The sequence below is a fragment of the Ostrinia furnacalis genome, unplaced genomic scaffold (assembly GCF_004193835.3).
Source record: "Ostrinia furnacalis isolate ACB-3 unplaced genomic scaffold, ASM419383v2 OfSCF1552, whole genome shotgun sequence".
In the NCBI taxonomy this organism is placed as follows: domain Eukaryota; kingdom Metazoa; phylum Arthropoda; class Insecta; order Lepidoptera; family Crambidae; genus Ostrinia; species Ostrinia furnacalis.
In genome coordinates, this window is record NW_021131791.1 from 3,820 (window position 1) to 75,908 (window position 72,089).

At 36.7% G+C, this 72,089-nt stretch overlaps 2 long non-coding RNA genes across 2 annotated transcripts; one reads left to right on the forward strand and one right to left on the reverse strand.

Annotated features, from left to right (window-relative positions):
* Nucleotides 1-12,798: 12,798 nt before the first annotated feature.
* Nucleotides 12,799-52,760, reverse strand: LOC114353055 (uncharacterized). The gene is made up of 3 exons (XR_003655913.1): nucleotides 52,601-52,760; nucleotides 24,368-24,537; nucleotides 12,799-12,879 (listed from the first exon to the last, which is right to left on the reverse strand). It is a non-coding gene; the product is annotated as an uncharacterized LOC114353055 (long non-coding RNA).
* Nucleotides 52,761-53,350: 590 nt separating this feature from the next.
* Nucleotides 53,351-57,077, forward strand: LOC114353056 (uncharacterized). Its single transcript, XR_003655914.1, has 2 exons — nucleotides 53,351-53,691; nucleotides 56,795-57,077. It is a non-coding gene; the product is annotated as an uncharacterized LOC114353056 (long non-coding RNA).
* The last annotated feature ends 15,012 nt before the right edge of the window (nucleotides 57,078-72,089 follow it).

Below are 72,089 nucleotides of genomic sequence, written 5' to 3' on the forward strand. Positions count from 1 at the left end.
GGAAAGTCGGTTCCGGGAGCTTTTCGACCAGTGCTTTGCTATCGGAAAGTTCCCGAAACCCTGGAAGGAGGGGCAGCTGTGCCTGTTGCGCAAGGAGGGTCGCCCAACTGACTCCCCCTCTGCATACAGGCCTATAGTCCTGCTCGACGAGGTAGGGAAACTATTCGAACGCATCATAGCGTACCGCCTCGTCGAGCACTTGACGGAAAATGGGCCCAATCTTTCTGAGGCCCAATTTGGCTTTCGGGCAGGCCGGTCGACCATTGACGCTGTGTCCCGCTTAAAAGGCCTCGTCCAGCAGGCAGTGAATACAGGGGATGGTGTGATGGCTATATCTTTTGATATAGCAAACGCGTTCAATACCATCCCCCACACCACCATATTGGAGGCGCTTCGATACCACGAGGTGCCTTCTTATCTAGAGGGTCTGTTGGCCGACTACCTGTCGAACCGAGAGATACTGTTCGTGGACAGAGCCGGCCAACTTCGACGACATGGTGTCAAGTCCGGTGTTCCACAGGGGTCCGTTCTTGGTCCGATCTTGTGGAACATCGGATATGACTGGGTCCTGCGCGGCGCCCTTCCCCCGGGCATGGACATCATCTGCTATGCAGACGATACCCTTGTAACGGCCCGGGGGAGGAATTATGACGAGGCGGCCTGCCTGGCCGCTACAGGTGGCACAATGGTCGCCAACAGAATAGGGCGTTTGGGGCTCGGAGTGGCTCTCCATAAAACGGAGGCCATCTACTTCCACGGGCCCCGTAAGAAGATCCCTCCTGATGCCCATATCATGGTGGCAGGTGTTAGGGTCGATGTCAAGGCCCAGTTCAAATATCTGGGCCTAATCATTGATAGCCGGTGGCAGTTTGGCGCACATTTCGCCAACATGTCGCCGCGCCTAAGAAAGGCAGCCGACGCCTTCTCGTGGCTGCTCCCAAATTTGGGGGGTCCTAGGGCGAAATGCCGACAACTCTATGCCGGCATTCTTAAGAGTATGGCCTTATACGGGGCTCCCATATGGGCTGACACCCTTGACAGGAGGGGGAACGCGGCCCACCTCCGGAGACCCCAACGGGCCATCGCCCAGAGGGTAGCCAGGGCGTATCGCACCGTCGGCTTCGACGCAGCATGCGCCTTGGCGGGGACCCCTCCCTGGGAGCTAGAAGCGCATGTCCAGGCCGCCGTTTACAGATGGATGGCGGCCCAGAAAGAGCGGGGCGAACACCCAGCCTTCGAGGAGAGGGAGGCGGTTCGGCGCGAGGCTCGTGAAACTGTGGTCCAGCAGTGGGCAGACCACCTCGCCGTTGCCGAGTCGGGCCGCCGAACCTTGGATGCGCTCGCGCCGACCATAGAAAGGTGGCTCGAGCGCCCGCACGGGTACCTTTCCTTCCATTTGGTACAGATGTTGACCGGGCACGGATGCTTTGGCTCATATCTGTACCGCATTGGAAGGGAAGAGACGCCGTCCTGCCACGCGTGTCGCGGCGGTGCGGAGGACACGGCGCACCATACCCTTGCGGTATGTCCGGCGTGGGCTCCGCAGCGCAATACGCTTATCGCGGCGGTGGGCCGGGACCTTGTGCTGCCCAGTATAGTCAAAACTATGCTGGACAGCAACGAGGCCTGGATTGCAATGGCCTCCTTCTGTGAAGACGTGATGTCTCAGAAGGAGGCCGCGGAGCGAGAGCGCGAGGATGATCCAAACGCGCCCTCGCTCCGGCGACGGCGGAGGGGTCAGAGGAGGCGACAATATGATCGCCTCCAGTTTCCTCTCCTCGGTGATGGCCAGCAGGCCGGGGGCGTGGGGGCGCCCCCGCCTGCATTGCACAGGTCACCACCACCGTCGGACGGGAACAGCTGTGTGCTTCCAGCTGTTCCTGCCGCCCCCCGTCCTGGGGGGCTTGTAGGGCCCGCCGTGTAGGCGGGCAATCGCCGGGAGGGGCTGTGGTAGAGAAGGCTTTGTCCGGAAACCCACAGTCTCCTCCCACTTAGGCGAGTGACGGAGCACCGGGGTCTTTTTAATGGGTATGCTTCGTCCTTCTGACTTGGTGAGCCCCACATAACCTACCCTGTCCCCGCAGGGTAGGTATGCGATTCAACGCATTTTTTCCCCGTAAAAAAAAAAAAAAAAAGGTTAGAACAGTGACCCTTAACGCGCGAAGGCGAGCGAAGCGTGCCGCGGCAGCGGCCGCCGAGCGCTATAATCACCTCTATTGTTAATCATTTGGATTTTCTTTCATAATTTTTATTTAAGTCTAACAATAATCTATACATACATATATACAACAAAATGGTAACAAATAACTACTAAACTAAAAAACTAAAATTTCGATAAAAAGAATGAAATATGATAATTAATTTAGAACAAATTTTATATTAACTACCCACTAAACAAAATAATAACCACAAGCTAATTTGTATTCCATTCTATGCACCAATCAAATTATTTTGTAAATAGTTAATCGTGAAATATTTTTGCCAAATGAAACATTTGGCAAAACATACTTTGCCAAACAATAATTTGCGAAACAATAATATGCCAAAAACGACATTTGCGAATTAAAAGTTTGCAATAAGTTGTTTTGCCAAATGAGAATTTGCCAAATGAAAATTTGCGAAACGTTGTTTGCGATGTGATAATTTGGGAAACGTTTTTTGGCCAAACATTAGTAATCCTTATACTATACTTGCGACAAGATCTACTTTGTTTGACCTGTCGCCACTTTCATTTATTTCGCCTCTACACACACAGTAAACTGACCAGAAAAATAAATAATTAAATGAAACAAGGGTCATAAGCCCGCTATAAAACCATAATTCCCATAAAACCGCACCATGAACGATTAAGTGCCACTTAAAATACTATAAACGGGCGTAGTATTTGATCTAACAACGGCTTGAAAACTCCACAACACATAAAAATAATTACGACATTTACAAAAGGGTTTACTGTGGCTATTTCTTTTACTAATTTGGCGAAAGTCATTTGGACGTAAACATTATGAATTAATTATACTTTAAATTGTGCCTTTCTACCATTGACCTAGATATTTGGATGATGAAAACTGTATATTCTTGCTGTCAGAGCCCTAAGCGTATTATTTGTAGCCTCAACATATAATTTGTTTATTATTGTTCTATTCCTTCTACTTATTGTCGAGTGATCAATAGCACTTATCTGCGTAGCATAGACCGGATCAATTGTCTGTCCATCATTGTTTTGAAGTTGACGATATAATCTTTGAATCGAGGAAAATGTTTTATACCTTGATAATTCCAAGTTAAAGGTTAACGTCTTTATGAAACATACAAACGGCTTTTTGAATAAATATTAAAAAGGAATAGACTTCTACGGAATCGATTTGGGTTCTTAAACGCTTTAAGTACGCTGCAAGCTTTTTACCACCAATCTTTTTGATTTCGTGATTTCGAATCATGAATAAAAACATCGCCTAGATCTATCCTAATGCACACCAGAGTTTCCTATGATTCATCGTGGAACCTGTCTTCTCTGGCCGAGAATTTATCACCGAAAGAAAACCATGAATTACAAGAATTACGAACTCGTGAAGCTGTCAGAAATGGTCGCAACAATATTGAGTACCTATCAAGTTCCATGAAAGGCACTTTCATCGCCCAATAAAATACACTTCCATTTTCAACTAACAATTTTCTTCACACGAATATTGGGTATTATCCAAAACATTCCATTACGTACACGGGAAACTTACAAACGAAGCCGCGGGCACAGACTACTTGCGTGTTACAACTTACAAATTACACGTTAATGCTCGAACATCTGTCTTATCGCCGTATTACACTTAGTAAATTGGAGCCTTAGGTATCTATGAGTGAGTATTATTATGAAGGTGTGCTCAAGCAATCTTGTGTTGTGCCCGTGCGCAGCAACAGATGTTATTTAATAGACATCTGTTGGTCATTTTATAAATCACGCGTTACAACATCGAATCAAATGTTACATTGTAAAAAAAACGGTATTTTCGCGCTTGTTACTTTAATCTTGGTATAATTTTGAAACTTATCGAGATGTAACTACAACTGTATTTTGAACACAGTTTTCAACAATAATAAGTTACTTTAGGATGTGAATTGGTGCTATGATAGTAATAAAACATGTGTCAATGGAAAATTATAGGTTGACCGTGACGAAGCACAAGTTAGATACGTATTAAAAAGTTGAAAGGAGATGATACCCATGATAGATGACATGAGTTGTAGAAAGCATTGATGATTAAATTTTATATTTTAAAGTTACTTAGAAAGTCAGTCACTATACTTAGTAGGAATAAAACTAGTTTCATTGCGAGATATCTATTTCAAAAGCTTTAAAATTTTACAGTCAACTAATTCGCACTAAATTAGTATCGCAAGCGTCCAGAACAGTAATTAATGGGAGTATAGTTCAGATTAGGTATAATTAAGCTACTACGAGTACAATCCAACTGTTACATTAACCCCAAACTATTTGCATTTAATTAGACCAAAAAGTATGTATAGCATTAATTATTGAGACAATAATTACATGCATGTATAAAAGGTTATTATTTATCTGACGGTAAATGGTACGATTATCATCTAAAAGTCGCCGATCCGAATTTAATTACAAATGCCCACGCGCTCTGAAATTAATTACACCACACGTTACAATTCTAATTAAAAGAATACATTTGGCCAAAAGAAAAAATATGTTAACTAAATTAGTTTGCGGTCATCTTAAGAGTCCCACGTGTGTGGCTTCTATATCTTCTTAAAGACTTATAGAGCTGTCCATTCATAAATACATTAAACAAAATAAATCTAAATGTAACATGCGAAACAAAATGTGATAAACGATAATTTTATGAGAGGTTAGAGGATATTAAAAAAATGCAGTTTCCTTTCATTCATCCAAAAAATAAACATTATACCTATCTTTGAAGTAGGCAAGTACACTTTGTTTTTATGGCATGAATCTTTATTTAATTTACACTCAATTCTTACAGTACCATGAATTTCAAAGTTTGGGGTTTGCTAAAAAGGGTATGAAAAATAAAAATGTACGAAGATTCTTCAAGACATTGGATAAGATTCTTGTTTTCAATTCCGTTACAACGATTGTTTATAACTCCAGTTTACGTGCGAGCCTTAACGACTACAATGTGTTCAGATGGGCAATTAGGCGGCTATATCCGAGCTCAGTGATCAAATATGGAAATTGGGTAACGTTAATACTACATCTTTCGTACCCCGAGGGATGTAGCGGGCGTTATGCCCAAACTAAATGTTGGGACACATACGAGTAACGGGACACGCCTCTCACTTACTGAATTTTGTACCCAGGTTATATAGTAATAGTTTGGTACCCAGGTCTTAGCGCACCTTTAGGACCTGTTAAGTTAATAGAAATACAAAGAATTTATACATTATGTAATCGAGAAGACTGTCAATACGTTTATGCAAACTGAAGACATCAAAAGGTAAATACATAAATTAATATGATTTACGATTTCAGAGTTAAGAGGCTGCTGTCGCCCATATTCACAAACATTACTATGAGGTCTCACAGTGCGCGTGAACGCACAGGGTGACACACGAACTAATCACAGAGCTCTATTTAACGCTGTGCGTTCTATTTAAGCATGCATCGTTTGTGAATAAGGGCGTTAGACGAATAAGAAGTTAAGCTTTGGGGACAACATAGAACAATTTGTAAATTGAACATTTACTGCATGATAGAATTTAATCGGGCGAAATAAAATTTTTACAACATTAAAATTCCAACGGACTTCTTACTAAAAATTTGCCTGCCGACCGTTTTTTTTTTATAACATTAAAATTTTAACGGACTTCTGACTGAAAATATGCCTGCCGACCAATTTTTAACCATGAACATAAAAATATCGTCTATAAACATAGCAGTTAAAGAATGCCGACTCCTCCACCGCAGTCTCGCGCTATTTTAATTGACTACAAACTAGCTACTGATTATTAAAATATTATCTGCGATCGGATAAAACTGGGCGATCTGCTTACCTTCACACCACACGCTAGATACCATAAACAAGATAAGCTGAATAAGCGAATCGGCTTTGCGTTAACACCATTTGAAGCATTAATTTATTTGCAGTTCACAATCTTGATAATTTTCGCCGTGCACAGAATGAAATTTATGTTGCTAATTATTTCCGAATTAGCAATAAATTGCTCCCGATGATTTTATTGATACGTAATAAGATGAGATATTGAATGGACACACGAATGGAGAGTTGACACGTACTTTTTAAAGCAAAGATATAAAACAAATTGTAACAAAAAGATTGATCGTTGATCTATTTTGACAAATGCTGTTGTAGTATTTTATTACAAACCTGGTGACAAACTTTAGCTTTTTCTACAGTTATTAATTCTCGTTTCTTCAAAATTAATTTCTGAAATCGAGATTTCAGCTGTGATTTTAACCAATTAACTTCACTTAAAACTCTTTCGATTCGAATAAAAAGATGCTTCATTCGATCTATCACATTCGCATTCAGTTAGAATAAACATGGAAATCAGACTGGGTCTAAGTACGTTTTATTTAGATAAATTACTCGCGATACCTTTATGCGGCGTGTGGACAACTAGCGTAACAGGTGTGCCGATAGTATCAGTGGACATTGGTTCTCAAAGGTGTGGCACCGTTCACTAATAAGCTCTAGGCTAAATTTTAATATACTTAAGTACCGAAATGAATAGAAAATCAGTGGGTAAATACTAAACACATCATGACCGGTCAACATAACTACAATTTTTATTTGTAAAATCATATTAACACTACATAAACAAACTACCTTTACTTGAACATTACTTCTTGGCCCGTGGACCAAACTAAAAGTGGACCAAGTCGTAGGAAGACTCACCTAAAGAGTCAAAGATTCATACGTGTAGAGTTCATAATTTGTCGTAAGTAATACATTTAAAAAAAGAATTTTAAAATAGTACAGTACTTAACATTATTCTATGGATATCTTTCAACAGCAAATCCACATTTTACAGCATTCTAAATTCATACCCCATAATAATCTAACCAGAGCATCAAGAGATTTTAAATAAAATTACAATGAAAAAAATGGCCGCTGACCTTAAACGCTTTGAAAACCTCTGCCTCAAAAGGAAAGCATAAACAAGACAAACAATTACATTAAACTAGAAACTTTATCGCATAAAGTGCGGAGTCACTTGCTCCCAAGTTAACACCTAGATGGTAACGTGAAAAGAACGTGATTGTGCAAAAAACACAAACAAGATTTTTATGACCCCTTTGTGTCATGTCATCTCTTTGTAATTGTGTTTGTTGAACTTACTTTATTAGTCCAGTCAATAAAGCATTATAGATGGAAATCCATAGAACACAATTTTTGACTTCGGGACTTTATTTAGACTAGTCAGGAGGTGAACATAGCAAAAGTCCCCGCCCTTAGCCCTTGAGCCGGCGGGGAGAGGGGGGTTCAAAGTTACCACTTTTCGGTTTTTCGCTTAATCCTCGGAAACTATGCGTCCTAGTGACATGGCTACTATGAACAAAAAAAAGCTTATTCAATTTGCTACAGGTGAGATAGTCAAGTTTTTCTATATCTTGTATAGTTTTCGCGGCATCTGCTCTAGAAGGTCTGTAATATTGGAAATTTTATTTTTGTCTTACATGTTTCCATCAGGAGAAAATCGACTAAATCAACATTGAGCTAATATTCTAGACATGCGGGAGCATGTTAAGCCTAGTTTCAGGGAGGGGACTGCACCGTGCGTATATTTAAACGAACCAATTGGAGCCACTTTTGACTCCTTATCACTCAAAAACATACGGGTCGAATTGAGAACCTCCTCCTTTTTTTTGAAGTCGGTTGAAAAGTACTGTGCATTAACACTTCAAATTTGGCTCATGTGTTGAGATAGATATGTCACCTACCTGTAACTTCAAAAAACATTCGCCAACAGATCAGTGTGCCTACCATGAGTTTACGTTAGGTGAGCTCGCTAGCGAATACGTCAAGAAATTCTATGAAGATTTTATTTCTTGAAAGTAGCCACTAGGGGCGCTGCACAATATGTCATACATTTAAATGTCATTTTTTTACGCAGTCGCTAGCGAGCGCACCTAACGTAAACTCATGGTAGGCACACAGTATTGATAAATGAGTTTCCATAATCATGGTCAAAGTAAAATTAAGTATTATTTAAGAAACAGAGTAGAGATAAAAACAAATAAATACATTAAAGATATTGTGCAGTGCGGTGCAGCAACCCAGCATTGAATTAATAATTAATTATAAATGAAAAATCCAACAATTGAAATGACTTCGTCAATTTTGAAACGTATGAAAGATGATTAAGTCATGTATTATTGATGGACGTACGTCGCAGCCATGACCACAAGTCATCAAGACCGCGCCCGCGCATCGTGTGTTTGTGTTTACCAGTAATTAAACCGCGTAAGCCGCCCCGATGCAAATCAGATCTTCGCAAACCGGATTGATATTACTTTCGATGGCTGAAACCGAACCGATGCGTCGATGCATTGTCGAAGTGTTCCGACCGTTAGCATTCCACGACAAGGCGTCACGATGATATCGGAATATTCATCAGAATCCGTCGATGGGCAAATTTGAGACCGTTACGAATCCAACATTCGTATCACGTAAACACGCGACGTATCTTATTGTCGGCTAGAACAAATCCTGCTGCATTATTCATGCGGAATGCACAGCAAATTGCAGTCCTGCTGCATTCGAAAACTACAAACTAGTGACCTTGAAGCGAAATGTGCTAACAACCGGTGATTCTGAAGATATACGGTGATGGAAAGTTCAAAAGGCTGAGAGCCTGATGCAAAGTGAGTTTCTAAGTACGTTTACACATTCAGTACCGTATTGATTCAGGGAGTAAATTGTTGGATATAAATTCGTAGTATTGTTAACGTCACTCCGTGCCACAAATTGGAATAGATATATGGTAATGCCAGCTTCTCTCTGCATTATGCAGTCTCGGTTGATATCATCTGTGTTTTATCTGCGGAATAAGCGCTAGTGTACGCATTCTGAATTCCGATGAGCCGACCAAAGTAGCGCTGTCTTATAGCTTACTTGATACAGTTTTCAGTGGAGCAGCTACAGGTATGTGCTGCGAATTCTAAATGACTTATACAGCATTCAATAGGTACTACTAAAAATCTTTGTAGTACGTTAGACAAACAAAGATAATCGTGTAATATCTTCAATCAAAAAGTGGTTATGATGAAATTCTATTACAACAATACATTGTGATAAAACTACGAATAATTAATTATCTTCACATCATTTCACTTTGCGAACAAATACGAGTAACCCATTTCTTTAGGTCATAACACAACTGAAGACATGCATTGCTATTCACGATTATCTAATTTATGGGCTTATATTGAGAAATCTCGTTCAAAAATTCAGTAAAATCTCATCAGCTCAAAAAGCGGAGACAAACCTTCAACGTAGCTCTTAAAATCTATAACCACTTAACATCAGGTGCGATTGTGGTCAAATACCTGCCTTGTTATGCATAAAAAAAAATAGCTGTAGCAAAAAGATTTAGGTAGCCTTTTTGAGATAACTGCACCATCCATCAATCCACGCAGCCCGGACTAACTGACTAGACCGACAAATCTAACAATCCTTTAGACTGTCACTGTACAAATCTTGCAATCCGGCTAGGAAGTCACGTCGCTGCCGATTAGTCGGAAGCCTCTGGAATTCCAAACTCCTCCGCTGTAATTAGCCAGAGATAATTGAGTCGATGGTACGATGTAAGATGTACTTTGTTGTTGGAAAATCACTTTTATTACAAAAGCTTATGACTAAAGTGTAATGCTTGAGGTGCCATCGTCTCTACATGAATTGTGGTTTTCCTTCAATGCGCATGAGTAAGTGTTTTGGCTATAGTGTTTAGAAGAATTAGTCTTTACGACCACCATCGTCACCAACCGGACCATTGTGGAAATCATTGGGGGAGGCCTATGTTCAGAAGTGGACGTCCTATGGCTGAAATGATGATGATGATGAGTCTTTAAGATGAGATTTAACTTTTGATAAAGTTAAAATAAGTCGCTTGTTTAGACTCTTAATTCTGTATTTATGTGAACTTTTATTTAACCTTTTAAATACTTGCAGAAACTGAATATGCTTTTACCATAGTACCAAGCCCTAAGAATATGAATAATAACCAACCAACGCAGTAACAAAAGTAATTTTCCAGCTAATTTCACTGCATCACAAATTGGTATATCCAAAGACTGTTATAGAGCATTGTTAAGGAGTCAAGGGTGAATAGGGGTCGTGTAATCTGACCCCAATCCCTCAAATTGATACCATACTGGAGGATTGTTTTATCAGCGACCTTTGGGGTTAATTAGAAGCGGTACAAACGCTGTATTCCGTGACCGGTGTTGTATTATTCAAGATTATTGTGTTATCTGAATGCACTATCACTGAGGGCATGAAGCACATTTGAATTTAGTCATTTAAACTTATTTTTTTTGCAAAGGTGAGTGCCTAGTTTGTTTTACTTCATGTAAGCTTTTAGCATATTCGCCAACATTTTACATTGTTTTGTATACTGTAGGGAAGACGATTAAAAGCTGCCTCATTTTCTTTCAGATATTTTCTTATACACAAAAAATATTATTTACAAAAAATTTAAACAGATAAGATTACTCAATAGGCATTACTTTTGAATCTATGAACTTATGAGTCAAAATGAGAACATAATTCAAAAGCGATGAGGAAAACCGACTCTACCTATGATACAAAAGTATCAAAACAAGCTATTTGATTTCACTTTTGTACCTTCAAATTGGTATCACCATGAATCATGAAGCAAGAGCTAAAGCTCAGGAGTATATCAGAGAAAGTTTATTACTGTTAACACAACCGTCGACGACTGTGGAGCTAAATTCTACAATGATTAATGATTTTCCGACACGTTATAAATTTAACAGCTCTTGGGCTCACTAGCAAGTTATTAGTATATGCAGTTGCATGATTTATTATTAGCCAAGGAGTTACGATAGGATTTATGTTTTACGACGCTTAAAACTATATTGTCGTGTAGTTGTATCCCTGTAAATCTGACGTGAAGAGGTGCTACATCAAATGCCAGTAAAAGACCACGTTTCTACTAAATCAGCGTCACATAAACAACTTAAAGCTCGAAAAAAGCTGCTTATTAGTGGTTAAAAGGCAGCAAAGAAGCAAAACTATAGTTATAAATAAAATAAACCATCGCAGAGCAGGAATTAGACTTCCAGGTGTTATTATTATTAAGATTATAATTTTGCACTCAAAGATATGATTATGAAAATAGTGGCTTATACTAGGTATAAGTTACATACGAAAAGGCTCCAAATTACAATTAAAATCAGTTGGTGGTTTAAGTAACTTTGGATTGGATTCGTAGATAAAAATAAATGTATATTATAGTATGTTAAAATAAACGAAAGCAAACGCTAGAAAAAAAAGACGCACGGAAGCTTGTAGATTGCCCTGTCATCTATGCAACTCGACAAAAAAGCTCTCAGTCGCCATCCAAACACGGCAGCGCGAAAAATGACGATCGATTGCTAAATGTCACAAAACACGATCGCAATCATCCAGAATCCAGATGGTCGTATTCTGCAAAGTCAAACCGTTGCCTATCCGTCTGTTTTTATACGCGCGGTCCAGTTGCGGGCGTGCGATATGTTCGCTATGTGTGCCACCGGACGCGTGTGCGCACTCAAATGGAGCGGATACCGCGCTAAACAAGAAAGCATCGAGTTAGGGATGCCGATTTCGTATCGATCAACGGATTAGCCGATCTTTATCGCGGATCAGTTAGAATTAAAATACGAATTGTTATTAGACAAGCGGATTAGTCGAGAATAGTATTTTTATTCGCCATCCATCAAGATTGCGATCGATCAGTGAAATATTGTACGAAATTAATTGGATTAATATAAATTATAGATGTTGATGATTTTCATTGATTGATAAAACTAAAATTAAAAATGTTTTTTTTTATTGATGATTGCAAGATAAGAACTTATATCGTAGAATGGGCAATTAATAAGCTATGTTGAAATTAAATTAATAAGGTAACCTCATTAAATATGACCAAAGTTTGGCACTTACGGCAAAAAAGTCATCACGTAAGCTAAAAATGTTCATGTTACATGTTCTAACCGTCCAAACTGAGAAAACATTTCAGTTTTCGGTGCCACAAAATGATTATATCGATTATCGTCAGACTGTCGATCATCGAGCAACCCTATCAGCGATGGCAGCAAACGACAGGTGACAACGCCATCTCGCCGGGTTCGAATGCCGACCTCGCCAAGGACGGCGTTTCGATTCTGCTTACTCAACGCTGTTCTAGGTCGGCTTTTTGTTGCAGACGGAGCTTGGTTGCGTTCGTTTTTAGAATTCAAATTTGGAATTCATACCTACAAGTATATTTTCTTTATTATGGCAATGGCTCACAGTCAATTTAATATCTGATTGATGGCTCAATCATGCATCTGGGCACTAGTTTTGGGCAATGTACGAGATACTTCGCATTTTTGGCTAGGGCTGATTTCTTAATCGTCGGCTATCTTTTAACTGAAGCATAAAATTGTCATTTTGACTTATTTTCCATCCTGAAACTGGCAATGTACCAAACTTAATCTTCAGTTAAAAGTTATCCAGCGATTGAAAAATCATTTCTAAATAAGTAAGATAAAGTTGATAGTATGAATAAACTACTACCAATAAACTTACATTTGCTATTGCTAAGATTATCCATACGAACGTCGTCCTTGGTATATGTGATGCGATGTCTGATGCCATGTTTGACCTGAAAAAAGGGGGAAAAACATTAAAATTTCTGACAAGAACAAAAAATAACAATTATGCAGTCTGAATAGTAAGTCATCAATATCATTAGAGTATCAAAACTAATTAAAAAACACAATAGACCCATTAAAAAAATATCTTCATTCCTTTCTTACATAAAAAGCTTACACAAAAGTTCATAAGGGAGAGTCCGCTAATTTTGACCAGTTTTTTTCAATCCCATTTTACCCATAGTTTTCTTTTGTTTTTGCTAATGTCCATGGTATATAATAAAAGATACATTATTCAACTTACTATTTCATAAGTATTAATTAACATGATTGTTGTATATTTAGCAGAAATCAACAAAGTACGAAATCAGAGCTTCGGTCCAATTTGGCCAACCGGTTCGATAATTTGTACCACAGGGTTACTAAATTGGATTTCAATAAATTTCAAGCCTTTAAAAAAACTATGGCAAAATATTATACGATACATTCTTAACAAATTAGGAAACGAAGAGAAACAGTAGTTAATAACATAGACAATCGATATTGTTTTACACGTTATCACGATTTTGAGTACAAGTTTTGTAATTCCAATTATCGTAACGCACACTTGTACCTAATCTACTTTGCCAGTCTTCTGCTTTCATTTATTGTTAGTCAAACATAACTACGCTATTATAACTTCAAAATATGATTTACTAAAAAAAAATTCAAAATCCTTTGGTAAAGTTCCATACAATTTGATGTGGTACAATTTAGCCGACTAGGTGATAGTGCTTTTAAAAAATCGGTAAAAAATATAGCTTATAAATACCGAAAAATGTTTCAAATAATTGTAATCCACACTAATTTACGCTTCTAAATAATATATTAGAAACACCCTGTGATTAAATTTAACAAAATTACAATCTGAACATGTATTGTCAAAAGTTACTTGAAAACAATGAAAAAATACTTTTCAAAATAAAACACACGTGTTTGTTGTCACGGCAAAAACCACATGGCCGATATTAATTGATTTTAGTTGTGTATCGCTGAGTGTTGCAATTACAGACATTCAATAAATACTTTACGAAATATGAGGGTGGTACAATTTACCCGGCGGTACAATATACCGAACTCTCCCCTAAGACTTTTCCAAGTACATAATTCGCAATTTACAAACGGAAATACATAGTTCACGGGGGCTGAGGAGCGTGCGGCATTTACATAAGTGAAAATATGTGAATAAATAACTAAACTAGTTTGTGCGCTTACGCAGCAATTTGCTTTCACAAGCGAAAATGAACGGCCAATGTCACTGCCAAGTTTGTTGGATGTCATTGACATTGCAGCCATGTTTATAAATATTCGTTTTTAGAAGATTTTATTTCCAGCAGAAAATGGTAAACAGTTTACATAACCTGCTTCATTAAGTAAAAACTTCCAACTGAATTATATATCTTCAAAAAGCTAGGTAACGCATCGCAATTCTTTCAGTCAATGGATGGTAGTCTCTTACCATTGTAAACCTACGCCATCAACAAGTACGTCTGCCCCCTTATTATCAACAGTTTGCAATATTATAACGATAACAATCTCTACTTAATAAATAGATTAGAAAATAGAAGGAAACTAGACTACTTAAATGCCGGAAATTTTACTCAAATGACCTTTATGTACTCGTATATTGTTAATTTTACTAAGATTCACAGAAAAGGCATTTCCTTTCATATTTCCTCCATAAAATATAACATAAAGCTCTCCTTAGCATTTGCTAATAAACGGAAAATAGCTGTTACATCTTTAAATGTTTCCTTGCAGCCCGAACGGACGCGGTAATAAGATTTTCACAATTTATCTAGAGATAGTACCAAAGAAACTGCGAAGCACCTCTTTAATTAAACCTATTAGTCGTATCATTAGATAAAATTAATACTTGCTCAATGCTCATTGGTCGTCTGTTTCCCTAAGTAATACCAACAAATGTGTCCAACCTAACGGGTACAGTCTGCAATAATTACTCATAATTACTATCGTGCTCGGTAATTATGCATTTAAATGGCAATTAATATCAAGTAGGAAAAGTAATTATAACTATAAATCATATGCATTGTGGTAAGTCAATTCGACGATTTACGATCTGTATATTAGTAATTGGACATCACAATTAATGTGCGTCGATAAATAATAGGTTTGCCATTCATCCTCCAAACGTTGGCCCAACGCCTTTAGACGTGGGACGTGGACCATGTTGGGCCCAACAATAAATTACGTCTCCTACACTTTGTAACGAGTAGGGCTGAGAAAAACAGGACTTCTTTAAATTATTCATATTTCATCAAATCATTTAAAAGTACACGGGTTGAAATATCAGGCTACCAATCAAAATATTTGCCTGCTCGTCTACAAAAACAATTCTTATAGGAATAATTAACTATCGAATCTTCTCAAGAAAGCATGAAGCTCGAAGCCAACTTATATTATTCCCATGATTGTATGTAATGTTTTATCTACACCAGAACTTATCAAGTATGATAATAGGTCTTAAACATTTAAATTAAACTATAATATATTATGTTCACGGGTATTATATCAATTTGTGATTATGTTATTCAAAGAAACTCACTCAGGGGTAAAATTACACACAAACAAGTTGAATCATGGATGATCAGATTAAGTATATTCAATACACATTTCAATATCCTGATTCTAACATAACAATTTTATTGCCGTAGTTATTTCTTGATGGGAATTTTATAGAAACGACTTGTGTGGTCTCCTTTTAGGAATCATTTTATCATATTATGCATTCATATCTAAAGTACCAAGCCATACACATGAATATTACGTATTTATTTTTTAAATTCTCAATTTAATGAAATAAACAACGATCGAGAGAAGTATGTAGTACATTTTGTAGATCATTAATTAGAGCTTTGTTAAAGAAGAAAATGTCAATTAGGTACAAATGCGAAAAAGAAATCATATTATAATAATCCTCATTTTTTTATTTAAATTTCGTTTTGGACAATTCTTGGTAGGTACCCCGTTCAAAATGGTGCTGACCCTATACCAAGAAACCTGACCTACACATCTAATTGCCTCTTTCGTGTTAACCAGCAACCTCCATCACTCAAAGCTTGTCGTCTGTCAGGCCACGACCATTGTTTCACCGAATCGCTGTCAGCACTTGGTACGGGGGCGTCCATATAAATTACATAATAGCTATCAATAATGGAACTTAGGGCATACAGCAATACAGCATATAAAAGTGCGTAGCATTTATAATAGATAGATAGGGACAAACTTGACCATCACTGGTTGGGTTCTTATTGGCGGTCAAGCTGTAGATCCTGGCTACACAGGAGTTGCAGCGGTGGGAACGAGAGGTAGGAATAGTCCCGTATTTATGAAAGTCGTTTATGAATGTCATTAAGTACAAAACGTTAAATTTAAGTTACCAGTTGAAAGATGCTATGATATTTTAAAGTTGGTTAAAAGATTTTCCTTTTCAAACATTCCCACTAGAAAAATCATTGAGCATCAAGTCACGTTAAACCTCGCAACTTTACTGCTTTTGTCCAAGTCTATAATCAAAATCCTGTGTCAAATTTTTAGGTGGTAGGCATTTTTATTACCTCCTAGGAATTGATAACCACTTCTTTTTTTTACGTATGTTATAACTGTATTTTATAGGCATATTAGTAAATTGAAACACATAAAAAGAAAAAACATAAACATATCGTTATAAGACATAAAGTCGGCGTGTTAATATTACCAACCTATTCGTTACGCTCTTCAGCCGGCTGAATCAGATGGTTTACGTACATCCGTCAATATAATTTCTCTAGATTACTTAGTTGACTGATATCCGTAGTAATAATATAGGCTTCATGCCTGCCTCTTAGAATCAGAGCATCCTTGAGAGCATAATGAGAGTACAGTCCACTGGACAGTAGATACACATTATTATTGAATACTCAACCTTATTGGCTTCACATAAAGTATATGACATCAGTGTGTCATTCAGTACCTGACTGTACCCAGGTAACCATTGGTTCTTGTCATTCATGGCTTTCGCAAACATACGGTAGCATTGCGTTTGCACGCAAGGTTTTACCGGTTTCCAGTGTGACATGTGATGGCAAAATACCATGGAGTAAATAAAGCGTTTCGTTTTAATGGCGCCAAAAGGATACTGTCTTAAAAAGCTGTGCCCGCGACCATTTACGGGTAGAAATCGTAATTTTCGTATGTTTTCTTACCGTTTAAATCTACCCTGGACTATGGCACTCATTTCAAAACCAAAATAAGTCAAATCGTTCTACCCATTTTCGAGTTCTAGAGAGACTAAAGCACAATTCAAGCACAAACTTTTCCAGCACGATGTAGAGACAACGAAGACAAAATGGCTGAACAGTTAGTTGATAAAGTCGACGATCTAACAGAGTGAATATGATTGGTAGCGGTTAGACTAGCAGTGGAATAAGGCAGACTCTGAATACGAAGAGAGTTACAAATTTTTAGGATTCCGTAGGGCACCAGTATGGTTTCAGTAAATACTTACGTCCATCTGTCTTTGACTTCAAAGAAATGATACTAAACTGAAATTGGTTATAAGGCCTGTCCCTACTTGGTTTGTCTATAACCTTAAGTAAATATTTTCTGGGTGTAAACAAAAAGCATTATTTTTGGTTAAGGTTTTTAAACTGCAATGGTGAACTACTTGAAGACTATGGGCCTTATTTATAAAAGTTACACCCTAGTTGAACTCTGGCTTAAGTTGTCATTTAGTTTGGAAATGTCATTTTAATCCAGAGTTCAGCCTAGGTGTAACTTTATATCAATAAGGGGGTATAAGTTTAGGCGGTTTTCAAGTAAATATTACAGATATAATGTACGGAACTAACATCCACAGATGAACATGCACTTGAAAGGAAAGTGCATGATTACGCGCGCACGCAAGCGCATCGCTGAAAACACGCAGCGCTCGATTAGTCAGCAACACGACGATATTGCCGATTTCGCCTAATACGATATCGCTATTAAGAAAGAAATATAACAACGTTTCACATCTCGTGTGATTAGCATTACAAATTCTAATGTTTTAATTAAAATGATAATTCCAATCTGAATAGTACTCAGTGATTTACATGATTGTGTCTGTAGTAATTCATTAAGGTTTTTTCATAAAGATGGCAACAGCGTGAACAATATTCAGCATTATGGATATGAATCCATTATCTGCAACATTTTAAAATTAACAGCTAATTGCCATAATATTTGTCTATTATCTTATACCAAAACCCATGCGGGTTTATGGTGACATTTTGCATTCTGGGATAATGCAAGAATCAGGACAAAGAAATCCAGATGTAAAGCGCCAGTTAATTATCCCAAATTTAATTATCTCAAAGAAATTATTCGAGACCATATTCATCATCATCATTTCAGCCACATGACGTGCACTGCTGAACCTCCCCCAATGATTTCCATATTGACCGATAGATATAGCGTTATAGCGGTTGTATTATAACCCCGTTCCCAGAAAGCCAACCGTCAATTAACAGGGTCACATCACAAGTGCAGAGGACCAGCATTATTTCAGGTCATGTTATAGACTTTGTTGCAACCGACCAATCTCTTTGGTTCTTTTGGTATTGGTATCGCTTTGATAGTAGTAGCATAAGCTTATGGTTCGGTTACCAGACTAGCTTTGCGGACTCGAATCCTACCAATGGAGGCGATTGTTAGTCTGATAACATTCAAGAAGCACAATATCATAACTCTAGGACTCTAGGTGGTCGCAGGTGTCCTTTCATAAAGTATTTTTTATCATCTCCGTCTTTTGGAGAACAGATTTATATAACACAGACATCTTGTATCTTCATTTAGCTTTCAAAAGTAACTTTTTTCGTCCTTATCTGATCTCTCATCGGTAAGTAATGTGCACTGTGTAAGTTAATAAATTCACATTGGGTATGAGAAATCGCTTTGAATATCAAGATTTTTATCATTAACACCACATATATCAAGAAGACAGTGTTTATTAATAGTCTTCAGAGATTAATATCGTAATGCACTCTTTAGAATGAATACTAGTCGTAAATCAATTTGTTAGTTTGTTTAATTTGGGATTATGACATTTTGGGAATGTTGGGAAATACACAGATTCTGTTACGTGAAAGTTACTTAACAGTACAAGGTGTAGTTATTTTCAACATTAATTAGAACAAGTGGAATTCGCGATTAAAATGCCAATGAACCTAACTGCTTGTGACAGTTTCAGAACTTAAAATTCAGCCTTAAGAAGATAAGATAATATAGGTTAAATACCACGTATGACACTGTTCACACATGACATCAAAGAATTTGGGACATATTATTTCATTACTTTCTGAATACGACCCTAACTTTTACATTACATCGCCTTAGAGTGAAAACCTCAAGAATTTTTTTTTTCTCATATTCATGCATTTTATGCATTTCGTTCAATCTTACAGAATATAACAGTTCTGGATATAAAAGCGGGTTAATACTTTTTTTACATTTTAGAGGTGTTCACTCTAAACTCTAAGGCATGCATAAAATATATTTTGTGTATTTCAATTTATGAATCGTAAAGCTATAGAGCAATATTGAAACAAATAGCTAAGTAATAACGATATTATAGGTATTATACTATTCAAATTAAGGCATTCCAGAACAGACGACATGTAACATGATCTATAAAATCTCCACCAATGGGTAATCAGTAATCACAGTGTAAAAAAACGTACCATCATTAGTAAAATCTCTTAAATCCTTACGGTCCCGCCTCTTGGCTGTAACGAGTAATTTTTAACCCTTTCTTGAATTATTACCTCACGGAGGTATGTGGGTCGTTTTCATCAATCAAAACAACATAGCCGAGGGCTCTGCCTCCACCCAGACACAATAAGTGCGAAAATATTCAAGATTTTCTGGATGCATTCGGAAGTTTAATTAAAAGTGGATTAAATTCGTTGCGCAGTAATCTCATGGAAATCAAAGGCGAACAAAATCGTGAAATAATTACGAATGAAATAAATCACGAAATATTAATTTGGAAGATGCTCTACATCTAGGCCAGTAGGTATTTTGATACAAAGGTTTTAAGTTTTCTCAGGCGTTTCGAGCATGATGTGATTAATTAAATGTTACTAGCATGCCTATCCAGACTTGAATTTATAATTTTCCTAGACTTTCACATAACACTGATTCTTGGGAAACAACAAAAAAATAACGTCATTTTTTTACTTTATTTAATTAATTAAAACCTTTTTCACCAATTACAACAATCATGCAACGGTGAATACAGTCAGCGATATACCATTTCTAACTCCAATCAAATTAAAAATCGTGAGAGTTGGATTAAATTACAAAATCTACTTATTGTCATCTCGTAGTATAGTAATGCCACCTTTTTTAACCCTCTCTTGCATTATTAACTCACGAAACCATGTAGGTCGGGTCCATTAATCAAATAAACAATGAAAGCGCTTTGTCCACTATCCAATTGCAACAATGCGTGCGAAAATCATATTAATGATGGTTGAAATGAATTCGGAAGTTTAAATAATAGAATATTTCATTCACCGTAGGTCGTAAATACCTTATTCGTTAACGTATTAGAAACAAATATGTTACACGTAGCTGCAAACGGGCTAGTTAAATGTTTTAACTAACGCTAAATGTTGCAAGAAAACTGTTATGTACTTAGAGATAAACATAGGGATTGTACTCGTATATTATCGTTATTTTTAATCAATTCCAGATGGTTCTTTTGTACTATAATGACTTATAAAACTTTAATTAGTTAAAGTAAACATACAATGCCGTATTACCGCTTTGTTTTAAACCGTCTAAAGAAATTGACAATAACACCGTAGCTTTGGAAATATTGCTTGTTTTATACGTGCGAAACACTTGGTAACGATCTTTTGTATGCTTTTAAGCCTAAATTACAGCCTTCGTCGTTAAAACATTCGCATCTGTTGCACACGATTGTTAAAACAATATTTTCCCAAGAGAGTGCCTCTTTTTCTTTTATTAGTTAGATTAAGTGTCGTCTTAATAGCTTATGTAATTAGAACATGTTTGAACAGCTATAGGATTGTTTACACTACACAAGAAATCTATGTTTGTTCAGTGAAATAGAAAGCTAAGTCAATGTTTGAATATGTAGGTACTATGTCAATAATAAAAGTAAATTAAGCGTAAACTATGCTAAACTCATATTCAACTCCTGCCTATGTGTGATTTGTAAATTACACCACACTAGTGCTCCATAATATATCCATAATATGCCCCATAAGGGCTACCTTTTCTTTTTTTTATTATTTTCTATTGACGTTCATAAGTGCCACTTGTGGTCTAAACTGAATAAATATTTTTGATTTTTGATTTTTTGATTTTGATTTTATAGGTAGTTATCATAACTATTTATGCTTTTTGCAAGTTGGTTCCGTTCAGTTTCAGCCAAATGTCGTCCACTGCTAGACAAAGACCTAGGGCCCTAGGCCAAAGGCCAAGGATTATTATAACAAACTATTGATATTGATTAACCCAGCAAACCATACTAAAGTGCCTTCAAATGAACGTGATCCATCATACAATTTCCCCTTTAATAATAACTTAGCAGATCCCATCCCCAGGGCAGGGATTACATTCGCGTTAAGAAATCAGTTAGAGACAACGAAATATGTTATACTTATATTCCTCGGGGTAGGGTACGAGATATAATTGTATACATTGGGAACGTGTACTAACTATGACGACACCCTGCGGCGTCACGGTTAGGCCGAGAACATAATGTGCGGTAAAAAATGTTCTATTAATAAACAAGACCCGAACACTGTATTAAATAATATTTTGCGTCTCTACACTGTAATACGGTTTGAGGAACGTGTAATTTGATGATAAAAGTGGGCTTGGTTCTTGAGTGAAAAAAGGTGCGGAGTAACCGTCAGACTCAGTGACTAATTAGTTACATATTATTCGACTGAAGTAAGAAAGTGGCCAAAATATTTTCCTAAAACTTCACTTGCTAAAAATTAGTTTATTTGGATGGGAAGGATGGATCCATTGCGGGACAAAAGCATCCCCCCCCCCCCCAAGGATTTCCACAAAGACCGACTGGTCCTGCGCTGTCCGCATCCAGGTAATTGCCGATTTGTTAAAAAATAAAGGGACAATATTATTTGTTCCGTCATTGGTCACTGAGTTGGCCAAGGGCTTAGCGGCCAATAAGCAAGCAGAATGGTACATTGCCATGTTTGTTTAAATTACTAGCTTTGCTTAGTTTGGGACTAGAGGCGCTATGTAAAATAATTTTTTACTTCTGACATCCCTGAACCCGACATCATAATTTTTACCTCTTTATTTTGTTTTCAAATCGCAAGGTTGATTTTCTCTTAGTAGGTATACCGATCTCGACCGTGATCAGTGACCATAATAAAGTCATCTGTCTTATCTTTCGTACTACTGAAAAGACCGAATATATCCAACCCGCACCAACGCATCCAGCACCTAAGGTCAATTCGACCCGATAACGCAGTGTGAACGTGCTTTTTTAATAAAAAATAAATCTTTGAACATCAAGTGCCTTTAAATAGTTTCCATCCTTTGACTACAAATTAATAAAAATAAGTACCATAACATAATTATTTTGAAGATTATTTGATATAGACAAAAAATAATTTATACAAATCGAATTATTTAAAAAAGTATCACAATATTGAATATTTGGTGCTCATTTCTTTTATTTTTGAGGACCAACAAGTAACGATCAGATATAATTTTTACATCTCAAAATTTTTTTGCGTAGTTCAAAAGAGGTTTAAATATCGATCGATTTCATTTATTTTATGTCTCAAAGAAAGAGGATCAATCATTAAAATAGATGACCATTTAGATTTTTTTATTTGCCGTTTTTGCTAATTTAAAAAGATCATTTAAATACATGCCAAAAATAAATAAATCAAAATGGGATCAAGGCATCTTTCATACAAGAATACCAAATACGATCGAACGCATCAATATTATAGTTTACCTGTGGACGTAAAAGATTTAAATTATATCAAACCGATGACTTATTTAAAACTCGTTTGAGGAACATTCAGACAATTTATTCAGATCGTAAATTAAAAATAAAACTTTTTAATAGATTACTTTATTGCCTCTCATGTGTTTTTAGCTTTACAATCATACGGTTGATAGAAATGTCTCGCGTTGCTGTAGGCGATATCCTTAATTAAGTTATATTATTAACTATCAACCTACAAATGAAAATGATATCTACGCGCCGTCCCGGGCGACTTTCATTAAAATTAATGTACTTCTGACATCAACTATGCATGAATTAAAAACGAAGGTAACGAGATGCAGACAAGTGTGAGAATATTAACAGTTATTATTTGTATTGTAAAACCATGAATCAATGTATACTGTAAATCGACGTGGACAATAGCTTCATTCAGGTTTTTCTCAGGAATAGAGATGATTTCGGAAGTGTATGGTCGCCAGCATATTAGAATAAACTCTTCGCAAGAATAAGAGTACACTTAAAAGCTTCAGCTACTTTATGACTTGCAATTTACTATTATCATCAGCCTACGCTAGTTCAGAAATTGATTGATAAGCCCCGGTAATGCATTGCATTATTTTACTAGAAAGCTTCATATTATTACGTCAATTATAATAGTCCTATTTTGCTCACATGCTTCTCATCCATGTTACTATCTTCTATCTCATCGCGATACAGGGTCAATGCGAGATTTCACACACTTGCAGCAATCACATTTTTCGTTGTTTCAAGTAAGTAGAGTTTATATGTAGTTCAATGCAAACGATCATCAACGCTCATCGACATTCGCAATAACAAAAGAAACAGAACTTGATCTAACGAGTAAAATACTCCTGTTGTTTGGGCAGCTATAGTAGCAGACTTGAGAGTAGCTGGTCAGAGCAAATGTTTTCCAGCTCCAACCAGAAAGATCACTGCACCGGCAGTGTAAACCGTCACCGGGATCTTTCTGAAGCAAGATATCTACATTTAGGTCCAGCTTCCACTACAGCAGCGAGGAGAGCGTGTTTGATGAATCAATCAGATCTCGTTATTTCCACATCATCTCTCCACTCAGTTTCGTTTAGCAAATCTGAATCTTCTTTCCGCTTTGATGGAAACCGGGCCTCATTCGCTTGCCCATCATCAATGAGACAAGCTTAACCATTAAATAGTGTAACCACAGGACCCCACGAGGCCGTAGTAAGGACAATCTGGTCAGGTGGGGATTCTTGGATGGCTTAAACAGGAATGCAGGTGCGGTTTTGTTTCCCAGTCGATGAAGCACCTGATGTCATGCCCTGAGTGCCCAAGCAACTGCACTCAGGAGGATTTGATGAGTGCTACTGACAACGCCACTCTTGTGGAGTTTTGGGCTGACTCTGTGTAGGTTTTTGTCGACACGAAAAGAAGAAGAAAAAGAGGACCCCACTTACCAGGCGGCGTGTTTCCGTCGGCTAGTATTCTTGCGCCATACGATCATCGCGCCCGCATGTATGTCACGGCACAAATGTCACCTTCGGTCCGCGGCGGCCGCGCGCTCACCGCACATAATACACTTTACGTCGTTATGCTTTTCACTGCACTAGTTTTAGTTATTGGATATCTGAAACAAAGTAAACCGGCGTAAGTGGCAGTCGTAAACGCGTGAATAAAAGTTCTTATAAGCTAGTATCAGTCTAAGCTCAACACAGCTTCTAGTCTCTGATCTAAATATTGAAATTCTACCAACATAGGCTGGTGGCTCCAACTTTGAAATGAACTTGTAACTCAAGCAGAGAGATAAATAGAAGTCAGGTTGAATCAAATTAATATTTAATGCACCAATGACAGATTTGAACCTATTCTTGAGTGTATATGAAATACATGGCTAGCAGATGTCAACTAAACGGTTATTCAATTAGAAAAACTTTCAATAAATCTTATTGGTACATTGAAAACTTTGATTACCATGGTCAACCAAGTACTTTACAAACAATTTATACTATATAATACTTTACAAAACTACCAAGCAATTTACAAACAGCACGATTAATATCCACAATCGAACGTCAAAAAACATAATGAATGGCGTAACTCTTTCTCAGTCGACTGAAAAAAAATCTTTGGTCACGATGTCATCGATAAAAGCAGCACCCAACACCCCAAAATGTCGGCCAGTTATTTGTTACCAAATATTTTCATTATCTCGTAAATCTTGATCCGAATAACCTCACGATTCTGTCCCTTTTATCCAGTAATCGATCATTTAGTTTACATTGCTTTGCTATTATATTATAAGTAAATGGCCAGATCGATTGGTTAGATTAGTAAAATTAATAAACTATACGTGTTTCCTTTATTGTTAACAAATAGGTAAATGTGATGGAAAAATATATTTACGACCTTTAAACGCCGACAAAACTGGCATTTGAAGATCCCTATTTTTAAAAACGCTCTACACTGGAATTTTATTTCAAATTTTCACGAACGAACCATAGCAAATAGCAATGCACGAAAGGTGGTAGATTTATAACCTCTGCGTCTGAAGCAGGTGGTCTTACCACTAGACCACAGAGGCGGTTGATTTTATAACCGCCTCTGTGGTCTAGTGGTAAGACCACCTGCTTCAGACGCAGAGGTCTCGGGTTCGATTCCCAGTGGGGGCAGATTTTTCTGTTCGGTTTGGTTGGTGGTAGGGCTTGTTCTAAGTCCGCCTGGCTAGCTACCACCATCTTACCTAAGTCTGTCGCCATAATAACAATGTTAACAGCATTGTTGTGTTCCGGCAGTTAGAGGTAAGATAGCCAGTTCCTCCGGGGTTGAGGATTCCGGGGGAAGCTCGCTTCCACCTTCGGCCTGATCATCACTTACCATCAGGTGAGATACAGGCCAAGAGCTTCCTCGTTTTGGAAAAAAAAAAAAAAAAAAGANACCATCTTACCTAAGTCTGTCGCCATAATAACAATGTTAACAGCATTGTTGTGTTCCGGCAGTTAGAGGTAAGATAGCCAGTTCCTCCGTGGTTGAGGATTCCGGGTGAAGCTCGCTTCCACCTTCGGCCTGATCATCACTTACCATCAGGTGAGATACAGGCCAAGAGCTTCCTCGTTTTGGATAAAAAAAAAAAAAAAAGATTTAGTCCTGATGTCTGCTCGAAAGACGATCGTCTGGAATTCAATTTAACAATGCTTATGGATCTACTCTTTGTATTCATAAATAACAACTTGAAGCGTTCACGGAGTTAAACTTCTACTAAAATAACACGTTGTCAAATCGGGTCATCTTAAAGTTGTTTACTTATTAGCTTTCAGAAACAATGGACCATTCAATCCAGGAATATTCCTCAGAAAACGCATGCAAAAATCATTTTACTTGCAGCGGTCGAGTTAATGGCAGTGACCCTCCGAGCCCTTCAAAGATATTATTCTTATGAAGAATTGTTAACGCGAATTGTTGCTTTAGTCAAATGGACATTAAATAGCCATGCAATTTCAAACAAAATCGATACATGTACCGACAGAAAAAAGTTTGTTTATAAGCCTCTAAAATACCGACCTATGCAATTTCAGATAGGTCTCATGCTAATAACAGATACTTGCAAACAAATGTCGACTGCTAATGACGATTTCCTTGATCAATTTTGAACTTCACATCTTCAATTAAATCCATTTGTCATTTTGTGGTAGGTTACGACGATTGCTAACTGTCGTCATTACCTTACAATGGACAACAATTATTCAAACAAGTTTCTTCTGATTTTACAACATCCCTACCTATAATGACGTGTAAAAGCGCATTCTAAGGCGTAGCATTACAAACGCCCATACCAACTCGGGTAGTGCTTACGATACGCAGCACTGTACATTAGAACCCATTCAAAAGTGGGTTTCGTCCAATGATAGAACCAGTTATGGTTAAACCTGATCCGCGGCTAATACGAATCAAAATGTTCATGAATGGACAAATTTCTTCGCTGCTTTCTCATTTTATTGGTATCTATAATTAGCTTTGCATATTAAAAACAATTTTATTTCGAGATATGGTGGTGTGATAAAAATGATTCTGAAGATAAGAGGCAGAAGCTGAAGTATCACGTAATTAAATGTACTAAGGTCTTATAATTATTTTATTGGCAATTAATATGTAATGCTTATGAAGAAGGATGTAAGCGCTTAAAACCATGCAGAAGCTATAATTTAAATCTATAAACCATATGAACTTTTTGCAGATGATTGGGCAATATTGATGGAAATTAAAAACCATATGTGACACACGACAATCCCTAAGCAACGTGATGAAGTATTCTAACAGCGTCAGTTTTAATTTGTACCATGAAAACGCAGGATTAGTTTACCACGACATTGAATCCGAATTTCCCTAGACACGGTAACAAAAAGAGTGATCAAATTCTGTTAACCCTTAAATTAGTTCCACTTAAGTCTACCATTGTTTGAAACTCAACGAATTATTTCCAAGTTATCTGTGTCCAATCAATCGAAACTGTTTAAATATAATTGAACAGCTAAAAGAAACTACTCATTATCTTCCAAGAAAGACAATGTCGATTTAAATCAAATAAAAATTTCAACCCGCTAAAATAATTACAATTTGAGCAACTCATTCCAAATTGTCTGAAAGTGACAACATTCTTCACGCTCCATCCACTGAGACGTATTTGTAGAATTATTAAGAAAGTAATTTATTTTATACTTTCTTCAAATAGGCCAGTAGAATTAAACACAAAAATTGATTAAATCGGAAATAATTCCTACAAAAGATTTTTTTGCTTTAATGGCTTCATTGGTTACCCATTAAGACTCTCCTAAGTTTTCGACTTCGACGGAGTTGTGCTTAAGTGGTGGGGGCCCCCGAAAGGGGCGTTTTTTCGGTTTTCCGGTTATACCGCGTAAAGGACTTACCCTATCGAAAAGTGGTCTTCGTGACGGTTAAAGGGCACTTAATCCTGCATTGAATAAGACCAAATTCATATGTTTTGGACTAACCGTTCTCGCGCTAAAGTTCGGCAAAGTAGAAAATATACGTATAATTAATGACCCTCTCCACGTCCAATGGCTCGTTACCCACATGCTTCCAAGCCTTGTAAAGGGTCGCCTTAACCAGTGTAACCCTAACAAGGCTCACGAGTTTGATTCGCTTATCCTTGTTCGTCCCAGCCGTTCCTTAACTGCGGTTGCTGCACCTCTTCCTGGCACTCTCCTGAACGACTCTGTGTTACCTAATGTGGCTGTCCCTCTTCCTTGTACCTTCCTGTACGATTTCATTGCTTAGCCATATGCCTGGTCCAAGGTTCGACGCCACAAAATTAACTTCGTACGAGTGAAAATAGTTTAAATACTATTTCCTGTGCTTGCAACATTTTTCTTTACTTCTTTGCCTCTATTAGTCGTAGAGTGATTGTATATATCCTATAGCCTTCCTCAATGTATGAACTATTCAACACAAAAATAATGATTTCAATCAAACTAGTAATTCTTAAGATTAGCGCGTTCAAACAAACAAACAAAAACTGTTCAGCGTTTTAATATGAACTTGTTGTTGTTGATTTTTGGCGTCGAATCTTAGACCAGGCATACGGCTAGGCAACGTAGTCATGCAGGAGGATACAAGGAAGAGGGGCAGCCACAGTAGGTAACCCAGAGTGGTTCAGGTGAGTGCCAGGAAGAGGTGCAGCAACCGCAGTTAAGGAACGGCTGGGACGAACAAGGATAGGCGCATCAAGCTCGTAAGCCTTGATAGGGTTACACTGGTTGAGGTGGCCCTTTTCAAGACTTGGAAGCCTGTGGGTAACAAACCATTGGACATGGAGAGGGTCATTAATTATACGTATATTTTCTACTTTGCCGAACTTTAGCGCGAGAACGGTTTGTCGAAAACATATGAATTTGGTCTTATTCAATGCAGGATTAAGTGCCCTTCAACCGTCATGAAGACCACTTTTTGATAGGGTAAGATCCTTTACGCGGTATAACCGGAAAACCGAAAAAATGCCCCTTTCGAGGGCCCCCACCGCTTAAGCACAACTCCGTCGAAGTCGAAAACTTAGGAGAGTCTTAATGGGCAACCAATGAAGCCATTAAAACAATAAAATCTTTTGTAGGAATTATTTCCGATTTAAAAGCTAATTCTACTGGACTAAAAATTTCGTTGGTTGTCTGAACATTTATAACGAGCAGTATTCTATTTAGTTAGCGTTAGTAGTGTTTGAGTGCATGATTTGCGAGTCAGCCGTAAATAAAATTGGCGAGAGCTTAATTTGAACTTTCCGAGTGCTAACGAAAAGCTCGTAAAAAGTGTGCTTGTTACTGCTAGCGGTATTCTCAAAAACCTTCAAAACAGCTAAAGAATTCAAAATATCCAGCATTATTGCTAAGACTTGGGAATATAACAGATCTTTAGATACCGCGGTAAGATATTACTAAAATTACCGCTAAACGAGGAGTAAAATTGTTAAATAAAATTAATATCATTAACATTTTGATTACAAAACCTCGTAAAGGGTTATTGGAAAATCTCTGTAAAATTATAAAAACGGTTGATATAATGTAATTTATATTATGGTGTTTGTTGATTTATTTCAATAATAATCAAACAGACATGTTGGGACTTAATAAAATCTATAGGTTTAATAGATTGGAGTGGAGCTTAAAGCTTTGGGATAATAATCTGGGGGCACGGCAGTGCCCCCACCAAGTCGAGCAAAAAAGCGGCACGGCCGTACCATCCTTTTCTCGAAGCAATTCAGTCCATTTTCGACCGCCTGTAACTTCGTTGTGGATAAAACTAGAAGGCTGAATTTTCATTAGCTATACAGGCATTGTAAAGACACGGTATATTTAAAATTTCATTCAATTTGAACCAGTAGTTTAAGAATTATAACGGGTCAAAGTTACTTAATTTTGTCACTCACTGACTCACTGACTCACTGACTCACCGATCATCAAAACTCTAAGGCACTTCTAGCAGACCTAGAAGCTTCAAATTTGGAATATAAGTAGTGTTTGGTGTATGAATCAAGGAAAAACTAAAATATTTGGGGGCACGGTAGTGCAACCGCCAAGTCGAGTAAAATTTTTCAATTTCGGTCCAGTTTTCTAGATACATAACTGCTGTCTACAAAATACAAAAAGAAATGAGATCCCATCAAAATCAATACCTGTCAAAAAAACCAAGTCTCGCAACTCAGTTGTTCTACGGTAAAAAGTTGTGAGATCCATGTAATACCAAGTCCAGGCCAGGAAATCTTTAACGTTTTACATAAATATATTGACTTGGCCATCGCATGAAAACACGTGTAAATTAAATTATTTAGTGCGATGGCCAAGTCAATAATTTATGTAAAACGTTAAAGATTTCCTGGCCAGGACTTGGTATTACATGGATCTCACAACTTTTTACCGTAGAACAACTGAGTTGCGAGACTTGGTTTTTTTGACAAGTATTGTTTTTGATGGGATTTCCGTATTCTTGACATTTTCATCCTTCTCATTCACAGTAAAGTGCTTACATGAGTAACAGAGAGAGAATAATGAAATGAAGGTAGCAAAAGTTCCGCTGGACGTGAACCTTTAATCCCAATAAATCATACTAGGATATTAAGATAAAACAAATACTTGTATGAATATTTTTAATAAATTCATCTCGTATTTATTTATGCATTGTAAAATTAAATAACTACAAGGTTTAAATAATTTATGAGCAGCTATCATGAATGCAAAAAGGAAATTAATTCCATTACGCATTTAAATGCTTTTATTTACCTACACGCCCTGAAACCTATGTTGTATTTTACAAGGGGTTGTCAGCAATTAGAAAAGGAGCGTCTACGTCCAAATAAAACTAACGCTTACCTTCACAAAAGAGTTAAGTCAAGAGTTTATTTCATGACTTTAGGAGGGGTACCTATCTAAATGTCACAATCATAGAACATAAACCTTTTTGTCTTCGCGAAGGGAGTTCCACTTTCACTCTTCGACATTTCGAACGCTCATTGTTTAAAATGATGTGGTTTAACTCGACAACAATTGGTTAAGTGCTAATGCTGGAAACAAAGTACAGCAAGGCAACAGTTACGAGTAAAAGGCGTTACAGCAAATCATTTTCTGTGTCGGCACGTTGTTGTTCTGATGATGGTTGCCAACGTTATATTAAGCTCATTAGCACTTATTATGCCGCGGATACCGTATATTATAGGGTTATTTTCAAGGAAAATATTTCTTGGGTAATCTATTTGAAGTTTACCGCCGGCGATCCGACATTTAATAGTTTACTTTTCGTTAACACACTTATGAAACATTCGCATCGAGTCTACAGATATCTTTTCTATCAATATTAAGCGATGATCAAGAGAAAGAGTACTTATCTACCGCCAGGACTAATTGAATCATTCCCATGTACAAGTGTGAAGAACTTTGAAAAGAGCGCTATCCAAAATTAACATGCTTTGAACAATGTTAGCATAAATTACCATGCCTTCTATGATAGGCGCAACTATTTACGATAGTGCTAACATACCCTAAAGTACATTCTTACACAGTACCTACATAAATTGACTGTTAAAAATCCAGTTACATTTTATCGCTCATTGACAGATGCCGCTGAAGACAGAAGCTTTTACTTAGTACAGTGTCGGCACCTAAAGCTAGAAACACCAGAGGGTCTTATACCGTTGTAATGGGTGCGATTTTGCAATAAAAACGTACAGCCTTCTGTTGGCTACTGTACACTGTTTTACTTGATGAGCTGCATTGTTCGCATGTCATAACGTTGGGCGAAATGAGTTGAGGAGAACAAGATAGATGCTATAAGAATTCGAGTTTATATCCCCGTACAGGCTGGTAGAATTAGCCATTTTACTTGACGAGCTGTTTACAACGATATTGCAGTGTTTTTGATGTCTTTACTTGTATGAAACTAGCTGTTAAAGCAACAGCTTCATCTGCCTAATTTGATATTTTCCTATAACCTATTTTTTACTCCGAAACTTTAATAGTCCAAAAAAGTCTAATTATAATATCAAATACCATAAAGTGTGACGCACGAAAATGTCCACTTGCCCTCTAGACTTAGATTTATTCAAACTTGCAACATCCTATCCAAACTGCAAACAAACATATTTTTATGTGCTCCATTCGGGTACCAAACTCAAGACCAGGGTAGCAAAAGTACTTTTTACCACTAAACAACGCGACGGAAGCTCAACAAAGCTTATCCAATGTACATATCTACCATATTAATTACTATAGCTATAGAACATAGCACACACTATTACGGAACCAAGAAACTGCTGGCCTGTACCGAGACCAAGTTAGTAAAAAAGATTGACGATCCCCAGTCAGTTCTAGGAGGCCATTAATCCATCCAGAACTCGGTATAAGAATGACACTTGAATGCACATTATACTATATAAGATATAGGTTTAAATTGTACTGGTTCAGTACTATTTCAAGGAAATGATTCAACGTGTGTTCATAGAAAGAGTGTATCCAATATAGTGACCATATTAGAGATAATTTGTGAGGAAAAACTTACATGCTCCTGTTAGAACGTTAATCTATGAACTCTTACTGCGATAATTCTAAAATAAGGTACCTATGTACTTACGTTTTAGATATGGCTACTCAATTAATTAGTAAACAAAATTCTTACAAATAACATTTCCATAGAGAGCATGAGTGTATCAATTTAGCATTGAGTACAATCGATATTATAAAAAGAACATGCAATTTGTTAACACGAGCAATTATCATTTTTTTCTTACAGAGATAAGCTTGAAAATACGAAATGTATTAGGTGATTATTGACCTTTTTATCACAGCCATTATTAACTGAGGTTTCTGATATAATAGTGGTAAGTACCTTCGGTACTCTACGATATTCCATTGAGCATTCGAATAAACAATATCATTAATTATAACCAGCCACATAAAAGGATCGATTAGTTAACGTCCTCTCGATTACTTGGAAGTTTAATCGATTTGTCAAACGATATAAAACGTAATGCTGAGCTGCCGAAGCCTTTTCTATTTTTACTAATTTATAAGACCGATTATAACTTTATTACAGCAAACGTTCTATATTGGAAGTTGATCAAAAAACCAGTATTCCGATTAAAGTTAGTAATTTAATTACATACCGTATGATTATCTAGTTACAATATGACTACCACGCGTTAATACACCATAGTTACATGATCCATATGATCGTAGAATGGCTATCAAGCTATTAAAAATGCCGACAGCAAATGGATTAAAATCACTGAGTGAAACCACCATCTGGACGATTAGGCCGATATAAAAATCATGCAACGCTTTCATTTGTACAAATTACAATAATAAAATATCATTATGAGCTATATCAATAAAGACGTATGACCTCACGCACTCAATCTCGGAGATTTTATCTTTCTGCATTGAGTATCAGACTCTGGTACTTACTGGTATGGAGAGATAAGCGATGTATAATTAATATTTTTGTAGCGTTATCTCAATTAATCTTTATGCCGCTTGGTAAAGCGTACTTTAATTGTAAGACACGCCATTCGACCTATTGCATCTGCGATTTCATTTATCTGAATTAGTGGTAGATCTTTGCTTGAGATAGGTGCGATTATAATCCACGATTTATAAAGGTACGTTTAAACTTACTGATGACTAAAGAATTAAAGCAAGAAGCATTTTCTTTAAGTAAAGGTATTCTATGACCATTAATACTGAAATAATAAAGACACCTAAACAATAGAACTAGAATCCGACTAGAAATAAAGGTGACTGTATGCTATAGACAAAACTGATAATGTTCTGTCCATTTGGCTAGTTGGCATTTCAAGATGGCTAGCATTCGTGAAACATTCCTAGAATAATATTAGAATTCCCACGAACAAAGATAGAGCTACAAAACATATCGTGATAAAACAGTAAAGTTTTCTCGTTTAATCTAAACTCGCCTTTAGATGAATCATCAAAACCGGGATTTTTGACACGTGTATAAATCAAGAAATTGAATCAAAATTACGATACATCTCGATAATTTATTAGCACAATTATCAAACACTCAAACACAGTTTTGTGTTAATGATGACTTCGATAGTACAATTAATAATTATCGAATATTTGCTGTAGAAACCGTTACATTAATTACTGTAAATGACACGCTGCATTTCACGGAACAATGTGATAATATTTCACGTTGCAAAAACGACAAAGTGGTCATCTAATTTAATTACATCCACCCGCGCTCGCGGCCAATTGTCAGCGTTCCAAGTCCCAACACTATTAACTTTCTGATCGTTAACGCAAAATGTTTGCGGAGCTCTTAGAATTAAAACACTTAATGGCCCACACGTCTTCCACTGATTCAGCGATTCCTAATCAAACGAATAGGCCGCGTGGGTGTAGTACTTCAGAATAAGGATGTCTATTATCGACATATCCGAATGTAACGGATGTTTGAGATCGCAAAGATTCGACACATACCTAACCCTAAAAAAGTCACGTTAGGTGTGTATTTGATTACTTTGTGAATGGAAAATCCAAGGCATATTACTCAACGTTTTAGCGAGCACTTGTGAAGAGTGGCATTAATCGGTTCATCCTAGATGAATGGTGAGAGAAAAGTTCAACGAATGCTGCCGAATCGAATGTTCTAACTCGCTTTGCAAGAGTATAGCACCTGAAAGACAGAACTATTATTTTTTGACGGTCACTTACACATCATAATACTAAGCCAAAAAGATTCGTTATTGACTTCTGTTTCAATAACCGAAATTAGCGGATCTTTTAACGTATCCGTAGAATCTAGAACCGTAACATCTTCAACAGCTCTACCTCGGAACTAGTCTCCTAACGTATAATCATATGCAATTACCAGTTTTTATGACCCATGTACCCTGCCCATCGACTCAACATATTTCGACTCTGAATGAATATTAAAGGTCTTGTTACAGTGGTAATTGCGTATATGGGTATGGTATTGTAATGGGTAAATTGTTTACACTTTATAATTGGTTTAATGCAAGTATCCAGATAAGTATGGTTGATATTCATTAAGTAGGTAAAGATAGTTGTAAATTCATCATAAAAGCAATATTTTTCGAGTATAAAAGTGAAAATTCAAAGAATCAATAAATTCAAACAAAGTATCGCGATTTCGATACTTGAATAAAGGGGAACGTAAAACACGATATATCCAAAGTAGTATTAATGGATGTCACATAAGCAACAAAGAGAGAGACATGTCAACAAAGAATGATGGCGACATTAGAGAAATAAATGACCACCTAGAAACTATTGATAACACATCACAATTCTTTAAAGCCTAAGATAACACGTTTATTTATGATCGATCATATTGAAAGGCGAATGAAATAGTAAGGTAATAAAGCTCGTATAACAATATACCACCATCATAGTGGTTTTAATGGTAGAGTTTGCCTTTATATTTGTATCAACAAGTTAATCAGAAAGAAATCATATAGTAATCGAATATTAAGAGTCTCAGAATAAGCACTTAGTTTAAGCAAATTATCAAGAAAGAATAAACCATGGGGCTTTAACGGATTAAATCCAGGGCTCGTATTCTGAAACGACGCTGTAAACCTAATTCAAATTCTTGATTCATATGTGATAGATTGAATTAAAAATGTACATTAATCACTAGCTTGAATCAATTATTGAGTACAGATCGTCATCTCAGAATATAGGCCAAGATCCAGTCACCTCATAGATCTTGGTTCAAAGTAGCCCAACCTTTGTCAAATGTGAGATTAAGTCGTCGACAGAGTTATATCCTCAGCTTTATTTACAGTGGCTCTATAATTCGCCGGTTCTTTTATACGGACCAGCTCTGCAGTCTCGTTATTTATGTGTGTGCCAATAAATCGAACAAAATGTATACTCGTCTGGACAGTAGTCGTATTGATCTCAGCATTGTCATCTTTACAGTTAGGTGGTCGAAGAATTAATAAATTATTCATGCGTGTCCTCGAAAAAAGGCAAATGTTTGGCTTGTCATGCTACTGTTATTGTTTGGGGATTTGTTTTAATAATTCATTTTTGGATCTAATAATGGCGTGCACATTTGGAAATCGTAAAAAACTGTGCACATCAAATATTTATCTTTCACTCATGTTCATTGAAGCGATCAATTTATTCGTGGAGAAAAAGCGTGATTACAGAAGATGACTGTTGACATTTAGCATAAATGTAAAGCATTTCTTCCATCGTAAATGTCATGAGTATTACGAAACACAATAATCATTGTTGATGCGGAACAATAATGACGATTAAACTCTATCCAGGGAAGCAAATCTCGGAATATGAATGAAAAAGGCGATGTAAATAACTGTACATACTATTAACAACATTGGAAACACTAGACGGAGCGCCGATCATAATCTTTGAAGGCCTAAATGTCTGGCCGTGAAAAATGCAAATTAGTTTAGGCAGAGTATGCACTGGACACTTACTTAGGTTGTTGCAAATTTTAACAACAATGTATTGGAAATAGAGATTGTGGTATTTGTGGTAGTAAGTGTAGAGTGTAGTGGAATCTGGAACCAATTAGAATTTAAACAATTTATACTATCCAAAGATAATAACGCATTGTGATCTTTTATATCTAGCAAAATTAAATGTTCGATTCACAATTTGAATTAATAATCTTTTTTTACAATACATTCCAAAAATTTATTCACATCATAGTCGCTCCTTTTAATATAAAAATTTTGGGGATGATCAATACATTAGGATGATTATTCTTGTGACACAGACGTTAAAAAGAGAAAAAGAATGAACCTATATTTCAAAAATCTGTGGAATTTATTGTGCACTCCGCTTTATACCCAATGATTTAGAGCAGGTGTAACTACGTATACTGGCCTGTCCATCACTGGGTACTTATCATAAAGCGCTCCACTGTTGGATAATGAGACCGATGTTGCATTAATTTCCGAGAAAATCGGAACAATTGTTTATAAGAGATCGCGCGTCCGTTATATTTTTAATTTCAAATGTCGTGCTCCGCTGGCCGGCAGCTCTATGATGGTTTAGACGCGGCAAAAATATTTTCAGTCCCTCCTCGTAGCGAATCTGTGGCAACGTCTATAGGTCAGCAGTATACATAAGTGGTCTTCCAACTTTGATATACCTAATGTTGTTATTCACCAAAATTATCTTATTTACTAAAGCAAACAAACACTTTTCTTGCCAGAAGACTACGCACATTTTACCCAAAAAAGGGAAAAACTAACACGAGAAAGTTAATCCAAGGAAAGCAAGACCGATAAATTCGTACAGATAATATCGGACTATTGCCATTACATTGACATTACAGTGACAGTCTCATATTCGGCCGAGTCTATAGCTTCTCAAGTTACCGCACACACACACGCGCGCGTGTGTACACATTACGGTACATTTGCGCTCGCGCAGCGGAGGCGCGGATCGCGTGTATACGAGATGGCACTCTCGCGCACGAAATTCATTTTCTAGTACTAAAGACAGTTTGCTTTAAACGACAAATTCTTTATTAACAGTCTCCATGCATCACGTGGGTTTTTTACTGTTCTATTTACAGACAATAGGCGTGCATATTTGATTATTAAGTGACTGAGAACAGACCTGGACTTTTACGAGTTTATTAGGCATTTAAATTAATGTAAATATATTACAGAAAAAAAGCTCCACTCAAATTATATTCAAATCTAATACTCAAATTCAAATTTGCAAAATCCAAACATTAATAGAGACTGCAATTTATAACCATTAAATAAAAAGCTCATTAGCAGATCCTGACAAATGAATCAAAAACCACTGGCACAGACTTCATTTTCAAAAATTGTATTTATCGAGTTGTCACCATGTTTTCACTGTTTATATTTATGTTCCTGATTTGCATAATTTAGGTATACGCGTCTTACGTAAGTTATTTATTGACTTTAAAACTGTATTTACATTTGACATCGAATATTTTTTGATAGTTAATAGAAAAATAAATTATGTCTAACACACTCGTTTCTATTCTAGAAGTGTTTTACCTACTTAGCACTAACGGCATGGGTATGACTGTGTATTCGAGTACAGCACGTGTGTATTTTGCCAATATAACAGGTAATCTTTGGCCGGATATATATTTAAGTAAGTAGTAAGAACTAGCAAACATCCTATTAGTTACAAAGTCCATTAGCAATTGGGTATATAGGTTAAGAATACTCCTTGCAATCGGATGTAGATGTAGCTAATTTACTTTTTAAATTATCCAGCAACGTCCATTGCAAAGTGAGTGCGTGATTCTCTAAAACGTTGGAATATACAAATCTTTGCCAGAATCGTGCCGACTAGTCACCGTTTGTTTTCCGAAGCTGGAGAATTGTAGATAAGGATTTATTTGAAAATCATTTAACCATACAATCGTTTAATGAACATCTTATACAAGTGGGAAATGTTCGGATAAATAAAATCAGTAAAGTCTAAAGTTTGTATATTTGTTGAATTGCCAATAAATCAGTTTCCACCGTGCCAAAAATGTTTTCTTGCTGAAGAGGATGGGAAAATCTCTAAAGTTTTGACGATTTTAAAGTACGGGGAAGTAATGCTTTTTATTGTAAAACACCATTGCATATATACGTTAAAATAGATCGTAACAAGTTGTGTTACATAAGTTATTATGTGCCCAGAAAGAGTGGAAAAGAAACCCTGGAATAACTTCTGTTTGCTACGTTCGTCTGAGATTCATATTAAATACTTATTTTTATTTGTTCTTATTAAATTTGTTTAGTGGTTTAAACTGTAATTATTTTCAAAGTGCCGCACTTAAGATATAACGGTCGATGGGCGCCATTAAATTACTAATTAAAGACAAATTTTACAGATTTCCCTGCATATTATCTTTAATTTCTAAGATTTTTAACGTATGACCGCGAAAGACTAGTGATAAAATCCATTGCACAGCATGAGGTCGTGAGTTCAGTTTCCGGCTTGTGCATCTACTAGTTGAAAAAAAACTTAAATTATTTTCGAGAATGTCTAGTTCTACTTATCTAACGGTGAAAAAAAAAACTGGACGAAAAAACATCCAAACTTAATGAAACCTTTCATAATACTATCTTATTTAACGTTTGTTGTTAGTGGCTTATCACCGTAACATACCTAGGTCATAATTTAATAAGTGATTAAGAAATGTTTTCTAGGTTATTTTTACAGTTGTATATCATTATAAAGGCATTCAACAAAGGGTCATGCTCAGACGGTTTTCATATTGACAACCGACGATCTTAAAAAAATATTTTAGTTTTCTATTTTAACACTAACATCAAAATAACTTGTAGCTCGTGTTTGACCAGAATAGAAACAAAATGGTAACATTTTGTACAGCGCCACAACAGCCAACTTTGGACCGAAGCGCCACATCGGCCATATTTGGCATTTGCCGCGCTAATCCATTCAACACGGCCTCTCTAGCCCACCAAATCTGTTACTGAAACACCGTTAAACGCATCTCAAATTGACGTTATCACAGCCATCATTTTAGCCAAGGTAGGGTTGACACCCTGAATAGAAAATCTCAACATTACATGAATTAATCAAACAAAACACTTTTGTAAACAATGTGAAAATTTGACGGTTGAACTAATGGTTGAATACTTTAGCTTTTTCACAGCTAGTTAGGTGCTGGAGACTTTATTATTTATTGACAGAATATGTAGGGTATAAAAACGTTCGTAAAGTTTCAGAGTCACGATGTAGAGTCAAAAGACAAAATGTGCAATATGAAAAAAAAATACTAATGACTATTTACTGTTCATGAAAAATTTTAATGTAGAAGTCTTATGCCTAATGATGTTTTGCGGTATCATGAGTAATCGACCAGAGGCAACCCTACCAGGAGGATACGGCACACGCCTCCGATCTGCGCAGGCGCGCCGATGCGTAAGCTCCATAAACCGGAGAGAGCGCGTTGTATACATTAATAAATTAAAAATGATTTTATGGAATTCCGCTAGCTTGCCAGTAAGCCGGATATTTTTACTGTAACCGCCAGTGAGAGTTCGGATTACGATTAAAATGTAAGCCGCAATTCGATTACGATCGATAAAAATGTTGGATCGTGTCATTTTTATATCGATAAACATTTTATGGCCCAAAGTTCGGCCCGCGTGACATTTTAATATTTTTATCTTTGTAATTTAATCTCGTGTGATAACTTCACATATATCAGTATCTTCTTAAGGCAGAAAAAGTTGCAGTCATCGTTAAAAATACACAGAATCATATTAACATTGTTTATGTGAAAGATGTGTTTGCTATAGTAATCTCATAGTAATTACTTGATGCGCTACATAATCATGAGAAAGAAATATTTTTGTTTAACAGATTTACACACGGTTAAAGCAGCTGGCATAAACTAGTTAACATTTAATTGTAAGTATAGATAAATTAGCCATTGATACATGTTACATTTTAACATACTTATCATACCTACCTACTACTTTTTCTGCATAACCCAAAGGTAAACTGGATGAGAATGCCTTATGGCATTAAGTTCGCCTAGTGTTAATATTTTTGGCATTGAAGTATAAATAAATAAATACTTATCATACCCACTTAGCTTTTATGACGATTATCTTTATATAGGCCAGTAGAATTAAACACAAAAATTGATTAAATCGGAAATAATTCCTACAAAAGATTTTTTTGCTTTAATGGCTTCATTGGTTGCCCATTAAGACTCTCCTAAGTTTTCGACTTCGACGGAGTTGTGCTTAAGTGGTGGGGGCCCCCGAAAGCGGCGTTTTTTCGGTTTTCCGGTTATACCGCGTAAAGGACTTACCCTATCGAAAAGTGGTCTTCATGACGGTTAAAGGGCACTTAATCCTGCATTGAATAAGACCAAATTCATATGTTTTGGACAAACCGTTCTCGCGCTAAAGTTCGGCAAAGTAGAAAATATACGTATAATTAATGACCCTCTCCACGTCCAATGGCTTGTTACCCACATGCTTCCAAGCCTTGTAAAGGGTCGCCTTAACCAGTGTAACCCTAACAAGGCTCACGAGTTTGATTCGCTTATCCTTGTTCGTCCCAGCCGTTCCTTAACTGCGGTTGCTGCACCTCTTCCTGACACTCTCCTGAACGACTCTGTGTTACCTAATGTGGCTGCCTCTCTTCCTTGTACCCTCCTGTACGATTGCATTGCTTAGCTATATGCCTGGTCCAAGGTTCGACGCCACAAAATCAACTTTGTACGCGTGAAAATAGTTTAAATACTATTTTCCGTGCTTGCAACATTTTTCTTTACTGCTTCGCCTCTATTAGTCGTAGAGTGATTGTATATATCCTATAGCCTTCCTCAATGTATGAGCTATTCAACACAAAAATAATGATTTCAATCAAACTAGTAATTCTTAAGATTAGCGCGTTCAAACAAACAAACAAAAAACTCTTCAGCGTTTTAATATGAACTTGTTGTTGTTGATTTTTGGCGTCGAACCTTAGACCAGGCATACGGCTAGGCAACGTAGTCATGCAGGAGGATACAAGGAAGAGGGGCAGCCACAGTAGGTAACACAGAGTCGTTCAGGTGAGTGCCAGGAAGAGGTGCAGCAACCGCAGTTAAGGAACGGCTGGGACGAACAAGGATAGGCGCATCAAGCTCGTAAGCCTTGATAGGGTTACACTGGTTGAGGTGGCCCTTTTCAAGACTTGGAAGCCTGTGGGTAACAAACCATTGGACGTGGAGAGGGTCATTAATTATACGTATATTTTCTACTTTGCCGAACTTTAGCGCGAGAACGGTTTGTCCAAAACATATGAATTTGGTCTTATTCAATGCAGGATTAAGTGCCCTTTAACCGTCATGAAGACCACTTTTCGATAGGGTAAGTCCTTTACGCGGTATAACCGGAAAACCGAAAAAACGCCGCTTTCGGGGGCCCCCACCACTTAAGCACAACTCCGTCGAAGTCGAAAACTTAGGAGAGTCTTAATGGGCAACCAATGAAGCCATTAAAACAATAAAATCTTTTATAGGAATTATTTCCGATTTAAAAGCTAATTCTACTGGACTATATACACGAAGGCGTCAATATCTAAATCTAATACCAAATGAAATAGTTTGTTGAAAGTAAATTTTTTGGTAGTTATTTAATTCACATATTATCTAATACATTGTTATGTTCAAATTGGTTACTGTTAACTGTACTGAAAATGTGTATTTTTCCTGTAAAAACCGAAATATGATCGGCCGTTTGGTGTAGTGGTTTGAAACGGACTACTATGCCGAGAGACAGAATTTTAATTTCTGTGACGGGTCTGGGAGTTACTATATATGTATGTATTTACAAAAATATTTGTGATTTAATTTGTGATCGAATCAGAAATGAGGAGATCCGTAGGAGAACCAGAGTGACTGACATAGCCCGCAGAATCGCTAAAATCAAGTGGCAGTGGGCGGGGCACATAGCTCGAAGAGATGATGGCCGCTGGGGCAGAAAAGTTCTTGAGTGGCGACCACGAGCTGGAAGACGTAGCGTGGGCAGGCCTCCCACTAGGTGGACCGACGATCTGGTGAAGGTCGCGGGAAGTACCTGGATGCAAGCGGCGCAGGACCGGTCTTTGTGGAAATCCTTGGGGGAGGCCTTTGTCCAGCAGTGGACGTCTTTCGGCTGAAACGAACGAACGAACGATTTACAAAAAAAAAGTATTTAAGTATGTTTATATCCGTTGTCTAGTACCCATAGTACAAGCTTTGCTTAGTTTGGGACCAGAAGCGTAGTGTAATGTCCAAGGATATTTATTTATGGTTTTAATACCCCCAAAAAACACAAGTAAACTTCGCAACAAGGAACTTGTCTAGCTAAAACTATTCAATACCATAACCTACTACAACCAACACCTCCGTCAATCTCACGTTCCTTCATAAACAATAGGCCCCGTTGACCTCTTATAAAGGTATAGCCACACTGAAATACCAACCCGAATTGATTTAGTAGGACTACCCTTGAAATGATAAGGATTTCAAAACTGTTTTGTTTCATGTATTGTCTCTACTCTGAGAACAAATTGTAATGTCTGCGATTGTGTTGATAGATGACATATGTAGAGTTTTTATGTAGGACTAGCTTTTGCCCGCGGATTCACCCGCGTAAAATTTAGTTTCTCACAGATCGTCATAAATAATGCCTATACATATTATGTTATTCTGGGTAATAAAAAATAATACTGTAGTTTCATCAAATTCCTTTCGGAGGTTTTCCGTGAGAGAGTAACAAACATCCATACATCCAAACTTTCGCATTTATAATATTAGTAGAATTAATCCTACTTTTCTTTTTCACTCTGCATCTCCTGCCAAATCTACAATTTGACCTCCAATGAAACCCAACCAGTAAAGGTTGCATAGTCCCGGGAGATAGCTAACTGTCTTGGAAACCGCAAAATAATTTAATCAGAGGAATTATGAGAAGTTCGAAAATAGGATATCGACTTCTTTCTGTTGCAAAGGCATTAAATTCTAGGCAGCCAGAAGTGTAGCCGAAGCTTATATTGTTATCATAGACGGGATCGGGGAACAAACTGAATTTCATTTTACTTAATGCATTTCTCACGGACTTAAGTATTGAATATTTCTAGGTGAGTTCGCGTATTTTGTAAAAAGAAAATATATATTGGACATCTTAGTACAATTTTGCATTTAAAGTTCAGCATCTGATATCAAAGTTATTGAATGTAGAGTTGTAGCTGTATGCTCTCTTGTGTGTCTTTTATTTTGAGAGTAAAATAAGTCGAAGTTTTTAATTGAATTCCTATAAAAATAGATTAAACATTGTTTTGCGAAAAGGGTACGTAATATAATTAAGTGTGTTGTCTGTTCATAATGTTCACTCCAGTATAAAAGATGTATTCTGTCCGCGAGCACCTAGAATAAAGCCCTATCAATCAGTTACCTCTACCGCCTAAGCCCAGTAAAGCCCATAAATTTTACTTATCTAAATGAATTATTGTGCCCACAGAGGAGCTCTCGAAAAAAAACTACCTGGATTAAAATGTAGAAGTAAGAAGGTGAACCTCAACAATAAAATTAATGTGTGAAATTGGAGGTCTAATGAAGAACAAGACTGGACAATAGAAACAATTCAACGTTACGATTGGGCGTTATTGCCCGTATATAGGTTAATTAAAGGTAACGGCCCTTATTATGACTATAGGCCCAGTCTAATTAGTTATTTATTTGATTTAGATTATAATAGATAACCTTCGGATATAATTACAGATTTTTGTTTATGAAAATTTCCACCGCGAGCTAATGTTTATGTCAATTTATTGACTAAAACTTTCTTGAATTGTACAGGATTAATATTAACCAAATTGTTATCACGCTGTGTCATTATTATTTTAGTCATAACGATGTGTCAGTAAAAGTTTATACATACAAAAAACATAATCAACTTCATTACGAATTCAAAAACTTTCTTTTCTTACCGTTTCATCTCTAACTTTAGACACTTTATTGAATGCAATTCTTTTAAATTTTATAATATTTTAGTCATTATGTATATTTTTAAACATCGTATCCTGTTGCTGTTTTAATAAAATAAAGTACGTTACGGAACAATGTTGTAAGTGATGATCCGATATTCTTCTATCTTTTTGTACAGCTACAGTAAACATACCAGATTAAGTACAACACTTTACAATAAGAAAGTTGAAAGGCAAACACTCACCTATACAAATATTAGTGCAACCGTAACTGTGGCTTTGCGGTGGGTTCTGATGATTTAAGTCAGTTTACTTCGCTTTGCGGTCAGCGTGAACACACGTTCTGTTTTTAGTTATTTATCATTCCATCTTATTTATGGTTTCATTCTAATTACGTTACGACACATGACTTTGGAAAGAAACCCGAAGTTTCTTTATAAACGGAACCCACAGACAGTCAGCAACAAATAAATCATTGTATGTACTGATACAATATAAAAACGAAAGGGGCGAAAATTCATTCATTCGCTGACAAAGAAAGAATCCGTAAAACTAAACATAAATACTATAAAGCAGTTAAAGTGCTATCTAATTAATTTGTAGTCACATTTTGCAACTGGGCTGAATTAAGGGGAGCATATAGGGTATCTAACAACTTGAAACATATTTTCGTATTTCAGGAAACCCACATCTGGAGATGGGAAAATGGAGGAATACGCAACTCAATGACTGAACACACAATTTACCTACCTGAGCATCCAACACAACTCGAAATTATAAGCCGAAGCGTCCGTCCTAAAATCAAAGTATCAGAATTTATAAGGTAAACAACGATTGAGGTAAAAACGTGCACAGAAAATTACTAAACCTATCATGAGAAATGCAAGTTGATGCAAATTATCTAGTAGGGTCCACAACAACATAATCCAGTCCGTAATCACAGAATATTCCCTAGATATTATGATTACAGGATTATTGTAGGGCTAAAACATGTTGCAAATGTTTAAAAACAAATAGGCACTCAGAGCGTACCAGACCAGTATGAAGTCATAAGTAGTTTTATTTAAGTGCTCGTGGATTGATCATTATATCCATTAAAATACTTTCCTATCACGTTTTACATAACTCCGATATTAATAATTATGCGAGTAGCTTACTTTTGTAATTATTTTGCCATAAATTGTAGATTATTAAGGTTCGACTGCGATTTCAATGAACATTGTTTTAGTAAACGTGATTTTTAATTTACAAAATTTTGCAATACAAATTCGTGTATGATTTGGAAAAATTCATATTAAAAATATGATTCTAGCCACAATATAATTTAATAACTAACTTTCTACGTTAATTGGTAAAAAATAAACATTTTAACACGGTTCATGTTCTGACAGTATTAAAACTTAATTTTAAAAATGTCATTATCGAATAAAACATTTAAACTCAAGTCTTTAAGTTCGTAGAATTTTGTCTAACTCAGACCAAAGGGCAAATATTATGATTTTTATTTAAAATTCAGTTTTCAGATTCTGAAACATTTTACAAGAATAAGGACCCAAGTAAGTAATTTTATTTACATTGCTCTATCTATTAGAGACCCTTAAACATGCAATTAGCAAAACCAACACTAGCTAAAGTAGTAATTCCTGTTGCATTATCCGACTCGCCATGTTAACACGCCGTGAAAGAAACGTAACAAGACAAAGCCAATTATAATTTATTTACGGTTAACCTACTTCTGTTAAGTGTTACATTTTTTACTCGGTGCTGTACCGTGCTCTGGCTGGCTGAAGTTTAGGTTAACCAAGTAAAATATGCCTAAGGTTTACACTGAAAAAGATGTTAAGTTACAGCTTACAGAAAAAAGTGACTGGCGAACTATGTGTTAACTATAACCAAACCAAGTCTAGCTCACTACAGAATGATTTGTTTAATTTACACAACATTTTGTTCCTCATAACCAGTGTCCGGTGGTCACTTTTGTTGTATGTAACCAAACATTTTTTTCATTGTAAGTTTCAGTTTCGACTAGAAAAACTGCTGGTTACAGACAGTTTTAGCAGAAAAGTTACTTCCTAACGCCGTTTCATTTCGTATTTTTGGTTCTGTATCGCTATAGGAAACTTTCCTCCGGACAAACTTGATCTTCACTGGTAAGGTTTTTATTGGCGGTCAAGCTGTAGATCCTGGCTACACAGGAGTTGCAGCGGTGGGAACGAGAGGTGGGAATAGTCCCGTATAGGTAAGTATCTATTGAAAACAATAAGGGCTTGATTCACCACATGCTTTCATTTAGCAGATAGTCACTCTTAATCAGTACTCTTTGTTTATAGCGTCGGAACTATCTGGAACCTTATCAGAAACCGGTAAAACTAGCCCTAATAGTACAAAACTCGTACTAAACACGATGTATTGTCAAATGGAAAGCTCAAATTCAGAGCTCGACTTGTTTGGACATATTTATTTAAGATATTTGCATACATCACGACTTTTGTATTGTTTCTATGTAAATTAATATGAAAAGGAGGCGTGTTTCGTTCGGACAGTGTCGTCTCGATGTTGTAGTTCGTGAATTCGTGACCCGAGGTCTGCTTTAGAAATGAGATGTTTGAAAATGGCCGTTTGAAAACAGAGCACGGCCTATGATACATTGTTGACAGAGAGAGAATGCTCATGTATGTTTCTACTAGCTTTGCACGAACTTGACAGGTAGTCTTCGAAACATACTTTTTCGGGAACTTCGTCAAATGCTGGATAAAAAGGCATAATCCTATCCTACTAATATTATAAATGCGAAAGTTTGAATGTCTGGATGTTTGTTACTCTTTCACGCAAAAACTACTGAACGGATTTTGATGAAACTTTAACAATAATATTGTTTATAACTCAGAATAACATATAGGCTATAATTTATGACGATCTATTACAAACAAAATTTCACGCGGGTGAAGCCGTGGGCAAAAGCTAGTTTTAGATATTTTCCTTACAATAATATTGACACTATAATATTTTACTATGCAGGTATTAAGTAGCTATACGAAAACATTAACGCACTTAAAATTATTTCACCATTATAATGTCAAATAAATCGTACCTGAGTAATGGCGCCTACATACTCGTATTTTAATAATTATTTTCAATTTAGGCGAATCTATCACATTCACAGAACTGTAACTCGAGTAGTCCCACTTGACTCTACTTTTCAACAGAGAACGCACCAACTATTGTGAGTGCAATCTGCGCGTGAATAAAGAATTAGAGCAACATATCTTAAGTATCACGCATACCTTAAAAAGTTAGTACATTATATTGAAAAAATGTTATGTTTCATCATGATTACTGCACATTTGCGGTCCATGATTGACTTAATCGCAGCGCTCGCGCCAAACCGCAGACCACCAAGGTATTTAATTTCAAAGTTAACTCGGAGATTTGAGACAATGATGTCTGCAGTTAATTCATTTCCTCACGGAACAGTGTGTTCGGCGTAATTTTGGAGGCTCGGTCATTTCTGACTTGGAACTGTCATTACGACCTTCTTCTGTTTTAAGAATTTAATGTTCAAAGTCGATAATATTACTCGAAGATTAGAAAATATCGGTAATCGGTATAGGATTCGAAACAGTTCGCAAATTCACTTCAATTCATATAATGATTTTATGAAAAAGTTTTACGCACGATAGTTCGTTCCCGTCAATTAAAATTCAGGCATTACCTTTTATGCTTTGATTTTTAGGAGGCAAACGAGCAAACGGATCACCCGATGGTAAGTGATTACCGTCGCCACAGATCAACCGTCGCCCATAGACACCCGCAGACCCAGGGGCGTTACAGGTGCGTTGCCGGCCTTTAAGGTAAAGATACGCTCTCCTCTTGAAAGCTTGCAGGTCGTATCCGTCCGGAAACACCGCAGACGACAGACAGACAGACATACTCAAGTAACAGGTATGTCAGTTGAAAGACGAAACCATATTAAATGTTGTGGGAGTACTGGAATCAGATCACAACGAGGCCTATGGAAAGATTACTGTATTACTTATTGAAAAAGTTTGTTTTAATACAGTTTACATTTGACTTCAACTACATACGAGTAGTTGAAGTCAAATGTAAACCATATTACTGTCCCCCGTTTATCCTAATCAGCTCCTAGTTGCAGGCCAACTTTTTTTCTCCTCTTCACAAGGTCCCGTGTCAATTTTCTGCAGTCACCGGTCCCGTTGGAACAACGGGTAATGGTTTGCCAAACGAATGTCGTCTTTATCTCTTTTACAACTATTGCCCATATTGCTTTTTTCTCTCCTGAGCTACTCCATTTTTCCTGAACAACTTACGAGATTTTCACGCGGTTCCAAAACAGCGAGTATGAAAAAGAGTGTGGTGTACTAGGCAAGTGTTCCGAGTGTGATTTTTTCCGCGATTTTGGTACAATTACTAGCAACACAAGGTGGACCGACGAAATCGTTAAGGTAGCAGGGAGGTGCTGGACGCAGGCCGCTACCAATCGATCAACGATGAAAGCATTGGGGGAGGCCTTTGTTCAGCAATGGATGTCCTATGGCTGAAATGATGATGATGATGATGACTAGCAAGATAAAAGTTCTTCAGTCAGGGACTTCTAACAAAATGTTATACATTTCAATTTAAAATAATCTTTCAGTCTTTATCAACTGCTATCAACGAGTACAAAACACTGCAGGGATGTCAAAAGTACGAATTCTGATTAGCTGACGTCCGTTTAAGCCGTGTGGTGACGACAGAGTAGAACAAATTTGTCACCAACCCCTACTGCCTGCCAAGCGTGGGGATGATGGCAAAATCCTCCACTGTAGTGGAGGAGGCTCATAGTCCAGCAGTGGACTGTAAAAGGCTGTTGATGATGATGACGTCCGTTAATCCATACTCAGCCTTCTCTGGTTAGGATTTATCGACACACAGTTAAACTGACTGTACAGGAATTGGTATAGTATGAGATGGGACTTGACGGAAGTTGGAATTAGATCTGGGGGCACGGCAGTGCCCCCGCCAAGTCGAGCGCGAAGCAAACACTGCCGTACCATCCTTTACTGGAACCATTTCGCCGCATTTTCAGGCCCCTATTTGAGAACCTCTGGATAAGACCAGAACGCTGAAATTTTCGTTATCTAGTAAGCTATAATCACAGACTTAAAATCCAAAATTTCAAGTCTGTAGGTCATTTAGTTCCGAAGTTAAGCGAAAGCAAAGTTTTGCATTTATGACACTCACTCACTCACTGATGATCATCAAAATAGAACTAGTACTTCCCATAAACTCAGAGAGCTGAAATTTNGATTGTAAATTGGCTAGTCTAGTTGCCCCTTCAGTTTATCAAAATGCGACTACAAAGCACTCTTACGGCTAAATGCGCCTACAATCACTTATACAAAGTTAGACAACTTCATATTGTTGAAGACTTGAGGACAAGGTTATACTAGCACAAATTACTGAAATAATATGGTGACCAATTTAATACTACCAATATCATTCTCGTAAGTCGAGTATAATTAATTTATCATACTATTCATTTGGTCAAGGTTACTCCTTGATACTGTTGACCCTTGATACGCTTCTTCTCAACACTTACCGAATGTTATTCTCGAAGCACTGTTAAAAAAAAAAAAAAATGACATGTATAGGCTCCTTAAGAGCATTTGACGATTTGTAAAAACAAATTTAATTAGTCGAATAAAGAAAAGAAGTTACGAATAAAGAAAACTTCGATTTTACGATGCGACGACTGCTTGTGCTAGTGATAAATAAGGTTCATAATTATTGTAGTTATATGCAGACGACAGACTTGTGTAGTTTTATTATACGCTATTATTGCAATAAGCACTCGAGGTATGGTGTAAAGAAATAAAATTCGTAAACGCTATGTAGGATACAGTTGAGCTATGTATGTTCCACAACTAGTGTANATGGGAATACAAAACGCAAGCAATTGATTTTGATATCACGAAAATACTTGTCACAAATCGCTCTTGGCTTTCATTATAATCTATCACTTATCTTTCACCTTAGCATCTAACGGCATAAATTCTAATTAGCTGATATTTTAATTAACACCTTTTCAGTTGTGTTTAATTGCAGCTTAGATTATCAAGTCATTTATGCGATTTCTCCTTGTGAGATTTGTATCTTATTGGTGTATAATTGTGATATACTGTTACACTGCCCAGTAAGTAGGTGAGAAATATATTATTGTATATTTATAAATTGTTTAAACACACTTTGTAATAGGGACCAAATAAGACTGTATCCTATTGATTCAAGAAACGTTTAACACACAGACAGACATCCTAAACGTTTGGGAGGTTCATTTTCTTCAAATTTTGAATGTAAAGACATCGATAAATTATAAAGACTAAGAATAAAAAAATAATAAATAATAAGAAATAAATATCCATGGACATTTTACACTGCGCCTCTAGTCCCAAACTAAGCAAAGCTTGTACTATGGGTACTAGACAACGAAATTGAAATTCATCATCTCAATTTCTGCCCGGCCGGGACTCGAACCCGGGACCTCACGGCATAGTAGTCCGTTCTGAACCACTACACCGAACGGCCGACTGAAATTATTCGGCAATAACTGATCGGGATCTAGCAAAAATACGGAAGAATGTGTTTTAATTGGGTGAGAAAACTAATTTGGACTAATAATTTACTTCTAGCCGCTACTGATCGGAAACGTGTATAATTAATCCAATAAATTTAATCCGCAGACTAATTTAACAAATATTTTTTAACAAATAATTACAAAACGTAATAAATGAAGGCGGGTGAAATTTTATTTCTGATTCAGGTTGAATCAATTGAGAATATGATGGCCTACTTCAGTAAATATGAAAAGCCGTCGGTCCATACAGTCATACTAACGTATTTGGCATCTGATAAAGTTTATTGTGGTTGTTATCAAAATAAACGATGTTCCTTTCCTTTAATTGAACGTCTGAAAGATTGATATACCATCCTTATCTAAAGAACTAACGCCCGTAATGACAAATATTACTATGAGGTCTCACAGTGCGCGTGGACGCACAGGGTGACACACGAATCACAGAGCTCTATTCAACGCTGTGCGTTCGATTTGCTGCTTCACTTAAGCAAGCATCGTTTGCGAATACGGGTGTAAGTGACTCCAATGTCTTTACTTACCTACACCAATATCTTTGAGCCTTGTTTTTAGAGAAAAGAGGTCCATCGCTCTACAATATAAGGACCTCAACAAACTACTGAGCCAGATTTAGAACTTATACAGAAAGCTTTCGGTTTCCACATAATTAAAGACTTTTTCAACGTAAACTTTTTAATTGATGTAAACGGGTCTTAGCAGTGAATTTAATTGTTCAATCAACTGTTTGCTTACTCGCTCATCAGCCTGATTAGAAAACTCTGCTAGACTTGACCACCAACATAACAGAATTGGCATAACATAACATAATTTGTTAGATTTAACATAAAATTACTAAGAATGTTGGACAGGATGAAGCAATTACGAAGTACTATCTTATTAACGTCGTCGAAGAAGATAAAATAGAGCCTTCCTATATAAAATTACAATTGAATCCACCACAATTCATTTGAGAACTTTCAGCTGTTAGAGTCCTATTGGAATGCAGTTCATTATTTTCAACGCTAAATGGACTGGACATACAACAAAATACAAGTAGGTATCACCGGTGAGAAGAAGAAACAGTAGAACCAGCAAGTCATGAAAGTCATTCCATTAAACTCTCATACAAAACGTGCTTGATACGGTACGCGACACTTGTATGAGTCGCTAACGCGTTGATATCTTTTGTATGGAGCCAGCTCTTAGCGCCTTGCCCTGTATGAAAACCACATCGTAGCTGTTATCTCACACATTTTCTCTCATACACACTAATTATGCACACTTAAAATACCCATTGAGAGCTAATGTGAAAATTCCGATCATTAAAAACCCATTTTCACTGCTCGGAAAATCGCACGGAAAAACACGGTTCGCACAAAACTTTCTTCAGCAAGACTATTTCGGCAACTATTTTTATGGGAACCGTGAGGGTCGAATCCACCGTGTCACTAACATACTTTTCGGTTAACATCAAAAAGAGGCGATTTTCACCGTTGCGAATGATAGAAACACGTTATTGTGTTAAACTTTTCATCTCAAACCTAAAACAGTAAAAGAATACTTACAGTGAATGTTAGTGTATTCCGGCAATAACAAGTCCACTGCACTTTTAAAAATTAGAACAACAAAATAGGGTTGCGCGATGCACGTGTCGATATAGCGGTTTGATTTGCGCCGCGACGTGCGGTCGGAGCGATGGCCGCGAGAGACTGGCGCGCCGCTTCGTCTGCGAGGCACCTGCCGCCCGGCCCCCGCGGTTAGTGACAGGTGGAAAGCAGTATCGACATCGATAGACCTGCTGCTTCTTGGAATCTCTAGTCTAGCGCGAGCTTCTGAACACGCGACGAATGGAAAGTCGCATCGATGTCGATGGAGCATGTTTACTGAGGTTTTGAGCAATTGGTCACCTCTAGGAATCTAATAGATCTTTCAAGTTTAAAATCTCTCTTGAAGTCATGGTTGGGATAAATTGCAAATCTTCTGAAAAAAGCTATTTCGAAAGAGCTTCTAGTTTTTTCAGTAAACCAGTAATGCTAGAACTGGAATTTAACATAGTTTCATTTCTTGTTTAACTCTACCATTTTAAAGTTATTGTAATGATTTTAGAATTTATATTGTATTTTATACGATTAGGTATTGTTTTGTAACGTAAAACCTAAAAATCCATTATTAAATTAAAGAACTTTATTTGATTACTTCCTGGACATGTTGCAGATATTAGAATGATTTTAAAATGTATTCTGTATTATAGTCGATTATTCCACATCTAATATTTGATTATTATTTAATGTAAATATTCTAGAATTTTTATTGTATACAGTTTAGTATTGTAGAAATAAAAATCAACTATTATTTTTAATTAAATATTGTACTTGACTACTTCCGGGGCATGCCGTCGATAAGTCGTTTGAGCTGATCGATTTTGACGAATGGAAGGGGAAGTGACGTGATCGCTGGCATGCCGCCGGACAGGAGCTAATTGGGTTGTAGCATTGGCACAGTAAAGACCTCAAATCCCTACGTATATAATCCTAGTTGTAAATTGTAATAAATGTATTTTTGGAATCAACAAATAAAAGGTGTAAAGTATCCCGAGTTTATATTTTACGAAATATCAGAAGTGCGAGTGATCCACATCTTCAGCCCACAGACAAAGGTATGTTAAATTATTGAGAACATTTTTTTAAATACATATATTTATTAAGAACAATAATTGCATCTGTACAAAAGATTATTATCATAATAGATTTTACTAGCTAAGTCTGAAGCGTATTTTTGAACTCATTTGTGTAGTATTGTGTTCCGTATATGGTCGGGGCTACTCCCCGGCGGAACGGTCATAATACAGATCACACGTGCATTCAAATTAATTATTTTGTTCGTATTTGATCGGGTCTACCCTCGGTTAATACTAACATAAAAGGACGCGTTCATTTGACTTAAGTAGATAATTTTTCCGTTTGAAAATACCGACTAAAGTACATAATTTGTAATGACAATGCAACATGTTTCTTAATAAAATTTTGTATTTGTATAATATGTATTACGCTCGAATCTTGTGTGCTGTATTGCGTCTCGTATATGGTCGGGGCTATTCTCCGGCGGAACGGACATAATACGGAGCACATTTGTATTTAAATTATTATGTTTGTATATGATTGGGTCTACCCTTTGACGATATTAACATAATGAAGCGTGTACCTATATTTTAAAAACTACTGAAGTGCATGTTCGAATCTTGTGTGCTGTATTGCGTCTCGTATATGGTCGGGGCTATTCTCTGGCGGAACGGACATAATACGGAACACATTAGTATTCAAATTATTATGTTCGTATATGACGGGGCTATCCTCTGATGATTATAAACGTGCAGGACTAGTTAAGTGTGCTATGTCCTGATGGAGATAATTCAAAGGAAGTATGTTAGTTCTATGGCTATACAGACCGACTTAGTGTGTCGGCGGTATTTATTAACGTTAAGGACTAGTTAAGTGTGCTAAGTCCTGATGAAGATAATTCAAAGACTAAGTACCTTTAGATTAGTTCGTATAGTACCAATTAAAAGTGCCCAATTAAGGCAGTCTAAAACTTTATAAATTTAGTATTTATGCAAAATTTAACGTAATATAATATCGATTGTAAATTGGCTAGTTGCCCCTTCAGTTTATCAAAATGCGACTACAAAGCACTCGTACGGCTAGATGCGCCTACAATCACTTATACAAAGTTACACAACTTCATATTGTTGTATACTTGAGGACAAGGTTATACTAGCACTAATTACTGAAATAATATGTGACCAATTTAATACTACCAACATCATTCTCGTAAGTCGAGTATAATTAATTTATCATACGATTCATTTGGTCAAGGTTACTCCTTGATACTGTTGACCCTTGATACGCTTCTTCTCAACACTTACCGAATGTTTGTCTCGAAGCACTGTTATAAAAAAAAAAGACATGTATAGGCTCCTTAAGAGCATTTGACGATTTGTAAAAACAAATTTAATTAGTCTATACGAATAAAGAAAACTTCGATTTTACGATGCGACGACTGCTTGTGCTAGTGATAAATAAGGTTCATAATTATTGTAGTTATATGCAGACGACAGACTTGTGTAGTTTTATTATACGCTATTATTGCAATAAGCACTCGAGGTATGGTGGAAAGACAAAATTCGTAAACGCTATGTAGGATACAGTTGAGCTATGTATCTATGTTCCACAACTAGTGTAATGGCCATGTGTGCTGTTTGCTGTTGTGGAGCTATGTATGATCCTCGACAAGTAGCGGCCAAGTATGCCGATGGGCCTGGTGTGTCCTTGATTTTTAATATGAAGTTTTAGCGGCCAAGTGTGCCGATGGGCCAAGTGTGTCCTTGATTTTTAAATTATGAAGCGTTAGCGGTGTGATCATAGTTGGTAATTGTTTTCATTTATTTTATTTTTTTAGCTAGCTAGCTTTTAGCCTTTCCAGTTTCTTTTTTTTATGATAAAACTAACTTTGTGTACCGCGTGGAATATTGTGTCACAAAAAAAATATATCACGCGCGTATCTGTTTTTAAAAACCGGGATCCTTCGTCCTTTCCCGGGACTCAAACTATCTCTATTTATTTATTTATTTATTTAAACTTTTATGCCAAAATAAAATTTGAACATAAGGCGAACTTAATGCACTAAAGCATTCTCGATGCCAAAATTCATCAAAATCGATTTAGTGGTTTAAGCCTTAAAGACAGACAGACAGACACTGGTAGACAGAGTTACTTTCGCATTTATTTTTAGTATAGATATTAATATAGATATTGAAGTTACAATATAAATATATATTACCCACCTAGTATTGAAAGGCCATGAAGTAGACACACTAGGTGTGCTTGCTGGCATTTCAGGCGAGCCACCTTGCGTTAAAGGGCTAAGTATGTCCAGAAGACTCGCAAGGTGTGCTTGCTGGCATGTCAAGCGAGCCACCTGGCAGTGAAGGGCTATGTATGTCCGTTTGATAGACACACTGGGTGTGCTTGCTGGCAAGTCGAGCGAGCCACCTGGCGTTGAAGGGCTAAGTATGTCCGTTTAGAAGACTCGCTAGGTGTGCTTGCTGGCAAGTCAAGCGAGCCACCTGGCGTTGAAGGGCTAAGTATGTCCGTTATAAGACTCACTAGGTGCGCTTGCTGGCATGTCAAGCGAGCCACCTGGCGTTGAAGGGCTATGTATGTCTGTTTAGTAGACACACTAGGTGTGCTTGCTGGCATCATGGCATGTCAAGCGAGCCACCTGGCATTGGGCTATGTATGCCCCTTTAGGAGACGCACTGGTTGTACTTGCTGACTTCCGGTAGGATTTTGCGGGTATGTCAAGCGAGCCAACCAGTCGTCACAGGATTGTGTATGAAAGTTGCATAAAAAAAATACAAACATAAAATCTTTATTTGTGAAGCATACGTAAAATGGTTACATGTAACAGTGGAATTACCGTGCTTTGCTCAAAGAGCATACAATAATTGTCGATTACTAGATTTTAATATTTAATTTTGGATAGGAGATAAATTAAACGGGCTTTAAATATGAAATTAACATTGAACATAACTCCCAATTCTGCAATTGACTATAATTAATAATCTGTATTGACAATTTCACAATTTGACATGCAATGAATATTATAAATAAATATCTTATTCTTATTATTCTTATTCCCAGAAAATGTTGAGTTGATACTTGTCATACACAGTTTATTCCGTCGAGGACTTTATTTCACAGTTGAGAACAATGACGTCTGAAGATGAATCCGGTACACCACTGGGGACGCCCGTCAGCCGACGACGAAATAAGCGAGATAAGCGTATGAAGTTATCTTCGTCATCCAAGTAAGGAAGCGTCACCACGTCCGTCTTCTATGGAGCGAAGTTCCAAGAAAAAAATGCAAGGGGCTCATCTTCGAGCTCTACTGAAGAAGCAAGCAGGTTAGCAGCTTAGGTTCGAAAATACTCTTTATTGAAGTATTTTGAAATTATTTTATACGTTTAGTAGTTACGTAGTTATTCTTTTAATAACAGTTTTGACAATGTAATCCCTGAACTCAACTTCAAATAGAATGACTGTTTTGGTAAATGGAAAATCCATAAACGCGTACTTAATATTTTTGTAATGAGAGCACTCTTTTACGCAAAACCGATACTGATGTAGGTACTTAGTTTGGCGAAGCATTTTGATAATACTCCATTTGTAAGATATTTGGTCAGTTATCATTCTTACCTTAAAAAGAGTTAATATAACATGAATATTGATAGTATTGACGTTGTAATAGAATTGTTAGTAATCAATGATGTATTAATATACAGACCACTGACAGAAATGGTCGTAACTTCTCGGAACTGCCATTTCTCATGGTTTTGAAGAAAATTAAGGAAATATAAAGAAACACAGATCTTAACGCGACATTTAATATGAGTTGCATTATGCATATAAATATATTTTGAAGAGTAGTCCTAAACTAACATTCTATTAAGGTCCTGATCAGAAGAATTAATTTTAAACAGAATATTTTTGAAAACCACGAAGACGTTTTGAAAGTTCTTGCTAGCGGTACGATAGAAAATGCAGGTGAACTATTCTAGTTTTACCGGGGATAATAATTCAAATTGCCTGGCGATAAGCGTCGCCTCTCGATCAAAATCTTTACGTGGGTTCGATTCCCTCCTTAATCAGTTCCCTTTTTGTTTCAAATAAAAAAATATATATCAGGAGATTGTTATGATCGAGGAATATAATATTGCGATCATAATAATCTGAGGCCGAGTACCGGATGTTACAAAGTCTTTTGAATCCACAATGGCGGAGATGAAGTCGTTGTTAGTCATAATAGTCATGTCTCCTAGTAAATAACACTTCAAGCTAATATTTCTTATAGCTAGAACAATGACATAACCAAACCACAAAAAAAGAAGAGCTTTAGTTCAGCGAATAGCACTACAGCGGCTACCGACAGGTGGAATACTCTTTTGATATTAAATGTCGATTTAGATTACAGATCTATAGTGCGCTGGGTCGAAATACCAAATTAGTCATAGGGCTTTATAGCATAGGGAAGGAAAATTGGCTATTGTCTCTTCAAATAGAGGATACAGAAATATTTAGAAAATTTTAAAACCTGCTGATGGTCAAGAATGTAGTAATATTCATCAAAATTATGTAGTCGGAAGCGTACAGAAAGGTTATTAAAAAAGTGTTTCAAATACAAATAAAATACAAAATTATTTATTATGAATTATAGGTAAAATGGTGACATGTTACAGTAGGTAGTATCACTATGTTCCGCTCAAAGAGCATAAAAGTTAGTGCGCTTATATTAAAGATAATATCAAACAAAAAAAAAACAAGTTGAAATAATTGTTATTTCTGACAGGACTGCTACATGTACCTTAATTTTGAGTTTCCGTCCCGTAATAATAGTCCCGTCAGTAATAATAAGGATAGTGACAATGAAAGTTTAAAACAAAAAGTTGAAATACAGTTTTTTACACTATAATGAATTATTTAGATTCCTCTGCGAAGACGATAGACGGTAACACAATAGAATAATAATAAATAATAATACACACTGTCGTAGATGATTTTTCTAAAAAGTATTGTGAACTGTGTGTATAGAACTGAAAATAAAAAGTACAAAGCTTGTGTCAAAGTTCTTTGGACCCGGTAAAGTGACAGAAACTTTAGGTAACATTACATTAGGATAGCTGGTGTTCCAATTTTTGCCAAAGAAAAGGTAAACCTTATTACGTTTGTGAAATGCGGCCTACAAAATTCGAGCTTAGATTCATGTTGAGGCCTTGGAAAAATCATAATTCTGATGAAAGTATCTAAAGTAATAAATAATTAACAGTATGCTCTTTATGTAGGCATAATATGCTCTCTGTAGGCAATACCAGTTAATATAAGTAATAATAGGTATTATCTAAGAAAAGTTATTATGTATAGATTGTTGTACCCAACCGGGTGTGCATAGTTCTTAAGTTACTTAGACTAGGTTTTTAAGTTTTCTACTGTACAGTAAATACAACACTTTTTCCCTTTCTTAACACAATTTGCACATGATTATAGCACTTATTTACAAGTTGTCAAAAGTTGTATATTTTATATGATTCGAAATTAATATTAAGTAAAGTTTTGAAATTAATATTAATGATTTTAGAATAACTTTATTAGACGTTAAGAACAGGCCGAATGTAATGATTTTTATATTTATTAGACGTGAATGCCAGGAGGCATCACGGTGACGGATGGCCGAATGTAATGATTTTAGAATTTATATTGTATTTTATACGATTAGGTATTGTTTTGTAACGTAAAACCTAAAAATCCATTATTAAATTAAAGAACTTTATTTGATTACTTCCTGGACATGTTGCAGATATTAGAATGATTTTAAAATGTATTCTGTATTATAGTCGATTATTCCACATCTAATATTTGATTATTATTTAATGTAAATATTCTAGAATTTTTATTGTATACAGTTTAGTATTGTAGAAATAAAAATCAACTATTATTTTTAATTAAATATTGTACTTGACTACTTCCGGGGCATGCCGTCGATAAGTCGTTTGAGCTGATCGATTTTGACGAATGGAAGGGGAAGTGACGTGATCGCTGGCATGCCGCCGGACAGGAGCTAATTGGGTTGTAGCATTGGCACAGTAAAGACCTCAAATCCCTACGTATATAATCCTAGTTGTAAATTGTAATAAATGTATTTTTGGAATCAACAAATAAAAGGTGTAAAGTATCCCGAGTTTATATTTTACGAAATTATGTTTTCTAACTAGTCTATCAGGCCTAGACAAAGTACCGAGATAGTAATAAGATATAATCATCACCACCGTAATGGCTGTTTTCTAAGCATACAAACGACGGCTCTTCAAGCTTAGCCCAACAGTATCTTTATAGTTTGGAATAGCTGCGATTTTGCAACATCAGTGTATACTCTTACATGCTCGCCTCTTATTCTTGTCGATTCCACAGAAGCGACCGTAACTCGCAATCAAACATAATTTTCTTTATATGCTCCAACTGATTGGCTCCACCATTTGTCGCGCTTTAATCGGCCACAGACATCTCTATTACAAACCACAGTCCACGATACACATCGCGACGTCCACTTTTATCGATCACACGCTGATCGAACCACACTAACCCAACAACATACACCGAATGATCAAATTAATTACAATCTCATCTCGACGCCGCGGCCAACATAAAAAAACCGGCCGTCTCACTCTGGCGTACAGAAAAAAGCATATGAAAGATACACACGTCCCGCTCTCGTTGGAGTGAAAAAATGCTTAGAATCTTCGTCGGTAGCGCATGCCGAATGTGAAACGGGATGGTGAAACCTGGAGTTGTGAATGAATGGTTCCGTTTGATGTGTGCCATTCAGACGGTTAGAGCGGGAATGATATTACGGTTATTTACAATAGGATATCAAATACGATATAGGTAATATACACTCGACGTCAAATAAATCGCACCTCCCGCGACAAGCACTTTCAAACGTATGCATCCCCACTTCCCACCAATATTGGCACCATTTAAAAGCCTAGTTCTTAACTTCATTTCATTAAATAAAGGTTTTTACCCCAAAAATGTGTCTTTAGAAGGATCCAGAGTCACTTCTTCAAAAAATTGGTAGATACGCTTGAGCCAACTTTTATGGCTATAAAACTGTTAAGTTGGGATTAATCGCTATCCATCTGTTAAAGAGGACACGTGTGATCATTATTTGGTTTTATAACCATAAAATTTGGTCTAATTGATCCCAGAGGTGAGCCCAAAGTGAGGTCTTTTTTCAAGTCACATTTATGGTATATGTTAATCATTTATTAAGAAATTAAATGTGTTTTTCTGTAGGGATATTTATTGGGCTTTCAAATAACACCAATATTGTTGGGGCACCATGATTGTGTCAGAAGAAAATCTTTAAAGTTCGCGTCACGGAAGGTGCGGTTTATTTGATGTTGAGTGTATTATGGCTAAGTATCAAACAGAGAACGGGCAGCAGCTCTCTCTGAAAAATCAATCTTTTAAACTGCGATCTCCAACCCGCCTGCCAAGCGTGGGGATTATGGCAAAACCCTCAACTATAGTGAAGGAGGCTCATAGTCCAGCAGTGGACTGTAAAGGGCTGTTGATGATGATGATGATGATGATAATGGCTAAGTACTCCCATAAAATATTATGGTCATTCCACGGAAATGAGATATCGCACCCTTCCTGGAATAAGTACGCAAGTGAAAAATGCCAACTTTTCAGGAGCGTAAAAAAACTGTCCTAAAAATTTATTACCATTATTAAAAATATGTGTTATACATCAAAAGATAGCTAAAAATGTCTGTGAGGGGCCTATGTATTTACATTTAAAATACACTTAATAGGTTTTGAGAAAAACTTAAAAAAGAGCGTTGCGTACTTATTCCGCGAAACAAATTTTAACACTTGTTGTTGTAATTATGNAGTGGAATGTTAAATTGTAGGAAAAGTGATTGTCAACCATCCAAGATATTATCTCTTTGCCCGTTAACCCACGCCTATGTAGATTCCACCCCAAGAGTTCCTTCTGATAGAGACCCAGTGCCTTTACACTTATTTACAAGTTGTCAAAAGTTGTATATTTTATATGATTCGTGTATAGTTTTGAAATTAATATTAATGATTTTAGAATAACTTTATTAGACGTTAATACCAGGCCGAATGTAATGATTTTTATATTTCGTTCGTTCGTTCGTTTCAGCCGAAAGACGTCCACTGCTGGACAAAGGCCTCCCCCAAGGATTTCCACAAAGACCGGTCCTGCGCCGCTTGCATCCAGGTAAGTAGTGTGTTATTGGGCGTTCTAACTCACATTCGTTCGGTCGCAGTTTGCGACCTCACTCTGTGCGTTAGATCGCCCAATAACACGATCGTAAGTAAACCNCACACTGTCGTAGACGATTTTTCTAAAAAGTATTGTGAACTGTGTGTATAGAACTGAAAACAAAAAGTACAAAGCTTGTGTCAAAGTTCTTTGGACCCTGTAAAGTGACAGAAACTTTAGGTAACATTACATTAGGATAGCTGGTGTTCCAATTTTTGCCAAAGAAAAGGTAAACCTTATTACGTTTGTGAAATGCGGCCTACAAAATTCGAGCTTAGATTCATGTTGAGGCCTTGGAAAAATCATAATTCTGATGAAAGTATCTAAAGTAATAAATAATTAACAGTATGCTCTTTATGTAGGCATAATATGCTCTCTGTAGGCAATACCAGTTAATATAAGTAATAATAGGTATTATCTAAGAAAAGTTATTATGTATAGATTGTTGTACCCAACCGGGTGTGCATAGTTCTTAAGTTACTTGGACTAGGTTTTTAAGTTTTCTACTGTACAGTAAATACAACACTTTTTCCCTTTCTTAACACAATTTGCACATGATTATAGCACTTATTTACAAGTTGTCAAAAGTTGTATATTTTATATGATTCGAAATTAATATTAAGTATAGTTTTGAAATTAATATTAATGATTTTAGAATAACTTTATTAGACGTTAAGACCAGGCCGAATGTAATGATTTTTATATTTATTAGACGTGAATGCCAGGAGGCATCACGGTGACNTATTTGGCGTACTAATAAATCATAATATTGTTTACTTCATTTTGATTATGCTGTGTTTGTAAACTCCGATCTGATTGCATTCATCGCCACTTCGCCTGCTATCCTACTTACTTAGGCTCGACTTTCTTGGCTTGTTTTGACGATGATTGCAGTCTCCGGATGTTGAGACCGGAAGTGGCTTAAGCTGGAATGTTCATTCCCAGGGATCGAATTTCGGGACTAACGCGGAGGCAAACGCGTACCATCTGCGGCTCGACATCCACGGCGCCTCCAGCTGACAGCGACTACGTCCAGCACCTACGGCCACCATCTACCTACGGCCCTCGCCAGGGAAGTCACGGACCGCGAAAGCATACCCACAGTCGGGCATCCGAACCCCGCCCTCACATTTTTGTAAAAATAAATAAACTGTTATTTTATCTGTGTACGCTAGTGTTGATTATTTATTAATTTCCCACTACGCGACAATATATACTTACATTCAATTCATATATATGAGACACGTGTGGCGTGCTAATAGAGCATCACGGATATTCAAAGACACTCTTAAGATTTTTTTTAGAAAATTGGTTTCTAAAACTTTAATGCTTAGTGCGCTTATAATAAAGACAAACAAACAAACGAAAAAGATATCAAACAAAAATAAACAAGTTAAAATAATTGTTATTTCTGACAGGACTGCTACATGTACCTTAATTTTGAGTTTCCGTCCCGTAATAATAGTCCCGTCAGTAATAATAATGATAGTGACCATGAAAGTTAACAAAAAGTTGAAATACAGTTTTTACACTATAATAAATTATTTAGATTCCTCTGCGAAGACGATAGACGGTAACACAACAGAATAATAATAAATAATAATACACACTGTCGTAGACGAATTTCCTAAAAAGTATTGTGAACTGCTGTGTGTATAGAACTGAAAACAAAAAGTACAAAGCTTGTGTCAAAGTTCTTTGGTCCCTGTAAAGTGACATAAACTTTAGGTAACGTTACATTAGGATAGCTGGTGTTCCAATTTTTGCCAAAGAAAAGGTAAACCTTATTACGTTTGTGAAATGCGGCCTAAAAAATTCGAGTTTAGATTCATGTTGAGGCCTTGGAAAAATCATAATTCTGATAAAAGTATCTAAAGTAATAAATAATTAACAGTATGCTCTTTATGTAGGCATATGCTCTCTGTAGGCAATACCAGTTAATATAAGTAATAATAGGTATTATCTAAGAAAAGTTAAATTTATGTATAGTTTGTTGTACCCAACCGGGTGTGCATAGTTCTTAAGTTACTTGGACTAGGTTTTTAAGTTTTCTACTGTACAATAAATACAACACTTTTTCCCTTTCTTAACACATTTTGCACATGATTATAGCACTTATTTACAAGTTGTCAAAAGTTGTATATTAGATTTACTTTATTATACGAACAATACGTAAGATTTCAACAGTCTTATTACGGACGTCGACCAGAGCCGTTGATGAGTTTTAAGGAATTTAAAGACGTAGCCCCTTTATTTATTATTGACTGTTCGCGGCAGCATGAAACTTTGAAGGGATCGATTGACGTAAGAGTTGAAATCGAAACAGATCAAGAAATACCGGATCAGACAGCTGCATATTGTTTAATTTTAAACGACTGTATATTTGAATACAAGCCTGTGAGTAATATTGTGAAAAAAATATCATGAATTGTAACACAATTATAGTTGATTTACAAGGGTTCAAAGATCATAAAAATGACTTTTTAGTAAAAGAGTTATGTATAGCGAATCAAGAGTCTACTTATCTCTTTTTAATTAAGCCACCGTACCCATTCTCATCTTTAACCGATGAAGAAAAAAAGAATGTGCGTTGGCTAGAAAAGAATAGAGGGTATCGATGGAGTGAAGGCTATGTCGACTACAGAGAATTTAGAAGAATTATTAAACCCTATTTTAAGGACAGAAATATTATTGTGAAGGGCGAAGAAAAAGTTAAATGGGTGAAAGAGTTATGTGATCATGATAATATTGTAGACATTACTTGCCAACAGATTCCTAATTTTAACTCACTTTATGACCTTTATTGTAAAGACAATTTATTCAATTGTTATAATCATAAGAAATATTGTGCATTGAAAAATGTTTTGTGTATAAAAAAATGGTGTTTAGAAAACGATATTAAATGTTTTTATTAAAATAAATACTGATATTTTAAACTGACTGTCTTTTATTTCAGTATCAAAGCAANATTTTGGAATCAACAAATAAAAGGTGTAAAGTATCCGAAGTTTATATTTTATGAAACAAACAAAACCCCAGTGGGGCAATGTTACCCACCCCATCATTCACATCATTCACCGCATAGAGAATAGAGCGTAACATCAACTCTCCGAGTACCAGGGCCGCACACACCCGCAGGAGTTAGCGCGTCCGAGCGCAATGCATCATGGCCGGCCCGCGCGGAGGGCACGCATGCATGGTTGTCAATATTTTTCATCGATTTATTGTAATTGTTGACATTGAAAAATTGAATATGGATTGAGGGTTTGGTTTTGTTGAACTTGCATTTTGTGAGGTCCTCTGTTGAATGAATTAATGTTATTTTGCATTTTTTTTTTTCAATAACTTGCAAGGGTATAGAATCTATACCTATCTATACTATAGATGGATAGAATAGGATACTTTATTGTTATTAAATGTATTTTTTTGTGTTATTGATTTTTTTGTGTAAAATCGGCAAGCATAGATTTTATATTATGCATTATCAATAATTAATTACTGAAACACGCGACTGGCCTCGTCACCGTCACGAAACTCAATGTGGATACAGGTACAAAATAAATTACGTACATTAAAAAAAATATCGATACACAAGTATGTACTCCATAACCTCGGCAATATTTAGTTAAAAAACTAATATAAGTACTAACATACATGAATTCTAGGAATTTGGTATAGTATTTTGTTGTCTGTGGTAGAACATAAAAGTATATACCGCACTGAGGTGTCAGATAATAATATACTATTGTGATCATGACTGACTCACCTTACGTACGTACTACATATAGAACATTAGGTATGTCCTACATGTAGTACGCAACAAACAACGCCACACAATTACAGGCGCGCCGCTCTTCAAATTTTAATCACGACTTCGCACGTCACACAATGGAGAGTCATACGTATGGGTTCTCATACACATAGCAACTTTCTGGCTGTGTGGTTTCAGGAAAATGGTGCTGGTGTGCTTTTTGGAAAAGGCAAGTATTTGTACTTGTTTTTAATAAGGTCTCTCTTTTTTAAGACCTACTAGATACGCACATACGCAAGTGCAATACTCGTATTATAGGAACATGGGATTATTTGCATTTTTAACTGATTGTTGTTTTTTATGTAAAACAAGGCAGGTATTTGACTGCAATCGCACCTGGTGTTAAGTGAGTAAGATGCAGTCTAGGAAAAATAGTCTGGTGATATTTTGGGTTTAGCTAGCTGTGGAAGAGTAAAATTCAAATTTTAAACGATATTATGAAGATTTACAAGTCAGAAAATAGTCGGTATGCTTCGAAAAGTATACAGATACTAGGTACGCATCTGCTGGTACCAAAACGTTTGAAAAAATATGAGTAAACCTTGAAACCTCACGTAAATTATTATTTAATCGTGTAATTTATCCTATATCCTCCAGCAAAAAGGATGTTGGAAACGTTTACACCGTTTTTACGTTCGCGTTTCGCACATGCTGAAACACAGCGTATGTAAAACAATGATGTGAATATCGGCTGGTGTTCTGGTACATAACGTTCGTACGAGTGCTCGGTATACACCAGTATACGTATATACACGAGTATATACGTGTGGAGCACAATATACGGCCGATGTGGATGTCAGTGCGGTGGCGGGCCGCGCCGCGCCTCGGGTGAACCATTGGGTAATGTAGTGCTACGCTGACTGCGATCTTTTGATACTTGTACTTTTATTTTATAATTTTACTTAAAAGATTCTGAATGACAATGAGAATTTACGAAGTATTTGAAAGCCTGTATAACACAGTTTTACTAGAAAACTGGAGACGAATTCAATCCATTTATTGCTGGGAATGTCTTCTTGGTATCGAAAAATAGGTCACCTCTATCTCTTTATTCAATATTAAGGAAATGAAAAAGAACGGGTGAATGTTGAATAAGTAAACAAATGAATATCGGATAATAAATGAACATCAGAAAGCAACTGATGATGACTTAATATTAATTTGATTGAAACAACAAATAAATCGGAAAAAAACAAATTCACAAGTGGACTCTATGTAAAAAAAAAAGATTTGAAATAAAACATTTGAATCAAACAATTACTACTTTCAATTTCAGCTGTGTCTATTATGTCGATTCAATAATCCTAAAGCTCAAGAGGATTTAAGACACTATTATTTAATAAAAAATGTAACGGTTAAATACATGTAATCTATACTTATTATAATAAAAATCTGTAGAGAGGTCAATTCTGTACATGAAATATATTTTCAAAATAACTATCAGGGGGTGATTAGTGATCGATACTGATGCCAAAAATGCAATCAGTAAAATTTTTGTCTGTCTGTCTGTCTGTCCGTATGTATGTTCCTTATAGAAACAAAAACTACTCGACGGATTTTAACGAAACTTGGTACAATTATTCTTCGTACTCCTGGGCAGGTTATAGTATATTTAGGAATTCCCACGGGAACGGGAATTAGCGGGAAAATCCTTTTGTATGAAAAATCTGAACCGCTTAAGTTAGACCTTGAAATTTGGCATGCAGGTATCTTAGTAAACTTAAAGCTTAGTTACAACAGGATATTGAAAAATTCCCACGGGAACGGGAGTTAGCGGGAAAAAACATTTGTATGAAAAAATCTAAACCGCTTATGTTAGATGAAGGGGGTAAAACGGGATCCACGCGTACGAAGTCGCGGGCGGCCGCTAGTAAATAAATAAATGTATTGTAATAAAGTGCATAATTCCAAGTATCAAGGCACCACGGTCGCGGTGCAGGCGGTGAGTGGCGCTCGGGCGCGCGGCTGCTTTGTTCCCGGGCTGGCAGCGACGCGCCTCGCACAGGCCCAGGGCTGACAAACTGTATGGTAAGTTCTTTAATATTAATAATAAATGCCTAGATTTGTAGTGAATAAAAGTTCTTGCGCTCTTTCTTCTATTTAAATAACTAGGTCCACACTACAAAACTTTTAAAGATTTTGTATCTTTTTCCTATAGTATCTGTTAAACCTGGGATACAAAGAAGTCAATATCATTCTAGAAAAGCTATTGCTTTCTGACACTAGTAAGTATACACTACGACGGCCTTTATAGTGTCTGAATTCTGAAATCTGCTCTGAAACTGTTGGCCCCTTAGACAAACCCTCAATCAGTACATCATGTACCATAGAAAGAGCTACGTTGCCATTTCCTTGCAAAAATATTGTTGGTTAAGATCCGAAATCCATAAAAATACATATTTTCTAACAAGGCCATAGGTTATCTTTTTTGACGCAATATAACATCCCAACTATCCCAACTTCCCAACTAATATTATAAATGCGAAAGTAACTCTGTCTGTCTGTCTGTCTGTCTGTCTGTTACGCTTTCCCGCTTAAACCTCGCAACCGATTTTGATGAAATTTGGCATAGAGATAGTTTGAGTCCCGGGAAAGAACATAGGATAGTTTTTATCCCGGTTTTTGAAACAGGGACGCGCGCGATAAAGTTTTTCTGTGACAGACAAAATTCCACGCGGGCGAAGCCGCGGGCGGAAAGCTAGTCGACTCATATTTTATTCATGTGCGAATAAAATCTATATTGATACGTGAGTAATACTTTCTTGGTAATAACAGATCATTTTTGAAGCACCAATCCCCTACAGCAGCGGTTCCCGAATGGTGGTCCGCGGAACCCTGGGGTTCCGTAGAAAGGCCGCAAGGGTTCCGTACAAAATATTATCCCACGTTTCGTGACCGACGTTGTTCGCTCGCACCGACTTGTTTACGCACAAGGGAGGGGCAGGGCGTGCGGGCGGAGTAGTACGGGGGTTCTGCTAGGAAAAGTATAATCAATTAGGGTTCCTTGGCAAAAAAATTGGGAAACCCTGCCCTACAGTACCCAACTTAAAAAATAATTTTTATCTTTTTTTTATTTATAAATCGGCAGAGGCAACCCTGCATACAGCCGGGGCGGGCCGATAACAATATCGCTGAGTGCGCGCGTCGAGCGCCGGGCGCGGGTGTCCGCCGCCTAATTTACTCCGCTGACGCCTCGGCGCGCTGCCGCCCTGGTATGCCTGACGCGAATCATTATTTTATTCTTATAAAAAATACGGACAATAATAATACATAATTTATATTGTCTGGGGTCAGACAAATATGTATAGTTTTTGACGTCACACTGTCACACAATAATCTCATGGCAGAAGAACATAAGTATAGTTCCAAAATACTGAACTGTCCTATGCATGACATTGACAGTAGGGCGCCACCGTCAATACCGGATCGCTGGTTCCGATTTTTGCCATGTTGGAAATCATATAGTTGAACGATGGTAGCGCTAGCGCCCCCCTGTCATTGAGTTTCGTAGGACAGTTCAGCTTGGGTCATCTATAATGATTTATGGGACTGATGATCTAACACAATATCGAACAGAATCATGATATAAACAATAATCAAGTTGATGGCTAATAAAGAGCCTGACTGAAACCCAACTAACTGGTAATAAATTATTTAAATACCAAACCATCTTTATTGTCAGAAAATGGTATTTAGGCTTCTAATAGTGCAAATGTATGCATTTATCTCAAATGAATCACTACTATAATAAGTTGCATTGCATTACAGTACAACTTACAAAGCTTTGTGTAAGCTGAAAGCTCTATTAATCTATGACAAATGTTGCATTATCTTCGTGTAATTTTTATTTAATCACTATATTTAAATTAGACTGCATAACTTAAAAACTGTTTTTCGAGTTTTTATCATAACGCCCCAGTTCATAAAACAGTTTTTTGAGTTAATGCACTTTTATTAAACGTGCTTTAAACGAACGTCCGACATCTTAATTTGCGGGGTCGCTTATTACTGAAATATGGAAGTGATTAATTAAAAGGTAACACCTTAGACACCTCATCAACACTGTTCGGGTTCCAATTAACGCGGGCGTAGACTAGTCGACCACTTGGGCGTACACGACGGCTTATCCCTGCCAAAAGACATGCAGATCAGCCAGGATCGGAGAATGTGCTAAATAATTACACGAATTAATTCCACCAGCGCCCTTCCATCATCGGGGAACCAGACGCAGGTTAGCGTACCATCCCTATATTGTTGACATTCCACCTGTGTGTTTACCATGAGTTCACGTTAGGTGTGCTCGCTAGCGAGTACGTCAAAAAAATCTATGAAGATTTTATTTTTTGAAAGTAGCCGCTAGGGGCGCTGCACTATATGTCATACATTTAATGTAATTTTTTTACGCAGTCGCTAGCGAGCGCACCTAACGTAAACTCATGGTAAGCACACAGCTCGCACTAAGCGTTTCGATGACTCTTTTATAATGCGAACGGTTAGGGACTGGAATTTGTTGCCTGCTGCTGTCTTTCCCGAAGACTATAATCCGGGCCTTTTCAAGGCGAGAGTGAATAGGCACTTGCAGGGCAGATATGTACCATCCTAGACTGGATCAAAAAACATGGTGGTTTTAGTGGTAAAAAAAAGCTCTTAGAAATCCACGCCGATAAATAACGGTAACTAATTTAAAAAAGATACGTGATACAAGTATCTACTACAAGTAGTAATTATACGTATCCCATAAAAAAACTTTTTCGTGTAAAATGTTGCCAAGGCAAGACATAATATGGCTCACACTGTCAAAAACTCAAAAAAATATTACATCTCATGTAGAGCAAAGCTTAGCCAAGCCAAGCACATTAGTCAAAATTATGTGGCTTGGCCGTTTTTTTACTGTAGTAAAAGAATTAACTATTATTATTATTGGTTTTTGGGCCTTTATTTGCGCCATCTCGACCAGGTTTGATCTATTGTGGCAGCCCTTGTCTTTAAAGTTCACTGCTTAGTCCCGTTGAGTCTATAAATTTCCAGATTCTTTGGAGCGTGATATCTGCTATCTCATCCGGGTGCATGATGTGTCGCCCGAGATGGATACTTCTTTTGCTCATAAGCGGGAAGCATGAGCAAAGAACATGCATGGCCGTTTCNTTTTGGCATCAGTATCGATCACTAATCACCCCCTGATAGTTATTTTGAAAATATATTTCATGTACAGAATTTACCTCTCTACAGTTTTATTATAAGTATAGATTATAGTGTAAGTGACGACCATCTGGGATTTAATCATTGTGTTCTGTTTTATTATAATTTATCTTGAATGCTGACATTAATTATGAATGAAACAATTAATTGAAATGTAATTTAATTTAATGTAATTTATTAAAAACTGGTATTATCAATATTTGCATGCTATGACTTATGGCTGAACAGGCACTGACACTTCGAAACATGAAAATGTAAAAGACCCATTGTAACCCTGTTTTATGCAAATAAATAAATTTGAATTTTGAATTTGAATTTGAATACAACTTTTTGTTTTGTTCTATTTTTAAGTTGTATGATTTAAGCTTTTCTTTTAAAATTCATACAATTAGATTTACTTTCAGATCTTGAAATGTTTATTCCTTTTTCTAAATAATATGCAACGGGGCGTCTTAGCTAGCTCAGTCTGACACCCCGCTGTTTAGTACTAAGTCCCAGTTCGCCTTCTGCGATGAAGGATGTGTACCTATCCAGGATGCCTACAGGGATATTCGACCAAGGAAACGCACAATCAATAACACAATGGCACTTATAATTCAGGTTCCACAATAGTTTACTTATTCTAGTTTCACTGACTCTAAATNCCAAACCGAGGAATGAACTGCCGTTTGCAGTATTTGCGGACCAATACGACGTAAAACCTTTAAGAGCAGATTCTAATACTTTAAAGATAAATCAACGCACCTGTAACTCACCGAGGAGCGGGTGTCTATGGGCGGCGGGTAAACACTTACCATCTGGTGATTCGTCTGCTCGTTTGCCTCCTTTCCCTTAAAAACCCAGAAACATAACCACTCACAGGTCCGTTCAATTAGAAAGGAAGTTACAGAAATCACTAGACCTGAAAAAAGATTAACGAACACACAGATTTTTTTAAATAAAAGAGATACCTACCTGAAAAATACAAATAATGGTAGATTTACCAGAACAGCAAGTATCTCAATCTAGACAATTCATGAACAAGGGAGACGATTTTGAAGGACCCTTTTAAATTTTGATGTCCAAGGGAACAAAACTATAGATATTAAAAAAATATAGAAGCCATAATATAGTGATATTTATTGTCTGCATGACTA